General features: G+C 38.9%; 4 protein-coding genes across 7 annotated transcripts; 2 read left to right on the forward strand and 2 right to left on the reverse strand.

The window, feature by feature from the left end:
- Positions 1–2,661: 2,661 nt before the first annotated feature.
- LOC137272817 (uncharacterized) lies at positions 2,662–9,659 on the reverse strand. 2 transcript variants are annotated; one of them, XM_067805220.1, is made up of 3 exons: positions 9,627–9,659; positions 9,348–9,526; positions 2,662–4,638 (listed from the first exon to the last, which is right to left on the reverse strand). In XM_067805220.1, exon 3 carries the CDS (start codon positions 4,627–4,629, stop codon positions 2,662–2,664), a length of 1,968 nt encoding a protein of 655 aa, XP_067661321.1. In that variant the 5' UTR covers positions 4,630–4,638; positions 9,348–9,526; positions 9,627–9,659. The 2 variants fall into 2 exon arrangements, with proteins under 2 accessions (XP_067661321.1, XP_067661322.1); XM_067805221.1 differs by having other exon boundaries at positions 9,348–9,659.
- A 1,077-nt stretch (positions 9,660–10,736) lies between these two features.
- On the forward strand, positions 10,737–48,807 carry LOC137274205 (F-box/WD repeat-containing protein 7-like). Its single transcript, XM_067807261.1, has 14 exons — positions 10,737–10,805; positions 25,965–26,096; positions 31,118–31,257; positions 32,510–32,708; positions 33,601–33,873; positions 35,585–35,667; positions 36,155–36,269; positions 37,270–37,404; positions 37,793–38,053; positions 38,221–38,334; positions 38,797–38,978; positions 39,402–39,627; positions 41,512–41,722; positions 42,910–48,807. The coding sequence occupies exons 2-14, from the start codon at positions 25,992–25,994 to the stop codon at positions 43,194–43,196; spliced, it is 2,331 nt and encodes a 776-aa protein (XP_067663362.1). The 5' UTR covers positions 10,737–10,805; positions 25,965–25,991; the 3' UTR covers positions 43,197–48,807.
- Positions 48,808–50,486: 1,679 nt separating this feature from the next.
- On the forward strand, positions 50,487–58,875 carry LOC137272818 (uncharacterized). Of its 3 annotated transcripts, none has more exons than XM_067805222.1 (4): positions 50,498–50,638; positions 50,998–51,106; positions 54,954–55,139; positions 57,324–58,875. In XM_067805222.1, exons 3-4 carry the CDS (start codon positions 54,957–54,959, stop codon positions 58,653–58,655), a joined length of 1,515 nt encoding a protein of 504 aa, XP_067661323.1. In that variant the 5' UTR covers positions 50,498–50,638; positions 50,998–51,106; positions 54,954–54,956; the 3' UTR covers positions 58,656–58,875. The 3 variants fall into 3 exon arrangements, with proteins under 3 accessions (XP_067661324.1, XP_067661323.1, XP_067661325.1); XM_067805224.1 differs by lacking the exon at positions 50,498–50,638 and adding an exon at positions 50,689–50,799; XM_067805223.1 differs by lacking the exon at positions 50,998–51,106 and having other exon boundaries at positions 50,487–50,638.
- Positions 58,876–64,710: 5,835 nt separating this feature from the next.
- On the reverse strand, positions 64,711–71,989 carry LOC137272819 (uncharacterized). Its single transcript, XM_067805225.1, has 5 exons — positions 71,652–71,989; positions 70,254–70,433; positions 67,415–67,678; positions 66,285–66,535; positions 64,711–65,611 (listed from the first exon to the last, which is right to left on the reverse strand). The coding sequence occupies exons 1-5, from the start codon at positions 71,975–71,977 to the stop codon at positions 64,974–64,976; spliced, it is 1,659 nt and encodes a 552-aa protein (XP_067661326.1). The 5' UTR covers positions 71,978–71,989; the 3' UTR covers positions 64,711–64,973.
- Between the last annotated feature and the right edge of the window lie 100 nt (positions 71,990–72,089).

Consider the following 72,089-nt stretch of genomic DNA (forward strand, 5'->3'; position numbering starts at 1 on the left):
ACACTCTGCACGATGAAACGCAGGAATGGCGAACTTTTCGTAGGAGGTAAAGACGGTACATATTTAGGTACGTTTGTCAACATTTGGATGAAATGAACTGTTTTGCCTTGAGTAAGTGTTCTTGTCAGGAGCGATAACACTAAAATTAGTCCGGTCTGGACAATAGTTTTTGTTCGCGGCCCAAAGGTTCATGGTGCAACATAGGAACAAACCTGTCAAAAGTTTTGTTTTCGACTGGAGGGCAAAACGTATCTGTCAGTAAGTCATTTATGACACTTTCAGGCAGGTGGAGACTGGTGCGAAGCTGACTCGTTCGATATAGTTTCCACAACATTTTCAGTCTATACCTTGATTTCGGCTCCAGTATTTCACCAGGGAGACTATATACTGTTGTAGATTATCCCTGATTTCACCATACAGAGTGTATCACATACACGTGAGAGGACATAGACTTGTATTGTTCTCGCTACACGTTCCGTATACGGTCTGCGACAAACTTGAACAGTTCATTGACTGTAATTGCAATTAAGTGGGTAGCCATGTACGAAAGAAGCAGACGATTTTATCAATATTGAACGTTTGTTTTCATTATAAAATGTATTAAGTAAACGATGAAATGTTGTTAATGAAGTATGAAATAAAGCACTAAATTTGCATCAAAATCGAAATTCTGTATGTTTTTTTTTTCATTGTTATTTTAAAATCTCGAAATAGTGCACTAATACTTCATCAATGGACCGATGAAATTATGAATGAACGTAGTGCTGTGAAAGTGTGATATCTCTGTAACATTTTGAGATGTCATTATTTCTATTTTGGACATGAGAAATTGATTAAAAACATCTTCAATTATTTTCAGGTACGTTTGAAACATCAATTTTATCTTTAATAGAAATACAGACGTATTTAAACACTTGACGATATTTTTAATTTCTTACAAAATGTGAACACTGTCAGACAAACGGCGTCCTGGTCGTCCTGGAGGCCGTGTCGTGTGGATGAGGTGTCATTGCTTGAGGAATAGCTTATGGGCAGGAGAGAAAAACACTGGTTATCATTAACGGAAATTGGAAAGCTCATCAAAGTTACATGAATGACAGTCTTCATATCAGATGGTGTCCCACGTCAGCATGGCTATGGCCGACCCTATATACTACGATCAATATACTTCAGTCATTTCATGAAATTCCATTGTGTCTGCATGTGGTAGAAAGTGGTTTGTCAGTTCTTTTTTCAACCAGAATATTTCCCATGTTCTTTTTCTAACGTTCGAGAACCATCCATGATCCATCAATGGCAACAACAGTTTTAACTAAAACATAAACTTCTCTCTGAGCCACAGTCTTCGCTAATCCTTTTGAAGAAACAGTGTGAAACTGTGTACAGTGTCATGTATTTTGTTTGTATTGGTTTGACTTACAATAAATGGGCCTGCAGATTCTAAAGCCTGCAGGCGGCAGCAGGCAAATTAAAGTACTGCAAACAGTAAATACTTCATAGCCAGGCTGAAGTGCAACAGTCGCTACCTCAACAGCTTCAGCTGTTAGTGACAATAAGTGGTGTTGAAAGTGTGATACCACTTTTGTAGATTAAGTTAATCTCATGAAATGACTTCAGTATGTTGATTGTTGTTGCACAAAGTGACGTGGAATGACTGACCCTCATAGTCATTTCACGAAAGGACTGAATTCACGGTCCCACAGTAACATAAAGACAGCCTGAACTGCACTTCCTTCCAGCTACCGAAGTAGACCTGGACAAGAGACATGGTCCTCAATATAGCATCCCTGGGACGGCAAGGATCGTCGTGTTAGACAGCGACCACATCACCCAGTCAACAATTCCAGATATCTCCCAGGTATACTTATCGGAATGCCAGTCATTCAGCAAGTCAACCAGTAAGACCTGATCCACGCCCTCCATGACAATGGCGGCATGTACCACGTGAGCGTCACCATGCAACTCCCTTTCTCTGTGCTCTATTCCGTTTTAGTGTATGTTCTAGAATGTGCTGGGCATGTACTCCATTAATGTGATGTCATTGAACCTTGGCGAATTTAGAGTGAGAGTTCAGTTTAGAGTGAGTTTAGTTTTACGCCACACTCAGCAAATATGCAAGCTGTATGCGGCTTTTTGTAAATAATCGCTTCTGAACCAGAAAAGCTGGCCAGTGATCCATTCCATGAAAGTCGATCTGCGCAACTGGGATACAGTGACATCATGTGTCATCACAATTGGGATACAATGGCATCATGTGTCATCCACGTCATCGAGCCTGATTAGTCGTCTCGTACCACAAGCATGGGTTAATGAAGGTCAACATTCTAACCCTGACCTTCACGGCTAGAGCGATTTTAGATGTGTGTGACCATTTTCCACTATATTGAAAGCTACACAATCTCATTTAATCATTTCAGTACACTTTTCATTCACACATATGATTTTTTCTATTTGAAAATATGCGTAAAGAACTTAATTAAACACGCTTTGTGGGTTTTCAAGACGTACATGTACTTCTCTTGGTGACCAAGATGGAAAACATATATTTTCTGACCCGTATGATCCTTTGGACTTTGTGAAAAAGGCAAATTGTCATGTAAAACTGCATTCAAGGAGCTTATTGACACTTGTCTGAATAAATATTTAATTTATTTCTTTTTGTCATGAGGCACTCTTACAATAACAATATTTCTTTAAATAATAATTATCTATACATTTTGACTGATCCCCATATCTGTTGATACGACTTATGTCCCCGGCTAGGGTATACCGTCCAGATATTTCGTCCAGGTTGACAGTACCTTCCAACAGCCCGCCCCCTGGGGAAGTAACAAATGTCAACTGAAATGTCAACACTGCCTCAGTTCTGTTACCATAGTGAACAGTCCTGTTTATGACGTCATTCACACTTTCCTCAAAATGAAGGACCCGTTTATTCGGACTCATCAAAACTGCTTCTTTAATTTCTTGGAGTTCTAAAACTTCACAGAGATGGCCATAATAGAACAGTTCTTCATTGATCTGATTTAGGATGTGCCTAGCAGCGTTGGTTGCTGCAGCTGACGTCACAGAGACGTCTTGCCTTTCCAAACACATGCACCAATGAGGCAAGATGGCGGCAGTGTCACATGACCTGTCACGTGGTACTTCACTGAACAGGCTGATACCTCGATCCGTCAAACTAGCTGGTTTAACGTTCCCACTGAAATACAAAATATCCTTAAGAGTTTCGTACACGTCAAACGGTGTCGTAAGCCTGTGAGAATTCTTCTTCATATTTTCAATCAAGAGGGGATATTTTTTCTTAAACCATCGAGGTAATACAAAAAATATGAACGGCAAACGCTCTTCAAGTTTTCCAACAAAAGTGTTTCGTATTTCCCCGTAGCGGTTACCATGGTCACTGAAATAAATTAAAATCGTCTTTTCTAGAAGGCCGTTCTTGTGTATTCTCTGAAGGTACCGAAAGTGAGGATCATCTGCCGCGCCTGCGTCGTTAACATTGTCGTGACTGAGCCTCGTTATGAATGAAAATCCAAAGTGAGGCCTGTCTCGGTAAAGTTTAGAGAAATCCTCTGTATACTTCAAAACTATGTCCGTCTCCAACCGATCTCCAACACAATTATGATCATGGTTCCAGACCGACTTATGTTTTTCCATTGCAATACTAAACACCCTGTTGTAATGGTCGGCCGGGGGTATGTGGAAACCCTCCTTTAAGTATGTAAATATAGCAATTTTAGGGGCATCTTCGGCATACAGAGTTCTATACCCACAATTCGAAAAGTTCTTCCATATAAAATTATAGCCATCGAACGGTTTTTCGGACATGGTTTCATTCCAAGGAAGTTCGGCAACAAATTTCCCCGTCGTCATCGGCACAACGTTGACAAACGTGTTATCAGCAACTTTAGTGTAACCTAACATTTCTATAGCTTCTAAATCCTCGAGGAGGTATTTTCTAGACAAGGGCATCTGGCGCATAAAATTTAACCTGGACACAGAGTCTACTCCGATCATTAAAACATTCATTATTTCCTTTGGTTTGTTTACTTTCACATGGTGTTTCATGTTTTTCTCACATCTTTCATCCACGGCTTCTTTCGGAATAATCAGGGAATGGAAATTGGTGTTGATTGTACCCTCAGACTTGCTCATACAGTAGATTCTTATAAACTCATCTGAAATTTCTATATCTTTGTTGAACGTCTCTCCAAACTTGCTGTAATAAAACTGAAAGTCAGTCTGATTTGTTCCTCTCGTTATCGTTTGATATTTGCAATACTTAAAGTCACCCTCATAAAAACTATTCACCGTTGTCCAGTTGATTCGCAGGACGTTTCCATCTTCGTATGTAATTGACGGCTTTCCGTAACACAGAATCTTCGATCGAAGACGAATCAGTTTTGAGATCGAGCTATCAAACGGGTCCAGGTTGGGTATGCGACATGCTGGAGTGTCAACCAGGAAACCACGAGGACGTGGTGGAGCCTGTGTGGCGATGACCAGCCGCTGACCAGGTCTGACCGAGACGACGGGAGTGATCCAACGAGCTACCATGATGGTTGCTACGGCGCCAGTAAGACTTAAGGCTAAAAAGAGTCGTATAAGCTTTCTCACCCGCGCCATGGGATGATCCTGGTAAAAGAGAAACAGAAAGAAAGGTTAGACGTTATCAGTTATAAAAATAACATCGAAACAGGGAACATGAGGTCTTGCAGATCTGGGGCTCCTTACACGAAACAATCTTAACTAAGGTTTACATTAACTCCCATTCTTTAACATTGTATTAATGTTACCCTCGCGACTTACGATCACCTTAGTGCTTTGTGAAAGGAGGCCCTGCCCTACATACGCCGGTCGTGAGTTCGAATCCAGCCTTGGTATACATCATCATGACAACGTGCACCAGTGGGGTTTCACCAATGTGCTCAATATGACCTGTAACTATACTGGCGAAAAGCTTTGGAGCTCTCCAGTCTGTTTTCAGACTGAAAATATGTTCGTATGAGTAAAGCTCTTAAAGGCATATCATGATTCTGAAACTAATATTGCACCATGTTTGGCATAAATCTAAAAATGAAAAAGGAACAATTCAAAACACACGAATATATTTGTGAACAGGGTATTCACTACCAGCAACTGAGCAGAGGCACCTTCTCTGACTGAAACACCACAGACGTGAGCAAGCCCTGGCCCACTGCAATGGTCAGTCCACTGTATGTCGCACGACAGGCATGTACACGCTATGCAACCTTCATCCTTATATTGGATCATACATGACATGCCTTTCCGTACTGGTAACCGAAACGCCAGCGTAGCATACCCACAAAACCAGGCTCAGCACACACTAATAATCGTGCAATCCCAGGACAAGCCGGAGGCTTTCATTGATATGTGCTGAATGCACCAACGCAATATCTCGGTTTGGAGATGTGTGGCTATTTCAAATTTACCTTAAGACTTAATGAAGGCAATCCGTTCAAGTTCATATGGAACCCTGGAAAGTTTGATTCAAAGAATTCACTCTTCAAGCTCGCCTTTGACTGCACATACAAGGAATGTGTACATCAACCGTTAATGGTAGCCCGATAACTATTATCCTCACTGGTTCAGAGGCTCGTGAAGCACTAAGACCGGTAAGGGTTGACTATAAACTAACATATATGAGAGGTAGCACATGTGATGGTTTAAATGCGAGAGACAAACAGCGCCCATTGTTTTATTGTTTTCTGAAAGGCAATATAGTTCCTGGGAATACTGTTCAACACGCGCGAAATCCAAGATTTGTCGTTGTCGGATAATTACTCGGAGGATTGAATTTGAAAACTGAATATTAATTATCACTGATATGTGTTTTTCATCAAACTACCAGCGGTATTGCTGATTCATTACCTGTAAACCTAGAATACACTTTCCAGTAATACCAATAAAAGTGGCGTAAAATCCAAGCAACACAATTATCCGTTAATTACACGGAGGACTGAATTTATTTATTTGTTATTAATCATCACTGACATCTGTTTTTCAGCAAATTGCCAGTGATGATTATGAAACATCACCGATAAACCTGGTATCGGTTGGTATGTTTTGGAAAATTCACGAACACGAATCCCTAAATGAACTTTCCGCCATATTGGATAGTGTTTACAAAATGAGGTTGCGACTGGTCATGCGATGATTATCGATGACTATAATGTTTACTGTTGGGGTTGACTATAAAGAAGCATCTATCAGAGGTTCCATGACGAGATGCGCAAAGCAGCTTGTCCGTCTGTTATATTGTTTCCTGTAAGACAACATAGTTTCCCGTGATTCCACACCACGTGCTTGAATAGCATACGTCAGTCATCTCGGAGAATAAGTTGCCGAAAACCAGTATAAAGTCCCTTGGCTTACTTCTATGGAAAACTGTTAACTACCGGGATGTGTTTTGATTCACATAAGTAGGCTGTGTAGATAGTGATTACAAATCCCAAGGGAAACACCGCAGTGGTAATGCCTATAGTAAATGGGCTGGTCACCTTTGTACATGAATGCTCTGTGTAGAGCTGTAAAACACTGTCCGTTCATTACGAAAGGTGATGATAGGAAACAATATCATCTTACATAATGATAATTCTGGATATAATAATTATGCGCCATATACGATCTTGCGATGTTTGGTATTTGGTTTAGAGCTTTTATCTCTTGTGATAAATTCGCTCTGGGAAAACGAAGATGGACTCGTAAACACCTTCAACAATCGTTCAGGCCCTGATTTCTCGAAACAAACTTAAGTCTGAGTTTTGACTTAAGTTCAAGTTTTTACTCAAATTTGAGAAAATGCCAGAATGAAAGGAAATTGGTATCTAGCTCAAACATAGTTGACAATCTGAATTTGGTGGACAGATTTCTTTAGTTGTTTGGACTTTTATAGTCTAAAACATACAGCTGAGATAAAAATTCAGCTGTATCAAATTGTCAAAATCAGTTTGAGATTTGAGTTAAAACTTAAGTTAGTTTCGAGAAATCGGGCCCTAATCTCCAAGTTTTGACGGATAATATATCGAACTGCTGAAAGTGAAGGCAGATGAAGTTGGATGGTTATAGGAGAAACGCTATCACAACGCATGTTTATGCAAACTTAGCAAATAAGATGCGCACACACGCAGGCATACACGCACGGTTATTAAGCAACAACTTAAATAACATCACAAAATATTACTTGCCGAAAGTGGAATATCAATCCTAGAATATGTTTTAAAACGCTCTTTTCTGAAAATTGTGAAATGCTGTAAAGACACTGTGGAGTTTCGTGCCCCTAAACTATACCAAGACATTGACCTTACGTGCTAACGTTTCGTGTATATGAATGTAAATATCATCAACATTTGCTTGCTGTCTCCTCACAAAATAGGGACTAGGCGTGACTGGAAAATACAGGACTATCTATTAACATGGAGACGTTACAAGTGTGTCCTCTGCCTCTCCTCTCTACCCAGGAGAGATGGGGGATGCTCTGACACATTTACTGTTTTCACAACAATAGATTTACAGCATAGTTTGACAGGATAGTGGATTATGATAAGCACAGATACGGCGTACTGCACTGACACATGTATTGATATGGCAAACATGAGTAGTTACGGTTTTTCAATACAGTTTCTAATTGAATTTGACAACATACATGGAACACATAAACATAGATACACTATGGCACTGAAAACAAATGCTTGAATCAAGGAAATAAATAACAATTATTCTACAGATTATTTTGTAATAAACTACGTAAAGTCTTAGGTTGTGCCTAATACTCGAACACTGTATATAGTAACGGTTTCTTATACACAGGCTCGACTGATCGTAAAGTTTGCCTCACTGCCCCTGAACCAAATTATTTTCTCTACTTTCTATACCACCCTACAGTGCTAAAGCCCTAAATGAAGCATGTCTAGATTGACTTTAACTTCAACTTCTTTATGCTCATTAAACCACCATCGATGGTACAAGAGCAAGGAATACACATATGTACATACATATAAACATGTGTCATGGCGCTGGATTATTTATGTAAACAATTTACACGAGCGAGAGATAAAAAGTGATAAACATGTGCTACGTTTTAATTTGAAAGGCGACATGACTTCGCTAAGAGTTGATAAATTGGCCCAACTGTGATATTTTGGGGCAAAGAATGATTTTCTGTAAGAATTGAGTGACATAGATTCAAAAAGATAATGGATTTCGTCACCAACTAAGTTGCAGTTACAGAGTTTACACATTCTTACTTCTTCTCTCGGTATGTTCCGTCAACTGCCAGTTTCAATCGGATGTTTTGGATTTGAGATGTATAGATTTTGGAAATAAAATTATTTTTCAAAGGACAGTGTTTTTTTAAGCATTGATAATAGAATCCCTTAGTGCAGAATATCTATCAGAGTAATCCATATCACATCTTAATTTCTTTTTTAGGGACTTTTTTGTGTGTAAAATGTGTTCATTTCATAGACTAGATGATAGAGAAGGTCTTTAGTTAGTGTCTCCTTCAATTTAAACACTTTTGTTTGTTACAGTGTAAATTATATATTCACAGACTAAGCATTAGTCTAGTCTTTAGTCACTTTGTAGTTGAATCTACAGACCCCACATGTTGTCAGGCTGTCGGCAGGCGCTACCGTGACGAGAAACACCTCACGTTATTGACGACTTGCAGAATGTGGTCCATCACACAAATCTTCTGACGTAATGAGCAACCGTGTCCCGAACCACGAACAAAGAGATTAATGAACGGCGTTTCATAATGAGTTGACTCTTACAGGAAATTGATCCCGGTAATTTTGAGATTTGAAACCGAACGCTACGTATCACACGATGGTGTGGTAGATTGAATGTGGAATGTCTTGAATTGTGTCATCTAGTTTTCTGAGCATATTTGGAGGACAAAAACAAACAGACAAGCCAACAGACAAGCCCCGTTCCACGTACGATCAGCATTAGATGAAAAATGCTTTGTTAAGCGGGAATCAACAGGGATGAATGTCGAAGTGGAACTAAAGGTATGATAATACATGACATGGTATGAGCAGGTCGAAAGCCACACCCGACGCTTGTAATTCTGGCACCGTGGGTTGATACACAGCCCTGGGCTGTGGATGTGGGTTCAACTGGGGATGGATGTAAGTGATGAGGAACCAAACAATGAACCCACGTCATCCCCATCCAAAGTCTGACCAATCCACTAATTCACGAGTGCCCCTTCAGTGCACCTCAGCAATTACTGGCACGGCAAAATGGTGCAAAGGTGTAATAGTTGTAAAGTAAAATATATAAGGGACGGGTCACAATAATCAAGAAACAATCGTTACCTGAATATAACATGAGTTTATCCCAGTTTCCAATGGAGTCCTTCCGTGTGCCTGGGCGCCTCGTGTTATCAAAGAGCGTTCGAGACCTCTGTTACTGATAACACCATGGTGATGCAGTGTCGGATTTCAATATCACCATTCTCAGCAACCGAAGTTCCGAATTCCACGATAGCGCCCACCTGAAAGTGTACCAACTTTTCAAAAGTGAAAAGTTTTGGAGAAAACACTGCTTAGAAAGTGAGAATAACTACACCTCCTCGTTCCAAGACAATCACCTACTTTCGTCCTGCCATTGTGTAGCGTGTGTTTGGCAGCGGAACCTAAAGGAGGTTATATACATGATGTTTACGGGGTGCCGTGTCATAACAGAAGGGAGGTAACTCGTGCTGGCTTGTGTAAGTTGGAACATATGGTCACCATACGTTTATAGAACACCCTGTGAGACAAGGCGTTACATGTGGCAGTGATTCCACCTATTGTGTGAATACTGCTGTGTTCATGAACATGTTAATTGCTAAAATATGCCGACTGGTCGCTTAACGATGTCAGGTTTAGTTCAGTATCATTAATTAATACCCATCACGATGACTGTCCAGTGATATACATACAGTCTCATTTGGCGTAGCAAAAAGCAGTTATGACGGAAATGACTTTACTTTGTTTTGATTGTATAATACGAGTATTAAAATAATTACCTACTTCGATAATGTAGTCCTCGAACATTTATTTCTCATGTGTTATTACTGAACGATCGTTCAGGTGGCACGGTTCAGAACCATGTTTGCAAGGGAACAATTTTGTGTGGTGATGGTCAGGTTTTGGCTTTCATTCTTCAAAGCTTTTGTGACATAAACATGTTTAGTACATATTCGTGAATAAAATATTTAAATTGTCATACTTTGTGCGAATTTTGTCTCTGGTAACACAGAACCCGCATTGCATCTTCTGTTCGTATCATTTGTCATGATAATGAAAACAAGAGCTGCAAATGTTCTATTGTGACACTCTGTGATTTCACACAGGATCACTGATGGAAACATATCTATTTCTTTCATTATTAATATAGGACATTTATGTAGCGCATATATCCACGCAGCTAGTGCTTGTTCAAGGTGCTGGTATTTGTCTATTTCAGCTATGTATGTACATAACTTTATGCGTATAGCTTTCGTAATTGCAATGCCATTAAAAGAATGTCAGCAACTTTATTAACATGAATGTAAAAGAACAGTTGGAGTTAGGGCCATGTGGATCTATTAGAAAGTGGGATTTGAAGGTTCCGCTTGGTCAACTGCACAAAAGCGTAAACTTCGTCGTCTAACGTCCTATGGTTGCCTCCCCTCGGTGGTCGGTTATTTCCGTGACAGTCCGGTAATTTGCGAGTGAAAAACAAAAATGGCCGCCTCTTGGATTGAGAAAGTTGGCGAAGTGTAAAGATGACTTTATATTCAAGTGTTGGTAAGAAATATTTGAGGATCAGTGACCTACTCTTGAAAAATTGCCATTGGTCTTTATTTTGACCGTTCTTTGTATTATTTGGATTTCTTCTTTGTTGGTAATGTTGGATTTGTTATAACCAACCGTCTCGTGCCTACGATTTTACAAGTGTATATTCTAGGCACACTACCGGCTCAGTTTTGTCCAAATGGACCCATAAATCGGGGAATGTGTATCGTGCATAGTCCATATTTTGAAAACCATACCATTTATCAGGATATCGACGCAGTTACTTATGAAGCACTGTGACCCACATAATTTCTACAGAACAATATTAGCCACCTCGGAAACCCGTGTGCTGACATTCTCTCATTGTTTGTGTTTCGCCTAAAAATGGGGAATAATTCGCTATTTATCACATTCTAACGTGCTTATGAACATCTTTCAACGTGCAATCACGAGGTCGGGGTTTATATGATCTTTATTGTCAATGCTGAGGATATACAGTTTCCGGAATAAGAAGAAATGTAAACAGTCACTGATATAGATAGAAATTGGCACTTCTCCCTAAAGTGTTCCAAAGTTAAGCTACGCTAAGAACAAGCTGAACCAGCGGTTTTATGCTCTTTTGATATATAATATCGTCAGAGAGACCGGTGTAACACAATGTCAAACTGAAAGTGTACTTGTGATGTGTAACTAGGTGCTGACAGGATAGTGACATCTGAGAAGACAGTCCAATAAAATTGACATGGAATGTCGTGATGAATGCTGACCAATTCCCCGAATTAGGGTTGAAACTTAGTGACATAAATAGAAGTAATACATGACAGCAATAACAAAATCCTTTTAGCTTTGTGTATTTATGCTGATGGAAGTAGAACCAGTGTAACTAGTGAACAAAAATACACCATTGATTGTGTTAAAAATATTACAACATCAGTCATGTTAAGAATACTCTTTGTTAAGAACCATTTTCACGGGCTGCAGTAACCTTTTCACAGAAACTGTTTGTCGTTAAATAATTTAGTGGGATTAAACTTAAAGGTGTAGTCTGATAGTACAAACATATAAAATCATGTGGTTGTGACTACATGGGTACAATGTGTGAAGCCCATTTTCTGGTGTCCCCTGTCGTGATATTGCTGGAATATTGCTAAAAGCGGCATAAAACTAAACTCACTCACACTCACTGGTTGTGACTAAAAGATCGGTTGTTTGTTTTTGCATGTTCCAGAATCTGGCTATTGTGTATGAACCACTATTCTTACTACAGTTGTTTGCTTGTTTAAATTTTAATTATATACTCAAACATTCCTCTGTTTACTCTGGTTGTCTTTTAGTTGGTGTAGAAACTTTGGAAGTTTCAGTCAATAGTATGAGCCCACTACTAGTTAGGAGCCAACAATTAGGACTGCACAGCATTACCAGTGTATCACGATACACTTTTCAAACTATATGTATTGCAACATTTTTCTGAAAATTTTTATACCAGGTAAAATATATGCATAAGTTTTGGGGATTATCTTTATGGTTTAAATCGAAATCTGCACAGCCTTCCATTCACAACAGATGTTTTCCTTCATCATTCAATGACAAAGTGGCATACTGTTACACTGTAAATTGTATGAAAATGAAAACGGAATCATTTACTGTGCAACCTATTTTGATATTGCTGTTATCAGAACCATAACATATATCTCTAAGGACTTCAGATGTTGAGAAAAACACGTTCCTAACATATCGCCATACATCGCCATACATATCACAATACAGGTACCTGAATTGCAATATCATTTTCAGAAGAAGCTAAGGAAATTTAGACTTGCCACATTTTCTAGACCTGCGTGGGCTTTCTTGGATATATATACTTCAGGGTCTGTACGACAGACTACTCATTTATACGTTTTGTCTTTACTGATTACTAGGTAACTACATGGGCCAGTGCTCACGTTATCAAACACTTGTTTCCACAGGAGGGAGGAGTCTGTGTTGAATAGGTTGTATTTGTAATGTTGAATATGAATGTAAAATGATAAAAGTAGACTGGATCACTTTTTTATGTCATATGAGGCAACTTATACAATCACATGGCCAGGCTTGCTGGCTTGGATGATGAATGTCATTGTGTCCCAGTTGAAGTAATTTAGCTAATAATTACAGTCACCAGACTTAATTATTTACTGACAACCATCATACAAGTAAGAGATAGTGAAATGCTGCTTACAGCAAACAAACAATTTCTTACGCTATTTTATTGTAGTTAGGCTTAATCTTGTATGTGATGTTCACCAATGGCTGCATTCTGTCTGTATTGTAATGCTCAAAATAATGAACACATTCTGTTTTTCATGTTTGTGATGCATTTTGTGTCCAGTAGACTTTACATCATAGCATGTCATGTCAGACAACATGTGGTTAAATTGTTTTGGACAGATTGTTATGTTCATCAGCAACAGCACTCAGCAACATGATCATGATCATTTGTGTTACTATTTGCAACAGGGTTGTGGTTATGCATTCACTCGCCACTACAAACACCCAGGCTTGATTCTCCACATGGGTGTGATGTGTGATGCCCATTTCTGCTGCCCCTGCCATAATATTGCTTGAATATTGCTAAAAGTGGTATGAAACAAAGTATAGGGTTCATATGTCTTGTCTCTCTTGGTCTAGCTTCAGTCGACTCTTACTAAGCTACTAGGAGCCAATGATTTGTGACACAAGGCCATGATTTGTGGGTATGTCATTTGTGGTGGCTCACCTAAACAAGAAAGCATTTTAGAGTGACACAATATCCCTGAAATTAGTATTATCATGATTATAAGTACCTAGAGATAATTTTCATACACCTAAGTTCTCTCAAATGTTTTCATTCCCTTGCACAGTAGATATTTTCTTATATGAAAACAGTAGTCATTTAGAAAAATATATTTTGACCATCATTGTCCCGATTTGTAATGGAAGTTTGGTATTGTTGTTTTTTGAATATGTTGCATTTTCATCTTGTTATTTCCCTTCCTTGGATATTTTTGTACAGGGACAATTGGGTAGCCTAGTTTTTAGGTATTCGATTGTCCTGGGTTTGATTCCCCACATAGTTACAAAGTGATATTGCTGGAATATTGCTAAAAGCTGTGTATATACATACTCGCTAGCTACCTTGCTGTTTTTTAAATTTGATATGCAGAATTTATGTTGTAAGTATATTATGAAATGCAGTACTGAACGGAAGCCATGTATGTATCAGTTTCAGATGACACCATATTTTGTGCAAATGTTTGGTTTTTAGTGTTTCAGTTCATTTCTCAATGATTGTTAGGTGAACACTTCAGTATCAATACTTCCCAAAACTTTAGCAGAATGGCTATCTGTGTTGGTTCCTATTACATTGCTGTAACACTATGGTTACATTGTACACAGTCCATGCTAAATCATTTGATGACGAGAGACATGAGTGAGTGACGCTGCATTTTACACCATACTCAGCATTATTCCAGCTATATGACAGCTATCTGTAAATAATCAAGTCTGGAGCACACAATCCATTGATAAACAGCATGAGCATCGATTTCACATTTTGGATATGATCACATATCAACCAAGCTGGCGAGCCTGACCACCCCATTCCTTTAGTTGCCTCCTACGACAAGCATGGGTTTGTGAAGATTAGTTCTAACCTGGATCTTCATGGGTCTGGGGGGAGTTGTGAGTCTGACTGAGATGGACTGAGTTAATTGAGTTGTAGGGATTGGGAAAGACAGGGGCCAGGGACCATTTTGCACATTAGAATAAAAATGGCCCATTAAAATTTTGAAGTTTACTGTTGATAGATGGGCAGTGGCCCATTCTAAATACAGAAAATGGCTAATAATCCTGAAAACAGCCTTGTCAAAGTTCTCTATCCCAATCCCTGGAGTTGGTTTCTAAGTTATCATGATTATATTCAAGATAAAGGCCTCTGAGGTCAACAGACTTCTGCCAACAATGCTAAGGTGGCAGAATCCTTCTGCTATAGATGTGTTAAAGACTTACACTCACCATTGATGCAATGTGTGACTGTGACATGGAGCTCATGAAACATCCTCAGTATTCATCAGGTTTGCACCATTAGGTTTAAGCTTTTTCCCAGCTCGGAAAAAATGAAAGCACTCGTGTGGAGGACTTTTTGCACAGAACAGTTTTTTACACCCAAAATAATTAGCAACCATTCCATCAACACAAAACACCATTGTTCAGGTCAGACCTGTAAAGCCATCCCTCATGCTATTACACTGAGTAGATCAAGTTAAGTGACTTTGTGAAAATTGCATGTGTGCCTGTTGAGCAATTTTTTAAATGGACTGGTCAGTTGAAGCAGTATGACATCATAATGCATCATGCTCGTAGTCATAGTTGACCACAACACAATCCATTATTCTTGACTTCACAGTTGACAATGTTATGTCATATGGACAATAGACTGAGTTAGTTGAAACTTCTCAATGGGGTCAACATTTCATCATCCTCGATATCTCCAGGGTATACGTTCCGATAAGTCTCCACTATACCCTGGACGCATCTACGGCTCTGCCAGAAAAATTTATTACCTCCCTTGACAGTCTTTTGATCCAGTCAGGTGTCTACGCTGGGAAGTTGAGCGAACCAATCACAACTCACTTTCGTTTTTTTAATTATTTAACCGATTATACTTGGCAACATAAACCATGCAGAGGTTCTCTGGAAGAGGTAGAAGGCGTTCTTGCATATGTTGTTTTAAAGTTTCGGACCTGTCAATTTGTTTGTATGATTTCCCTAAAATCTGGGACGCACTGCGAGCAAATCTTCGCAGTTGCGACGGCTACCTTTGTTGACACTGGCAAGCTCGGTTATAACGGCGGCCTAGCTGATTGGCTACTGCGAGAAGGCGGGGCCAGCAAAGAGAGGTAATAAATTTATCGAGCAGAGGCGTAGATGCGTCCAGGGTATAGTGGAGACTTATCGGAACGAATACCCTAGAGATATCGAGGATGACATTTCATATGATTATTTCGTTTTCATCCTGTCAACGGCAATGAGAGTAGCATTATTATGAAATGCATGTTTGTTGTCAGAGAAGCAGTAACATGCCAGTTTTGCATTCTGACCGGGTGCTATTAAGCCAATTTTTTGTGTAAGCCCGATAGGTTGCAAAGCTCTATATTTATATGGTGTAGTGGTCTTGCACAACTTCATTTTCAAAATCATGTAAGCATGGGCTTTTTATCGTAATAGTAACTACGCCTGCTGACTCGTTTATTGATGTCCAGTGTTGACTAGGGTATGTTGACGTAGTAAATGTGAATGACAGATACATGGAAGTGGGGTTACCCAAACCATGCCTGTGCATGTTGGTATTATAGGTACCAGTAACATAGTGTGATATTGTTATTCCCATTTGTCTCGACATGTGAAGATTGAGTTAGAATTTGTCTTCAGTAACCTATGCTTGTCATAAAGGGTATCTAATATATTGTTGGAAATGGAAACAAAGCTGTTTTTAGGTTGTTACTTTGTATCCCTCAAATTTACACAACTGGAAATAGGATATGTGGAAATAAGTCACTTCAGCCTAACTGAGTATTCAGTGGGATTTGTAAGAGGATATCAGGAAAGGCATGTTTACTCATAAAATCAGGCAAAACTTGAAATACAAATAACTGCTGAAAACAATAGATCAGACCAAAGATGACAGTTAACTTGCTCAGCCAGGTATGACAACGGAAAATTGACTCACCTGGCATGAAATGCATGTGCTGCCTACTTGCAGAAGGGGTCGTCTTAAAGATATTTTGTGCTTTTGAATGTGTCTTGAATATGTCTCATCTAATGATGTACATCTTATGTGTCTTTCTTACATGAAGTTTATGTTAAGATATGTAAAAGAGTGTGATACCTGATACCCACAGAAAAGCATCATATTAAACGTCTCAAAATATATGGGATTACCATGTTGTAGCTGATACCTCTGTTCCCTTAGCCTTACCCAAACCATCGTCTGGTTCACCCGTTCTGGTTTTGCCTTTGAGATGACCCCTTTCGACCTGTTTCTCTTAATGATTTTATTCGTGAGACGCCATGGTAGCTACATCCTTATCTGCACTAATCTCTCATATTAAGAAAAGTTCTTTTGTCATGTTTCCTATCTCCTACCACTAGAACTGTTGTTATGCTGAACATATTTTAGCAGATATTTCACACATTTTCATATCAATTGCGTAAATGCAGCATAAAGCTAAATTAATTAACTCAATGTTATCAGTGTTGACTTAACAGTGCAATTTTGCATCTTTTATTTATATGCCCAAATTTTTTATCTGGAAGGCACCAGCATTACATTTTTGGACATAGTGGCTACATTTTTGAGATTGATACTTATTGGAACAATATTGTTTTCACACTTTCATTTAGTCAAGGAGTAGGTCTCCCAGGGTTGTCATGAGAGAAGGATATGTCTGAATGTATACATTTCTCTCACTTTTCCTGTTTGTTGATGTTTCTGGTTTTATTTCACACAACTTGTATTTTTCTTTGTATGTTTTATTGCAAATCTGTAGAATAGACCCCATCAGTGTTGTTTGGGACCCCTAATTTTATAGGGATTCTGTATCTAATCCACTGACACAGCTACAAATTACATCGTCTGATGATGAATCTAGGGGTCAGTGGGTTAGCCTAGTGGTTAAAGCATTTGATCATACTAAAGACCTGGGTTTGATATCCCACTCTGTGTTAAGTCTATTTCTGATGTTCCCTGCTGTGATACTGCTTGAATATTGCGAAAAGTGGCTTACAAACCAAATTTACTCACTCACTGAGTCTGTATGGTGTATATGTAGTGTGATGTGTCACATGATGTGTTATGTGTGTGGTGTGAGTGTTGTGATGTGTGATTGACCAAACAATCAATGACCATTGGTCAGAGAACAGCATTTTGGGGATCTTGTTACATTTTTCTCTATCAAGGTTCTATTGTCTTCTGTTAATGTTGAGTGTTCCCTTTTTCTGTTTAATTTGAGGCAGCTAAAGTCAGTTATATTATCATACACCTATTTCTTTGATCTCTTTCAAAGTCCCCATGAAAGAAGTGATTTAGTTATCATAAAATATTGATAATGGTTAAAACAAGAGGCATTTCTTATGTATTGAACTCAGGTTTACTGGGGATATCTTTTGTGTAAAAAATGTGCTTGCATAAATTAGATAGATGCTTTCACTACATGTACTGATGATTGTAATTTTTGTCAGCTACATCTAGACTCAAGACTTCAAATAATCCTGGCCCCCCACTGTGATATTGGTGAATAATTGCAAAAAGTGGTGCACTCACTCACATAAAATAAAATACTTTCGTAAATTTTATGACAGTTGACATGACACGATCAACAGTGTACTCAGTTGTGTGTAGGTAAACATAATTACTACAAGGGAGGCAACTCAGTCTCTTTACCCTGGCCGTATACAGAGCAACCATATTTCAGATGTCATCTGTAACATTATGACAGAAACTGTTACTTCATCATGGATTTATCGTCAAGCCTTAGGCAGTTACATATTCCAATCTATGTACTAAGATTGGCATGTAGAGCAGGTTCTTAGGGGTAAGGGCTGGTTGTCTGTATACACTTGTGTTGTCACAGGCAGATGAAAAACTTTGTCATTATAAGTAAAGGTGAATTTGAATCAGTTAGCTTGTGGTTAAACAATTTTTAACGATACTGATATGAGATTGGCAGAAACATTTCTTCAAATCACAAACAAGTGTTTATCAAGCACCAGGGAAGTTGGCCATCACTTATTATTAAAAATGAGTGGTAATTAAATGTAAAATTGCATTTGGTTCCACAACAGACAAGTAGAGAGTTTGGATACGTTTAATATGTAGGATAGTATGCTACATATGACAGACTTGATTATTTACAGACTACCGCCATAATGCTGCAATAATGCTGAGTCGTTGACAACAAACCAACCAAATCATGGTTATTTGTAATCTGTGTCATTCATATTTGTGCTAAATCGTGTTTGTTTGTAATATGACTGTGTCATCATATTCATGCAAAGTATAGTACAGAAATATTGTTTTTCTATAAATACTTGATGCATCTTACAGCAGATTCAGAAGCAACAGGACCAGAAATGACCAGTAATTTGAGTTCATATGCGGAAACTGTTGTTGACATTTGTACGAAGTCCTCCTTCGGCTGTTTTCATTTTTCTGGCATCTTCAAATTGCTACTGCTGCCTTGCATATATCAATGCAAATATTGATATTGTTAATTGCATTGTTACACCACCCATTGTTTTGGGTGTGTCGCTCTCTCGTGTTCTCAGGTATAGATTTTGTCCTTGATCATGCTATTTTGAAACATTCATCACTTGAATGACCAAATATTGTTATGTTATTTTCAATAGCAAAACATTTATACAGCTTAACATGAAGCATGGTTCTTTTATTCAGCTATTAATATACATCCTGAGGCTGGTGACTGTCTTTGTATTGAGAAGGACACTTGACTTGGGGTGTGGTCATACTGAGCTGTAACGCGTAACATATCTTGTAAATTGCTTTCCTGTTGTTTGCAGAATACAGTGTAAGGTTAGATCTTGTCATCAATAGATGATAAATGTTTCCATTTGCAGTCCATCTTTAAGATTGTTAGAATGAAATAAAGTATTTTGTTACAAACTAACATATATCCTAAGAAACTAATAAAATTGACAAATTATGCAGAGACTTCCAAGTGGTATGTACACTTACAAATGGAGAATATTTATTGCCCATGGTATGTATGGTGTAGATTCAAGAGGAATCTGGTAATTTCCCTATCTCCTTACATAAATCAAATAGTAAGCATTCCTTTGAAAATGTTATAAACATGATAAAAAACATTTGCAGATTTCCATGGTTACTGGGTAATAGTATTCTGTGATTCCAGTTTCCATAAGCTTGCAGACTTTTTACACTTGCCTTAACTTGACATCATCAATCATTATGCTTTGTTGGCCTTTCTGTCCTTCCATGATGTTTATTGGTGTCATGTGGCAATGAGTATCATCTGTACATTGTTCCTTCCATGATGTTTATTGGTGTCATGTGGCAATGAGTATCATCTGTACATTGTTCTTGAAGTCATCTTCATCTGATGTGTAATATTAATTTAAAAGTAAAGGTCATGCAATTGATCATGTCTGTGTATTTACAGCAGTAGTAAAACTACCTGTTTTTATTGTGTATCTGCATGATTGTACAACAATGGCATCCACTGAAATGGCATCTGTCTTCCTTTGTGTTGAAACATGAGCTGTTGATATATCTTGAGGAACTATGAAATCAACTGGATTATGTTACTGAAATCTACCTGATAGGCTTCTGCACAGTTGACACTTGATCCAGTTCATATTAATATCAATAAGCTCAATGTACTTGCCAATATTTTGGTTTCTAATGATGATTAAATCATTGTCTGATTTGTAGAAGTTAATGAATTACAAACTGTTTTGGTTACTCCAAGCTCAACTAGTTTTGTCTCTCAGCTGCCTCTTTCATGTTTGCTGTCTAACTTACAAATCGAATTGAGAAATCTAAGTGAAAAAATCACTTGTTTGATGTGAGAATCTTACCATGATTACAAGACTCAAGATGTCTGCTGAGTCTGTCCAGTTGTATAACTATGGAATGGTTTCTTGTTGCAGCTTACATGTTTACATAAGTATTTCACTGATTTCTTACATACTCAACTGGAAGGCATTTGGATCTTGAAAGGGATATGATAGCTGGTTTATTCATGTTGTCCATCTTCTGACATGTGTTGTAGAATGTCTATCCATCACTCTTCAGGTATAACTCAAAAACAACAGAGGATATTGCCAAGAAATGAGACACATTCACATAGATTTCATCTTGTAAAACAAAGAATAGCTCAGTGCAAACAAAATTATACATACGTCAAGAAAAAAGTTGTTTTCATGTGTATGTATGATACATAAAAACTTAACACCTGTCATGTAATTGAGAATTCTTCCATCCTCAAAGGAAATAACTATTTATTTGAGCTTTTCAACAAAGTCATGTACAGCAAACTTGGATCAATTATGAGCAAATAATGGCAATTGCAAGATGATCATATTTCAACTTGCTTTTATCCTTTACATTAACAATACATTCGTCCACCTCCTGTACATTCAGTATTGGTAGTTTACAGAAAAAGTTACATATAAAATGTAAATGGATTGTCTGTGAGTGAGTGAGTTTAGTTTTATGCTGCACTCAGCAATATTACAGCTATATGGTGGCAATCTTTAAATAATCAAGAATGGACCAGACAGTCCAATGATCAAGAGCATGAACGTCAATCTACACAGCTGATTCTGTCAGTCTCCCCTTATGCCAAGTATGGGATACTGAAGATCAGTTCTATCTCAGATCTTCCGGGCTCCAAACAATCTGTGAGCACATTACAGTGGGATAGTTACCCTACACTGATCAAGGCAAACACCTATAAATATGAGAATGTATTTGTTGTTACCTTATCTGGCTATCAGCAGTGAGGGGATACAGGTAGTCTGTGTCATAGTCCCTGAACAACATCATTTACCCTACTGCCTGCAATGCTAAAGCCCTAAGTGAAGTGGATTTCCCATGGTCCATTCTCCCAACTTACCGTGACTCCGTTTCAATTAAATGGTTTGCTTTACTGCCATCCAAATTATTTGTTTGCAAGGACTAAGTATTAGTCTAAAGCATTCGGCGACAAGCGAACACTTTAAGTTTAACCATTAGGCTACCCCACTGACCAGGGCTAGCACTATCGAACTAGCCTAACTATAGTACAGCATCCACACAAATACGTACATGGATATAGCTGTGTGTACATGCTATATCCTTCAAAAGTAATCCTTGTTTGACCTGTCATCAATTTTACGTAAACAATCCCTACAGTTATCAGATGATTTCATGTTATTTTGTCTAAATCGTGCCTCAAAATCTGTCAGTAATTTGATGGATCCAGTGCCCATTCATAATGTTTTGTCATCAGAAATAATGTATTTTTGACATATTAATGTATTATGTGCAACTTAAGTCATATGATATCATGCCATTAAGCTTGGTTAAATATAGTATTCAGATTTGTTCGTTAAGCACCTTAAATCTGAGTAAACTGCCATTCTGGATTCTATGATGGAAACTGATTTATTGGTTCCATATTGACGAGATGAGCAGTTAAGCAGCCCCACATATGAAAGGCATAAAACTGATCATGCTATAAATAGGACTAAAGATGAGATACAGAGTCATATTTAGCATGCACAAAAACGTTCTTCCAATTAAACCAAGTTCATGCTTTTCATATTACTATTTGTATCTTTCAGATGTCACAAATAGGTATCTGAATGTTGGTAATGGCAGTGAGTGGTAATGAAATGGACATGAAGCACAGCAGACAATAGATAATGGCTACAATGAGGTTTTGTCGTGTCTTCCATGTCATTGCAGGTAGATTGTCTGTTCTTGTTTTGAGACACTGAAGATCTGGGTTAAAACTGGTCTTCAGCTGTCCATTATTGTTGTGAAAGGTGATTAGCGGGATTCAGTGGTCAGGTTCGCTGACTTGGTTGACACATGTCATTGTATCCCAATTATGTAGATTGATGCTCATGCTGTTGATCACTGACCTGTCTGGTCTAAGTCCAGTTGTTTACAGACTTCCTCCATATAGGTGAAATATTGTGGAGTGTGGAGTAAAACTAGACTTACTCATTCTGTTCTTGTGACAGAAGTAGTGCAGCATCTTGCAAGTAGTATTCATTCAGCATGTGCACATATTATTATGGCAAAAACTGTTCAAAATATTATTGATTAATTATTGTTTCTGAGGTTTCAAAGATTGTATCTCAGGTTACACTATGATTAGTGAAATGTTAAGTCAGCATGTTATGATAAAAGAAATTATTACCCATGTGGTATTTTGTAAATGTGTTTCATAATACATTCGAGTGATTTGATTGGCTAATATGTGAACTCTGACATTACTGGTACTACTTTCATCACTCATTCCATTCATGATTTTCATTCAAAAGTTTTCACACGTAAGAACATGTAAAACGAAAACACTTCTATGGAATTAGATAAAATTTATGTCATTTAGAGTGGTTACTAGCGTTATTTTCTATTCTATGATAACTCAAGTTTCTGTAGTAAAAACGGAAATAAAACAATCTATAAAAATAAGTAAACAAATGCGTCTAGTAGGTCTCTCATGGGTGTAAACAAATATGGTGTCGCCCGTAAAAGTACATTGATGGACAATTGGTTGGAAGAGTTGTGAATATAATCAAGAGACTGAATACCTTCTGCGTGTTGTCGTCAGGATTGCACAGTAACACACAACATCAAACGACGAGTGGCATTTTGTATCTCTATCACTGTCACTGTCAGCTGCATCCATTCGCATCCTCCCGCACAAACATATTGTCACTGCCATGCCTCTGTGGTTTCTTATGTAGGGGTCAAAAGCACTTCCCAGAATCTGAACACAATAGGTTTGAAATCGTCTTCATTTGAGGTTGTAGGCTGTGTTTTCAGACCCAATTTTCAGTGGAGTCTTTAACATAAACATTGAACGTCGACAAGTAGGAATTCCAAGCTGAGATGAGAAGGCGTCACTGGCATCCTGTGCAAAGTGTTGCCGAATTATTTACAGTAACTCGTCCTCCGATGAAGAACATTAAGCTCAACTATTTGAGACATACAGTCCCCTGTTATTCACATTCATCTTTGCTGTTGAGTTTGCCGATCCTAATTAAATGCTCCATATAATCTTCTTCTTTGTGAACACTGACGACTAGCCCGACAGTGATGGCCGACTGACGTTTAGGCAAGATTTAGGTCACGTAGTCAATACGATAATAAATAGGATACAAAACTCGTTCACCTTTCTTGTCAACTTTATGTCCCTCGAGTGAAATAATTTTGGTTTGTCACAAGCTTTAGCGAGTGACAAACCAAAATTATTTCACTCGGGACATAAACTTGATATGAAAGGGGAAGCTCGTTTAATATCCTATAAGTATGTATGGTAGATTCTTTGAGACAGCTGTTTGTTGATTGACATATTTGCATGTATATTTTATAAAAATGTTTACAGGTGTTGTCATATTCAGCAATATAACAGAGTATACAGAATATATTAAAGTGAATAATGAATGTCTCTTTATTTTGAAGTATGATATTTTGTATATTTTGATCAGTCTTATCAAATAAGAACTAAAATGTGCTTGTAACAAGGTGGCCATAGATTAGAACTATCATGCCTCAATACCTAAGTATAATCTGACATTATTCGTTTGCCTGAGTGGTTTAGTTTAGTGGGCCCCAGATCAGCCTCTTCATGTCTGCCTTAGTCTTTCTCAAAGTCCATGAACCACATTACTTTCCTTACTGCTAAAGCCCTAAATGAAGCAAATCTAGATACCCTGATGTTCTGAATTTCCCATCTGACTCCTTTTCAATTTATATGGGTTTATTTTGTTACATTGAGAATTATATTCAGAGAATATTCTATGTCTGCCCCCTGTGGCTGCATCATGCTGAACGATTGTACATTTTTTACCATGGATACTACTTGGTGCATTAGAGAATAAAACAAGGACCGGCTGATTTAGAATGGGACTGTTCTGAGTGGGTCCTAAATTACTCCTAAAGTATAGCCGTTATATGCACAATATAAAATAAGTGTGCATTATTCTTACACATGGTGTTTAGCGCCATTTCCCAAGAACACTATGTTAGTACCCATTATTAAAAATTACTAATACATAGTCAGTATTATCCCCTCTACATGAAGACCCGTGGATGTCCCGGGGTAGAATAGGCCTTCAGCAACCCATGCTTGCCACAGAAGGCGACTATGCTTGTCGTGAGAGGCAACTGACGGGATCCGGTGGTCAGGCTTGCTGACTTGGTTGACACATGTCATAGGATCCCAATTGCGCAGATCACTGGATTGTCTGGTCCAGACTTGATTATTTACAGACCGCCACCATATAGCTGGAATATTGCTGAGTGTGGCGAAAACTAAACTCACTCACTCATTACACGAAATCTGAAACATTACCTCTGAACCTGCCTGATGTTCTTAACAGGAAGCGCAACATAGAACTGATTTCCAATATGGCTGCAGTGTTTAGCTCTAGGAGGTCACATGTAATTTTTTTTTCTACTCAGTATGAATGTATATATTTTTATGTTACACAGAAGAAAGATTTCCCAGTGTTCAGATAAGTGTTAATGTGATATCCTTGTAGGTGTAAGCTATTAGTGCAGCAGAATGAGCTATTGTTACACATCTGTTACACACTCAGGGCATGGTGATTCTTGTTCAACTGCATTGAAGCAACAAACAGTTGGTGTCATATGATACCAAAGTATTTTTAATCCTCATAACCTGTATAGTTCAAGCAGAAGAAAACATAAAGATTGCCATGAAATGTTGTCCATGTTGCACGAAAGAAAAACTGACTTGAGAAATTTTCTTTACGACAGCAACCAAACTGTCTGTATTCCTTCGAGTTAGTTGGTGAATATGGGTAATAGTGCCTGGTAAAATCCATTGCTAATTTAAACAGTCATATTTTGATTTAACACACATAGTAAGCAATATGAAATTTATTTTTTTTGCGGCAATATGAATTTGAGTGTTTATGCCACATTTTCGTTCCACTGGTACAACCAGTACAGTAGAAAATGACAATTCATGTTTGCATGAATCCTTGAACAACGGCAGCTTTATATTCAAACTGCAGTGTGTTTTTATAGTACATATTTTATAGTGGTATTATTGATGATGATGATGATGATGGTGATGATGGTGATGGTGATGGTGATGGTGATGGTGATGGTGATGATGATGATGATGATGATGATGCAGTCTTAGGTAACGGAATCATCATAATTCTTATAGGAAGAATTGGATGATGATGATGATGATGATGATGATGATGATGATGATGATGATGATGATGATGATGCAGTTTCGGGTAACAAAATCATCATAATTATAATTGGAAGAATATGCAGCATGAGAAAAGTGTTAAATGTGTGTTGTCATGATTATGTCCTGGAAAGAGCAGATGATACTGTGAGTGGTTCTTTGTCTTCAGAGCAAGTTGGGCTACTACCAGCTGAGAATGGCCAGACGCAGAGTGGATATTAACACAGCAACAGTCAGTGAGCTCGAGACACTAGTGGGTGTAGGCACACGCAAAGCTGAAGCCATTGTCAAGCACAGGAAGGTAAGTACAGTGTTCAATCTACCAGCTTTGTGTTGTTATTAATGTAGGACTGTTTCCTTTACTGATTACAGATACCCTGTAGTGTTGACATGTTTAACATTTGAAAAGGGTTTTCTTCTACCATGTCTGATGCAGTTATTATGTTTTGTGTTGGTTGAATTTCATCATGCTTAGATGGAATTTCTTTAGCAGGTACTTGAACATGTAAACAGATATGGTTCATGTTAAGTCATAAAATGAATCGTTATTCTGGCCATGTTGTTTGTTCTTACAAAATTTAGGTAAGTCTTTCTGCCCAAAATCTTGAAACGTTATTGTATCCATAGTTTAGTATTACTCTTCACTAGAGGTGTATTTTGAGCTATGGTACTGTGTATATGACAGGGAATTTCAAACACAAAGTTGGATCATTTGATTTGCTCCACATACCAGAACCTTTGAAACAGTCCCTGATGTAGAAGTCACTATTTTACATATGGTACGGTATATGTTATGATACTCTCACATATTCAACGAATCGAACTGTTCATAAATACAATTCGTTATTCGTGATCACCAGAACCAAAAATGAATGATTATATACTTTTATGTGAGCATGTTTTATTAAAGTGTGATATGCTAGAATGTAATATGTACTAGCACTACAGTAGTGCAAGACATGTTAGTTTGCAATGGCGTCCCATGATACTGTGGACTACAAGTGTTAGTGTACTACACACCGAATTGGAGTGTCATGTGAGATCACCAGTTATTACTATGACAAAGTAAGACAAACTGACAGTCAGCATGGGGGTTCCCCATTGTGCATCAATCACTTAACTACAATATTATATTTGTGAATAATTATTCTTATTTGTTACACAATATGTATGATACATGTCATATTTGTCACATAGTGTATTCACTGAAGCCCTAGTATCTATACTTTTTGATGCGCATAATATTTTCGTAATCATATTTGTTTTTCAACTAAAAAGTTTAAGAGGTGTCACATTTTGTCAATGTCACATTCCTGTCACCGTTGCCTATCTACATTAGTCCATGCTTTTCTCAAGTAGCACAACAATGTCTCCAGTCACACAGGCTTTTTCTCCAGTAGTCCCTGCTTGTTACGTGTTTTCCATGCAGTCTATTTTAGATCGTGCCCTTGCGCCATTGATGCATAGTAGTATAACATGACATGCTAGTCCTTGACATGGTGGGTCCTGCTGGTGCAAAACAGTCATGCATAAAATGCCCTGGTAAACTTGCCAATGTTTTCAACTTGTTTTCACATTCCATCATCCAGCCTAAATCAGTGCTGTTAGATTTCACATTAAGAGTTTCACCCCTTAGCAGTAGTTTTCTATCTTGAAGGGCGGTAACTGGATTTGAAAGTCCTTTGCTGCTGTGAAGTGACAGTCACTAATACTTTCATTTTCCATGCATGACTCAAGTGGTATAGGCTTGTCTCCGTTTGTCCATGCTTATATGATGGAGCACAGGCTTGTGTGCAGTTTTCCATGCTTGACTCAAGTGACACAGACTGGTCTTGCCTACTCAGATTGAATAGGCTAGTCGTCAAGTGGTCCATGCTTGACTCAAGTAGCACAGGCTTGTCTGCTGTTGTCCATGCTTGACAAATAGCACAGGATTTTCTCCAGTTGCCCATGCTCTTGGTGCAGATCAGGAGAGCCCCTCTGACAATCTGGGTAATGCAGACGGCTGCAGTGTTGGGGATCCTTCATATTCTCTGGAAACTTCTTGGTGGATTCGATGAAGCAGTGTTTCCTGGGAGAAGTTCCATTCGCTGTCTGGGCTGCGTGTAGAGGGGGCGACGGCTCTGAGCTGATGATGAGCTTTACCAGCCTGACTGTGCCAGGATCACTCGAACCCTCTCAGCTGCATTTCTATCTCAATCTGTAAAACATAATTCTTGTACACCCAATTAACACAATCAGCTTCACAACAGTTATTCAACGTAGTTGACCTGGAATTTGCTTTAAGGAAAGATGGAAAAGCTCATACTCTGACATGATCATTCTGGGTACTAATGTGTTAATGGAATCAGAGCTATTGTAATTTTTCATTTAAAAGGCATTCCATCAGCATGGTTACCATGAATGTGATGGGAGTGATCTGCTAAGTGAATTGCCTCATCATAGTATCCATGTTTGACTTTCAAGACTTTACCGCAGTCTGTGGCAACATTTGTTTTTGGTCTCATTTGATGGTTGTTTTTTTTGGTTGTTTTTTTTAAAATACATGTAGTTAACAAATAACAAATAAATTATTGCAGGATGCAGATGTGATAAGAAGTGACTGTTGTGTGCAAATTGATGTGTGTAGATGGTTGATTAACAGCTGACGAGTTGATTTTTATTTTATGGTCATTTTTTGTCCTGGTATTTCATGTCCTCTTTCATGTTGCCATTGTTGTCATATTGAAATCCAAGTGAAAATTTGGGCCAAACATAAAATGGGCCAAATATTTCTCTGTTTGTACTTGGGTTTCTCCTGATAACTTGTTGATGCTGATGAAAAGAATGTGTGATGACATTTTCTTGAACACATCCCTTATTTATCCACATAATAGATTTCTTTAGCCCAGAAAGCAAAGACATATTTTTTAGAAAAGAAAATGTATATATAATGTGAAATGTTCAGCAGGCTCTTACAATAGTAAGTATCATCTGGTTTGTGCTGTGATCAGCAGTAAATAACTTTTTTGCTATTAGACTCAAGTTTGTTCAGTTCTTTTTTTTAAAATATACAACTGGCAAGAACTAAGGGAGCTAACTAAATGACTAAGATGAAATGGTGATAAATGTAAATTGAATTTCAGACATATAGATCAATAGGAGGTGTCTTCCAATTTTGTTTGAATGAAAATGTTATATAACTAGAAGAAGATACATCACTCCTTCACTTTCTCATGACAGGAGATAGGAAAGTTATCTGCTTGAATTCTTTTCTTGTCTACAACCATTTGAAACTGAATGACAGACACCTTCCATTGTGCAAATTTTCGTTCTTGCAGAAACATATTTATTGGGTAATTCAGCCATATGATGGTTATTCTGACTATATACTGTGTTCCAGCTAGGCTTCAGAACCTCTTGTCAAGGGAGTATATATTCCATCAAGAAAGTGAGGCATGACAGCCATTTTGCTTTTTATGAACCAGATTTGAATACTATGGAATGAAGCAATAAGCAGTCTGTCCATCCATCTGATGTCTGTTGTTGTTACAGATTCTATACCATGGAATACTTCTTTTTGAAAAATGGCTATTCAAATCAGTGTTGTCGTGAAGTAGTGAATTTTGAGGGCCTGGGTCCTTACTCTGGAAACATAGCCCTAAGAATTCATGCATTAGATCAAGATTAAGAGTGGGCATAGGGCATTTAAAGTTCACATGCAACCCCCCATAAGCCCATAAAGTATCAACCCATGGGCCCCGATGGGGCAGAGGACAATGTATTTTTTTTACAAAACATCTCAATCTTAAAGGTCACATGCAACGTAAAACATAACTTTGCAGTTGTTTAGTATGTACAAAACAAACCATCAAAAATGGCAATTTCAACATGTAAAGTTAAAAAAAATGTGACGAAAAAAAGCTCTCGAAATCAGAGTTCAAACAACTACCCCCGTGCTTTGCAAAAAAGTGGTTTCAACAGCTATGCTGTGCAGCTCTCATTGCATATGCACAGTGAATAGATTGGTGGAGCTTAAATTAGTATGCCTGCTCGGAGTATGAGGTCGTGAGCAGTAGTCTAATCTTGGTTGTGTACACAAACAAGTAAATAATCTACTCATTATATAAAACCCCCCCACCCCCTGCCCTCCACCCCCCACCCCCAAAACATGTTGATTGTAATAAGCGGCCTCTGTCGCAGAGAAAACTCAGTGTCTGGTTTATTGACACCCATACGCCTGCCTGTCTGCTAATGGCAATATGCAATGCACAACTTCAGTCACTGACCACATGCAATTTGAAATTAGCACCTATCCACCTTATAAGCCATAAACAAAGAGCCGGCTAAGAGTATTGGCAAATAAACCAGTGGCCAATGAAAAGGCTTTGTTACACTTGAATGTACGCCCACCGGCTCTGACTGGGTTCAGTATCGTGGTTGCTTCATTCAGAGGGAGGTAAACCCAAGTACAAAATATTGCAATTGTGATTTGTGACGATATGCTCATAATTCAGTTTATTTTATTTACTTAATCAGCAGAGCATTTTATATGTCATGCATAAGTGATAACTGTGTTTTAAGTATCTTTGAGTTTTTTGATTTAACTAATCAGGACATTCTACCTTGTGCCAGTGTTTCGTCACCTTGGTTGGTTCATCATTAATTGATTGTTAAAACTTCATTGTTTGGTATGTTCTGAGTGTTGGGACTGAGTTGGTTGATAAATATATTTCGGTTCAACTTTGATTGTTGTTGAACATGTGGAGATCTGGGCCTAGATTTTCGAAGCTCTCTAAGCACTAAGATAGTCGTAAGTGCCATACATTAACATTAACTTATGAGTATCTTAGCGCTAATATAGCTTTGAAAATGTAGGTCCTTGGTTAGAATTGATGTTGCACAACACATGCTTGTTGTAAAAGGGGACTATCAGGAATGAGTGGTATAACTCACTGACATGGTTGACACTGTCTTATCCAAATTGTGTAGATCAATGCTCATGCTATTGATCACAGGAATGAGTGGTCCAGGCTAAATTATTTACAGACTGCTATGGCTGGAATATTGCTGAGTGAGGCATAAGCCTAAACACACTGTTCTTGTACAGTAATTGATCACAGAAAACAGATGGTATGTTTCATACAGATGTTTTCAGTAGAAACATTTTCAGATATGTCTGACAGAGAACGATCCACAGAAAAATATTTTAATTTTACTCCTTAATGTAAAACTAGTTTTTGTAGATTCACTTGATGTCTTGACAAAACCTCTATTTCTCTGATGCTAGTGTAAGGTTGGAAGAATGTATCCAAGATGTTTTTGACGTGTCTTTGGTTTCAGGAATTGGGAGCTTTTGAAAACATTGGTGCCTTAAGCCAGGTAGCTGGTATCGGCAGCAGTATTGTAGATCAGAATAAAAGAAGATTATCTTGTCGACCTTTGACTTCCACAACCAAATCTCGTAATTCTGGTGAAAGCAGGTAAGTTCATCGCTTGTTCCCTTTTCTGTCTGTAGGTCATTGTTTTGACAGTTATCAGTTTTACTGCCAATGCATGCACATCAACCATTAACCAAATAAAGGGAAACATGCTAATGATTAACAGACATCCAGAAATTTTTCTCCTTAAATTATGCACACATGATGTAAGTCAGTCCTAAGTCTTCCTGTTTTTGATAAAGTTGACAATATTAAACAATAACAAACGTAGCTGCTTAGTATGATGGATACAATGAAATGGTTTTGTTTATGTATCTACTTTTCTGGCAGTCAAAATAGGGGGAATGAACTTTGATCATAACAAACTAAAATTGAGTTGGTTTCTGCCGTATTTAACTCTAGTTTCTGTTTACCATCATGTGTTTTTTTGTATCAACACTTTTCTTATTGCAGCTTCACATTTCAAAATTGAGATTTGAACTTCTCATGATAATCATGATAATGGATTTAAAATGGGTTTAAAAATGAACAAAATATCATTCTGTGTTAAGGGGTATCCTGTTGCTAAACTGAAGCTGTTTTGATAATTAATAAAAACATTTGTAAAGTCACTGATAGTTCTCTTTTCCGTGTTACGAGACGGTTAACATCCAGTCATCAAAATCAGGACAAGGCGTGGTACAGAACAAACAAACAAACGAACAAAGTTTTCTTCCTCCTCTATGGTACCCGTGAAGATCTGAGTTATAATTGATCTTCACTAACCCATGCTTGTTGTAAGAGGTGACTAAGGGATTGGGTGGTCAGGCAAGCTGACTTTATGGACACATGTCATTGGTTCCCAAGTGCACAGGTTGATGCTCATGCTGCTCATCTCTGGATCGTCTGGTCCAGACTCATTTATTTACAGACCTCGGCCATATAGCTAGAATATTGCTGAGTGCGGTGAAAAACTAAACTCACTCACTCCTCTGTGGTAAATGTCTAATATCTAACACCCATCCATCCTAGCCTTGCTCAGTGCTTGCTTGTCTGTCATTTATATTTACCTTGAAGGTAATTTTGTCATCTAATTATGTCAGACAGACTTTATATTGCATTTATGACATAAGCGATATCATGTTTCTGCTTGTGGATGTGATAGATATAGTGCCTGCAGATATCAATTAGAGGCAATAATTACTATGAGCTATTGATGTGTAGAAAATGGTTGTACCTTGCTATTGAATGGAACCAACTCCATGTTTTATGTATTGAAAGTTTCTTCACTCCCAAGGTTCTCATTTGCTTGCAGTAGTTCCAGTCGTCAGAGCAGGCTGACACGGCGGTTGTCTCGACTGTTCGTCACAGTGGAGCGGAGGGAGGAGGACGCAACAGCCCCTACAACTAGCAATGCACGTCAGTCCAGAGGGAATGATGCACGATTGAAAGAACAGCCAAAGGTTGAAACTCCTGAAATATCTAGTTCTGATGATGCAAATCCTGACTCGCAGGTAAGAGGTCATTTCATTGAACTTCTTCAGCAAACAGCGCCCCGTACTGTAGTATAGATAGAGTGTAGCTAAAAGCAGCAGAAAACCACACACAATCACCATCAGACAATAGCACTTGTTCTGTTTCTTCAAAGGCACAATTTCACACATTTTTGACAATTTTTCACCCATGTTATATATATTTTGGCATTTCCATATTCAATTTGAACAAAACTGTATACACCAGAATATATGTCAGTCATTCATTTTCTCATGACAGTAGATAGGAAAGTTTTGTGCTCAAATTTTTCTAAAATTCTAGATGATAAGTTTCTTGTCTTCATCCATGAGAAACTGCATGAGTGAAATAGCTTCCTTTGTACAAATGTTCCTTCGTCCAGACACATTTTGCCAAGTAATTCAACCATGTCATACTGTATTGTGAGTGAAATGTTTGTTAGACTAGGGGTTCAAAAATCCCATTGCCCGACCCCTGGGACAAGTCAGTTTTCATTTCGGGCAATCAAATAATGCTATCTTACTTGTCGGTAGACTACAAGATAATTTCCACTTATGGTTTCAAACTGCAAATAATCTTGGATTTAATTTCATATTTGCTCATAATGAAGCTATTGAAGTTAATAGAGAGTGAAATTTTAACTCTTTGATAAATAGTCTAGTAAACATTAACATCATGCTTTGTGTCCTAAACTCGGGGCGAGAGGAATATTAGTCAGGAAACGTTACTTCTTCAAGTCCCTATGGCAAGTGGCTTTTCAACATATTTTTTAACCCCTGTGGACAATGGTTGCTTTACGCACTTGGCATCAGGCCACTTTGTAACTGCCAGTTCTGTTCAAGAAGTAGATGTCCTTTAACTAAAACTTTAGAACCAAGTATCATATCTGTAAAGGGTGACACTGACACGCCATGGGACTGCGTGGAAGACAACATGGAACTGCCATCACAGGAAGAAAACTGTGACCATGTGAGCCCTGACAACGACCATGATGATGACAGCAGCAGCAGTAGCAGCGACGAGGACGAGGAGCGGGACAGTGAGGACAACCCAGACAACGACGACAGTGAGGAGGAGGAAGAAGGGAAGGACTGCCAGCAGGTTCATCCAGACTGTCACTGTCGACATCGCCTAACAGAGGCATCAGGCTGCTGCTGTAAACACACTGTAAGTCAGGCTCTGAAGCTGGTCCTCGGCTAGATCACTGATCATATATGCATATCATTTCCACATCTCTTTATACGACGTCAACTTGCAAGATTTGTCATAATGCAAGTGTGCCCATAATCTGCATACAGTAAAGTTCACTTATAACGTACACGCTTACAACGAATTGCCGGTTACAACGAACAAATTCAGAAGTCCCGACTGCTTTCCTATATGTTGTTATGAATTAACTACCGTATACACCGAACACTGATAGTACGAATTATCTGTTACAACGAACAAATTGATGGGCCCTCTGTGCTATTTCACGCGTTAATTGACGTGTTTATAACGAACAGCTGATCCGAATCCACTTGCGTGTCATCTCACGTGTCACTAATTAGCTTGTGAAAACAAACAGGCTTCCTCACAGGGGATCAAGGGGATAATAAAATAAACTTACCTGTGAAATGTTATCATTTATTTAATCTTGTGAATCTTGTTGACATTGTCAAGGCATAAATAGCGATGTGGGAAGTCTTTCTTTCAAGTCAGCATGGATGGGCTTGTCACGGCAATGCAAAGCTCTAGATCTTGACAAAAATACCAAATCATCCAAGCTGTAGATGCAGGCGGTAAATCCAAGACTGACATGACAGCAGACTTGGACATACAGATTTCAAGGCCAATCAGTCGTGGTTAGAGAGATTTAAGAAGCGACGAGGGATATGTTCAGCCATGACACACGGAGAAAGCTCGTCTGTTGACAGCAAGTCAGTTGATGATTGGCTGACGTCACAGAAGCACAAAATTACCGATTTTGTTAAAGATGCGTAATAAAATACATGATCGATGATGAAATGAATGATCCATGACAATTATATGTTCGTTGGTTTTATCTTATTTTATTTTGTGTGTGAACATGATCTTGTCTGAAACCAGTGGCGTGGTGACGATTCTCGGTAATTTCCGAATATTCACGAACATTCCCGAATCGCTTAGAACGAACTTCGCTTACAACGAACTGAAAACAACAGTCCCTTTGAGTTCGTTATAAACGAATATTACTGTATAAAATCAACTAGCTGATCCAAGACTACCAAGACATTGTAAACCACTGGGGCTTGTAATCCTGAAAACTGCCATCATGGTACGCACTGGCAGTGATGGGGTATTAGCTTTGTATAAAAGGAAAGGGATGTAACGAGGTCAACAAACCAAGTTCATTTCACCAGTGATAGCTACATACAACCCTATTAAACTATACATGCATTGAAAGCCAATAGATCTACCTGAAAATGAGACATAGATCTCAAAAATTGAAGCTCTACTTTTGGAGCTAGGATCTTTGGAAACTTGAAAAATTGTGATTTCTCGATTCCGATACAAAGACCTGTTCAGAATTTGTAGCAGTAACTTGCATATATTCTTGTATATATATCATGGTATACACAAAGAAAGTGCACAAAACATGTTGAATTGATGGCACCTGTCTATGCGCTAGTTGCTCATAATTAGCAAGTGAATGGAATAATATGAACATATCTAACATACCTCTTTATGTCTTGCTCAGGGTGTAGATACAGAAGATACAGTGACAACTTGCTCTCCAAATTATCAGTTATATTAAAATATTTTCCCTACCTCAAATATGTCTAACTGTGACACGTACTGAGGTATGAAGGTCAAAGGTTTACTGCCATTATGGACTGATATATTGTTTCTGCTTCAGGTGAAGAGGAGGAAGCAAGGCAGCAGTAAAGATGATGGTGCCTCCCCCAGCAAGAAGTTCTGTGGCATTGGAGATGGACACAGGTCAGTTTGGGAGCTAGTTAACTGATTAACTGACCATAGTGCTGGTGGTGCGAGCTCCATATTATATTATCCTAGGTGGTGTGTCCTTGCTATGCCAGGATCAGCTTATTAGACGTGCCACGATTACTTATCTGCCTTGTTTTCTGAGTAACATACACAAGTTATAACCTCTAAGGCTAGCTTTTTCAATTGTGGCTTCGGTCTACAGTGATTTTTGCACGCTGTTGCATTGTCTGTCTTTATCATATGTAATTATTATAGTATTAAGAACCAGTTAAGAACATTACCCTTAGGCAAGAGATAATTCTGACGTCAGTTTGATGGGATTTTATTTTAATCACTGTCCCATGTCCTCTCTTACCAAGAAAGTTGTCCACTCATGATACTGACAGTTACAGAACAGCATTTTGTTTTAACTGTGTTGTCAAAGTAAGGTCAGCAGATGCAAAAATAGTTATATGATGGGAGATTTTGTTTGTGTGATCAGTGCATTTGCAAGCTGGAAGTTGTCCACACGTCCCACTGTTCCCATCTCCAGACAGAGAATACCCTCCAAGGAGAATCCCCCTCCCAAATTGGCAGAGTGGCTACAGACATTCCAGGTAAACACATCCCTTCGATACTTTCACACAGTACTGTAATCCTTATTCATCAGTATTATGTGCAGATAATAGGTCTATCTGAATAGCTTTATTATAGAATAGTGAATTTTATTTATGTACTTAGTTACCTTGAATGATCCAATTTTTTCTGCCTTGGTGAGGCACCGTGTGAAGCAATGCTCAGAGCTCCAGATAAGGTTTAGCTTATGTTGGTACTGTACGTATTGTATTTGTCAATAATGGATATTATATATGTTGAGTGTGTGTTGCATTTTCTGTTACCCACTGCTTACAAATATGTGGGTATGTCAGTGAGTTTACTCACCATGGTATGTCGTTGAGCATATTTACTAAACACGTTTGTGCTGCCTCATGTCATGCCTAATCACGACCAACTTAAATATAATGGAAACGGTTTCAGAAAAAAAATTGCACATCCAATACCAATATAGTGGAGACTTATTGGAAAGTATATCATGGAGATATCGAGGATGATACTGACAGTACACCTTCGTAGCAATCAAGGTCTTTTTAATTATGCAAGCAATTTTTATAAATGTATTCTGTTTACATGTTATAAACTTTTGTGTATCTAACATTTTAAATGCATAATTGGTATGCAACCATTATTTTTAAATGCGTGATTGGAAGTTTTCTGTGCATATTTTACTTGGACACGCAGCTTTTCTAGGCCTCTAAATACTGGGAAACATACTGAAGTAGTCACTCAACGAAAGTATGTGTATGACTGTTATCAGCGTAATATACGCAAAATACATGTCAAACATTCTTTGTCGACAGGGTACCTAATCATTTTCTATAATTTCACTTCCTTCTATCTTTATCAGTGTATTTTCTGATGGTGACACTTATTTTTGACATACCGTACATTAGTTATGCTTGAGATATATTGTACCTGAGACATGCTTGATATTTGTAAGGTCTGTGAGTACTGATGTTGATGTTACTAAGTCATGTTGTATGTTATGTCTCCATGCAGGCATGGAGCAATGCCGAGCGGCTCATGGCCGTGGATGAGCTGATAGCTATCTGTGAGCCAACTCAGGTCCGTCACATGATGCAGGTCATTGAGCCCCAGTTTCAGAGGGACTTCATATCACTACTGCCAAAAGAGGTATGTCTGGTCAATTTCTGCACAAAGATTTCTTCTCTTATAACTCCCAGAACTTGTTTCAAGCAAATGATATGAAAGGTGTAATCTCATTGGCGGGTAGAACAGACATAACTGGGAACTGGTTGAGCAATGATTGAGCCACAAAATTCCAACTGGTTGAAACTGGACTTTCACAGACAGTCCCATAACAATTTTACTCTGCATCTTTATGAGAACAGACTGTTTGCCATTTCAGTGAGCAGAGTACTGTGAAGCTTGACCCTGTTTTACAAGCCTTTCTGTCATTGTGCATTCAAACAGTGGATTTAAGTACTACTAGAGTTGATTACTGTTGTCCCGTACAAAGGAAACCATTTTGACCTGTCATAATGTTCTGCTTCTGTTTCAGTTGGCTCTGTATGTATTATCGTTCCTTGAGCCAAAGGATCTGCTTAGAGCTGCTCAAACCTGTCGGTACTGGCGGATCTTGGCTGAGGACAACCTCCTGTGGCGTGAGAAGTGTCGGGAAGAGTCTGTGGATGAGAGTCTCGTTTATGGCAGTCACAAGTTCAAGAAGCCAAGAGTGCATCGTAGTCCGTGGAAGGCTCTCTACATGAGGCAGTATCAAATCGAACAAAACTGGCGTACCGGTGCTATAAGACCTCCAAAGGTACAGCAGAATTCTATCAATAACACTTACATGACAGTTTTCTGTAGCGAATGTGAATTGCTACACACATCAATGATACCTGTCGTAAAGAAAACACAATTGTGTGTTCCATGTTTTTCAAATGCTGCTTGAAGTGAGATATATGATAATATAATCAATGGTTTCAGGTATTGAAAGGCCATGATGATCATGTGATCACTTGCCTTGAATTCTGTGGGACTCGTATTGTCAGTGGGTCAGACGACAACACACTCAAAGTATGGTCGGCTATCTCTGGCAAGGTGAGAGTTTGTGTTTGAAAACTGAACAGTTTGGGTTGTGGAATAGGTCCTGAGTGACACATGATTGTTTTAACAGCTGACAAAAAGGGTGGCTGTGATCTATGTGCCACAGTTGACTTTGAAGACTCTGCAGGCTCGCTGACTTCTCTGCCTTCGTTGACACATCATCATATCCCAGTTGCCTAAATCAGTGCTCATGCTGTTGATCACTGCTTTGCCTGGTCCAGCCTTGTTATATACACACTTCCATATAGCTGGAATATTGCTGAGTGTGGCATAAGATCAAACTCAACCACTCTTTGCATCTGACCTGGACACAAATCAACTTGAAATTCAGAGATCTTCAAGACCATGCTGAACCCTAAATTCATATTATACAAATAACTGAAAAGATCACTGCATATATCCAAGTTTCTTCATTAGAATGGTTCTGATTATCATCTTTGTATGTTCTTACTTCAGTGCTTGCGTACTCTAGTGGGTCACACTGGAGGGGTGTGGTCATCCCAGATGTCCGGTCTGACCGTCATAAGCGGCTCAACTGACCGTACGCTCAAGGTGTGGAATGCTGAGACGGGTGTGTGTAAACACACACTGTATGGTCACACATCCACTGTCAGGTGCATGAGTCTCTGTGGGAACAAGTGAGTGCAACCTTAAGTCATGTATCTTTTTATAAGGTGGGTTGGGTTTTGTTTCAGGAGTTCAGCTCAAAAACTGATCAGTATCTTTCTGCAAGACATGGGAGATATATCAAACAGATTTTGGAAGTGGTGCTTTTTGCTATTTGCAGATATTTGACAGCTGAACAGCTTTACTTGAACCTCCTGATCAGGGAGAGTTTCATGAATGAAGCTGAAAATTGCAACTTGTTGCTTAGAGTTCAAGACATTCAGTCAAGAAGAATTCAGTAATGAGTTAATGGTGTCATTGACTTTTCCCAAGTATTGTTGATATTGATGTGTTATTGATTCTGCCATATCAAACCCTTCCTGTCGATAAATCTTGGTGATGCTCTTTCTATTCTGTGGGTATTTGCTGAACATCACATCTGTCCATTGTTACAGAGTTGTGAGCGGTTCTCGGGATGCCACCCTCCGCGTATGGGACATCGAGTCTGGCCAGTGTCTGCATGTCCTGATGGGCCATGTGGCAGCTGTCCGGTGTGTCCAGTATGATGGTCGGCGTGTGGTCAGTGGGGCGTATGACTACACTGTCCGTGTGTGGGATCCAGAGACGGAGTCCTGTTTACACACACTTCAGGGACATACAAACAGAGTCTACTCACTACAGGTAGGTGGACATAATCTCACAACCTTGATATCGGGAGACAGTCTACTCTCTATCGACAGAATCTGCTCTACAGATAGGTAAATGGACATAGCAATCCGACAACCTGAGGACCACAAGACAGAAGAAGCAGGTAAAGATGTTTGATGCCTTTACTCTCAAAGGTCAGCAGAACCAACAACTTGTTCCAGATCCTTCTGACCTCGACCCAGCTGGAACTTGTTTACAGGCCTTGTCATGTGCCGCCAGACAACAAAACAACTTGATGGTCCTCACAGCAGCCACACCAATCACACTTCAGGGCAGTTTCGGCTGATTGTGTGGATTGTATACAAATGGTACTAAAGGCCAAGGTTTACGCTAGATGAGGAGCTCAACCTGTATGCCAGACCCACAGATGATCCATCAAGAACATAATGACGAAGGGGCCTAGATCTGAAGCTATCCCCACAAAAGGAACGATACTACTCCTAATGAACTTCTTGCTGCTTCTGATTTGAAGTATTTTCTGTAATCTGTACTATTGATAAGTAGCTGTCTGCAATTAGCAGAACCAGTACTGGCTCTCATTACAGAAAGCTGTCCCCACTTCACTGGAATTGACAGTTTCAGATGGGAAGGCCAAAAGTTGACCATTTATGTACTTATCCCGCAGTACATGATCAACATTACTCCTACTAGATCGAACTGCAAATATGTTTCAGTCAAGCAACATCTTCTGTAACTCCTTTGCCCTGCATGGCCTACATACTACATCTCATTGCATTTTGTTCTAAGTTTAGTGTTCTAACAGAGATCTGTATATCCACATTGACAGATAGATGTGTCTGTCTTTGTTGGCCATCATAAGTGTCTGACTGCATATCCCAGTGAACTACATTAATACACATACTGTGTTGGAAGTTTAAATAAAATATGTGGATGTGATGAAGGGCGATCGATTCCAACAACTCCTTCCTGAGTTGAATGATGTCATGGCACTTCTGATCCATGTTTCATCAGGAATATTGAAATACTAGTACCATGAAATGGTTGATCATGTGGTCAGTGCAAGTGTTAGACAGTTGCTCAGTTTGGCCAAAAGAGCATATGTCAAGATGTAAGTTTCATCATTCATCTGGACAATGTGGTTGCCAGCATTAACTTTCCAAGGTTGCCTCGAAAAGAACCAATGCGATGCCAATGGAGCTGAAACATTGAATGACTGATCCCAGCTATTTAGCTTGGAGAAATCTAATAAGAATTTAAGCCTGCCAGATCTGATCATTACACAACCATTTTCAGAATCTTGGAATCAGCAAGACTAAGGGACCATGGAATGATAATAAAAATGATAATGATAATGGTAATAATAATGTGTCCATTTATACAGTGTCCAGCTTCACACTAGGTATGGTAACAATCAAACACAGCACATTATTACCCCAGATAACTCAAGCTGCCTGTTACATGGTGGAAGATTGCAGTTACATGCATTATTTCTGGTTACCCATTTTCCTTTAGGTAAACAGAGGCAAGGCAATTTTTAACAAATGCACTTGCCTAAGGTGAGACCATATGTATCCTACTTGCTTTGTTGTGGGGCAGGACTGAAGTCCTAGAACTGTCAGGCAGCCAAAACTGGTCACCTATCCAAAGATTCACCCATCCAATGTTGCTTAACTTTACCTGGTTTGAGTTGATTATAGAATTTGGGTTCAGTGTTACACCTCCGATCTGTAGAACCCATAATTTGACAACTTAAATTTAAAATCTTAAGGAACAACAATTGCTTTTGTGTTTGTGAATTGTTTGGTAAGTCAAAAAAGAAACTGTGATTTTGCTTTGACTGATGTCTAAACATTGACTAGGTTACTATACAGTGTTGTGATGTTCATGTCTTTCCAGTTTGATGGGGTCCATGTGGTGAGTGGATCGCTGGATACCTCCATCAGAGTGTGGGATGTGGAGACAGGCAACTGTCTACATACCCTCATCGGTCACCAGTCACTGACCAGTGGTCTAGAGCTGAAAGACAACATACTTGTGTCGGGCAATGCAGACTCTACTGTCAAGGTCTGGGACATCACCACTGGCCAGTGCTTGCAGACACTCCAAGGTAGGCACAGGAAGCATCATTTACTGCTCTTCTCTTAGCTGTTGAATCATCTGGTAATGACTCGAAGGCAGAAGATGATAATCTGTTTTCAGGTGGGGATGATGGGGTAGCCTAGTTTCTAAAGCATCTCCTCATCATACTGAAGGACTAATTCAATTCTATTCTAGTCCTATTTCTAGTGACCCCAGCTGTGATATTGCTGCAAAATTTGATAAAAGTGGCGTAAAACTATACTCACTCATTCGGTAATTTTCAAATGGACACATTTCATTTGTTTGGTGACTTGAATATGGCATATAGTGTTCTGATACTTTACTTAAAGGTCACATGCAACCAAAAAATCAAACATAATTGAAACACAGTTATCACTTATTCATGACATATAGTATGCATTGCTGATTATGAAAAACAAATAGACAAAATTATAAGTGTACAATTGCAAATGATAAATTGCAGTATTTTGTACTTTGGTCTACTACGCTCGAAACAGGGCCTGGGATACCGAAGTCAGAACCATTGGGTGTGCACTTAAGTGTAACACAATCTTTCCACTGGCTGGTTCATTTGCCAATACAGTTAGCTGGCTCTTTGTTTATGGCTTATAAGCCGGATAGGTGTTAATTTCAAATTGCATGTGGTGAGTGATTGAAGTTGTGCATTGCATGTTGTCTTTAGCGGACAGGCAGGCAGACATATAGATGTCAGTAAACCACAGAGTGACAGAGTCTGCTTATTACCATCAACATGTTTGTTTAGGTAACAAGTAGATTATTTACTTGTTTTTGTACTCAACCAAGATTAGACTACTGCTCATGACCTCATGCTCTGAGCAGGCATACTGTTTCAAGTTCCACAAACCTATTCACTGCGCATGCTTTATGGGCGCAGCGCAGCACAGCTGGTGAAATCACTTTTTCCCCCCATCACTGGGGGAATATTAGTGATAGTGAAACGTTAGAACTCTGATTTCGTGGGTTTTTTTTTTTTCATTTTCAATTTTTTTTGTCAACTTTATAGGTTGAATTGGCATTTGTGATGATTTGTTTTGGTAAGTGCATACCGATTGGGATCAGAATCTGCAAAGTTGTGTTTTACATTGCATGTGACCTTTAATGCCATCATACCCATAGATCTGCCGCAATGATCTTTAATCTGCCATTGACAACTTGGGTTTTCTTCATTTTCAGGGCCAAACAAACATCAAAGTGCTGTAACCTGTCTCCAGTTTAATAAGAAATTTGTGATAACATCATCTGATGATGGAACAGTCAAAATCTGGGACTTGAAACATGGTGACTTTCTCCGGAACCTAGTTGCCCTCGACAGTGGTGGCAGTGGAGGAGTAGTTTGGCGACTTCGCTGCAACAACACAAAACTTGTGTGTGCAGTGGGCAGTCGCAATGGCACAGAGGAGACAAAACTGCTCGTGCTGGATTTTGATGTTGAGGACAAGAAGATTCCCTGTGTTACATGAGACCAAAGTATCTCTACCTTCAGAAGTGGGTCAAGTTAGTGCTCAATGGTTTTAAAGCACACATGAAAACATTGGTTCCTAGTGTCACAGATGAGTGTGGGCAACGGAACTAGGAGTCTACAACGACACCTTGGTGCGTTTCCTGAATAACCATTTGCTTGGAGACTTGTTTGACTTGATCATATGATTTAACACTGTTTCTATGGATTGTCAGATTGTCATTGGTGCTTATATCGTCTCAATGTGATAGCATCTAAAAGTGGAATGAACACAAACTGACATTTTGTGAATTTCTTTTCCTGTGTATGGTTGACTTGGTTTTATCAGTGTGAATTACTTCATCACCAGTCACTGGACATCTCGGGTCATGGCACAGGTTGCAGCTGGTTTTCAAGTCATGTAAATGACCTTGACTCTCTAGACTAATGTATAATTACCATGCCAGAGGAGTACAGATGAATTGTAAATATGTGTATGTATGCATCAAACATGATAAATGGCAAAACTGTGTGTCAGCAAGTTAGGTGCTGCACAGTGTATATACATAGAAGCATTGGACACAACAGTTGACTGATGTCAAGTCACTAATGGTCACTGGTGTATCACCCCCGTAGACATGGGGACAATACAGTGAAAGGCCACTTTGTGCATACATGGAGATACACTATGGTCCTGGGATGCAGAGTATGACTACATTTAACCACTAAGGAGTCGCATGGCTGTCACTGATTAGGATAAAATTCTTAAGTTAATAAGGTGAATTTTTTATACAGTGAATTTTTTACGGCCGTGATAATTCAGGAAAATGGTGAAACCATAATCTGCAAATGTTGTATTATTCTGAAAGTATGTGAATAATTTACACAGACAAGCTCAAAATTACCTCTATGGCCGATTCAATTTTATGATGTTTCTGTGTGAAAGTATGACAATGAGTGATCATATTTACTGAACAATTGATTGGGAAACATGTATCAGCCCCAACCAAGCTAAGATTAGCAGTTCACAGGAGAATATCATGAGAAAGTGACTGTCTCGATAGCACTTTGTGTCACAGAAGACTTAGTAAACCTGCCTGTTTAAGTGTACATATGTACTGTGTATAGTGTGAGTTAGGCAGGTATGATATGCTAAATATCACCAGGCATGGGATGTCATTCAGAAGTAATATCTCAGTATTATTATTGTTATCATTGTTGCTACATACAGTCTTACTGTAACATGAATGATACTGTAACAACTGATACAGAATGGTACTTATTAGATACAGTGTGATTGACTGCACACTAATGAGTCAGGAATTTATCACCTTATCATTGAAGATGGGACAATTGTTCAAACGTTACAAGGATACAAAAGGAATTTGAAGGATTGTATTAATGTCACAAATCCAGAAACATTGAAGCCATTACAGGTAAACGGATGATCAAAATAACTCTTATTTGGTTGGCCATTTCCCTCTCTAATAGGGGCAGTGGGGTAAGCAAGTAGTTAAAGCATTTACTTGTCACGCTGAAGACCTGGTTTAATTCACCATATGGATACATTATGTAGAGCCCATTTCTGGCGATACTTACTTGAATACTTGAGTATTGATACTTCATTACCAGGTTAGCTTTGTGTAAAACTTTATGAATGTAACTTGAAAAATTGATACAGAATTAAGGAAGGCTGTGTCTTCAGGCTTGTGTTCGTGATGCAGTCATACATTAGAGAATTGGGAAACTCGTATTTAGTGTGGTTGACCTTTTTCGAATGACATCCCATGCCAGAAGCAAGTGGTACGGTGTGCATTTATGGAGCTTGAGTGATTGTGAGTTGAGTAGTCTCTCTGCTGATATTATGTAAATATTTGCTGTATTCATCAGCTAGGGTCTCTCTTGTATGGTGACTGTTCACTCGGGGACGGACTGGCTGAACTGATGGGTGTATGACAGGAAGTGCTAAATATGCGTTAGAACAGCCTTATTAACAATAGACCTTGTACATCATTGTCAGGCTCTACTTACAGTTCTCATGTTTACTATTTCTTATCAAAACAGTCTCAGCAGCTAAGAATATAATATTCATGATAACATTTTTACCAACCAAGTTCCAAGCATACATCTTTGTATGAATATTTGTGTGAAAATGTATTTTAGTGCATGGAAATTACTTCTAAATGTTTGAAAACACATTCAATATTTTTTGTACTATCTGTTTAAAATTGTCAGTATCTTGTGATTTGGTAACAGGTTGTTATGAGGAAAATAGTGTTTGTATGTTACCGGTACTTTATCCATCAGCCTGCAGTGCTATGATAACAGGAATGATAAGATTTGGGTGGGATGAATTCCTTATAAAGGCTTGTAGTACATCATTGAAATATCACAGAGTACCCAGTTTAACATGCTGAATAATAGATCTGATTAAGTCAGTTAGCCAACAGACTCTGGTATTTGTCATTAGTTCTCAACAGACCTTGTCTTGAGTCTGCCACAGGGGTTGTACCAACGTGAATGCAGCTCTTAACAACTGAATATTGATGGATAACCGTATGACATTCTCAGGCTTGAAAACATTGTATTTTGCCCATTTCTGTTTATGAATCAAAATGCTTGTCCAAGACATATTTGACTGGGACTTTGTATCATAGCAAATGACAGTGAAGGCAATATGCGTTTATGGATGACAACGTTTTTATTATATTATTAAATTATTTGAGTATATACCATCAGATGGTTGTCAAGCAAGAGAGCAGAGTGTCTATACAAAGACATTGTATAATAATACAGTGAAGACGTTGTCACTCATAAATGTATCTTGCCTTTCTTCATTGCAGTCCAGGTTAGAGGGATTGTTATGTGAAGTTTTCTAGTGTAGTTATCACACATAAATGTTTTCATGATTTTTACTCAATGAAAATACCTGTATCCATCTTGTCTTTATTGTATCAGTCACAGGCATACTAAGAGATCCAAATGAAACACAGATCCTGTTTTAATTATTCATGATGTAAGTACTCTGCTACATGGTTAAAGTCAATGAAATTATCTCCCCTCATTTGTTTGCTAATCTTTCACTGTTGTGCAAGAATTGTTGTTGTCTGCTTTGAGGGAAGGAAGGCTGACAGTCTGTTGGAACTATATCAGTATCTTGTTGGGGGGTTTTGTTGTAAAACCAATTTCTTAAATAACATTTTGAGGTGCATGCTGCAGTGAGGTGAGGTCAGCTATTAAATATATCCAGTATATTTCACTTGAAAATACCATTCAGCAAAGATCTAATATTTTGGAAAACAAACAACCCTAGTATACAGACACTTAGTCAAACAAGCATTATGAAAAGAGAAACTGATTTGCTTTCTTATTGAAGATCGTTTACTCATGAATTTTATATTAGGAAAGATTGTTTGAAATTTATTGTGTACCATAATTATTGTACATTTATTTACATGAATAATTTCTGTGAGATCATGAGACACCAACTGATCATATGATATATTATTAATTACCAGAAATAGCTTTGTGTTAAAAGTATTGTACAGTGTCATATTATTGCAGTTCTTTGGAAACAAATTTTCTTCAGATTATTTCAATAAAAAAATGTATTACCGGTAGATTGGACCTTTCAAACCAAAAAAAGGAGGTTAGTTTTTGTTTTGTGAAGGAAACCAGGACATGTACACTCATGGTCAGTAAAATGCAGGCCTGTATGTTCCTTCAGTACCTGTAAACATATTCAACTACTAAGTGAATAGTATTGGTCATTGGTCACTAGTCAGGTAAACTAAGGCTGTGTGTAACAGCCAGATGTCAGATCAGCCAAACAAAGGTGCATGAACCTTACTGTTGAGGAACCCGTAAAGAAAAGGCTGTTTAGTCAGGCACTTGCTTATTTCCCATGAACCATTTGCACTGCATATCAGTTGTATGCAGTCACAAGTGATGGAGTAAGCAGTGTATTATTCAAACACTGGAACTGATAATGGAGTACTTGGTTAGGAGTTGCCCTTTATGTGCAGGGATGAAGTTGTCTGTTGGCATCAGTTTTGGTTGATGTTACTGCTGATTGTGGGTGTATCTTGAAGTTGTGTCCTCTGCATGATATTGCTGGAATATTGCTTAAAGCAACGTAAAACCTCATTAATCATTCACTATTCTTGAAACTGATCTTCACAGATGACTGGAATATTAACAGATGTAGAATACTTGTCAGAGACTGCATAATGTATTTTTGTAAACAAATGTTGAAACAAGGCAAGAATATATAAATGGATACTCAAAACCATGATGATACCAGATAATGAAGATGAGCAGTGTTCGAAATCATGTTTGCATCACAGAGTGAATATCACTGAAAAAAGTGCAGTCGTTAAGGGACATAGATGGTGGTGTAACATGGGCGAGGAGGAGATAGGGCTGGAAAAGTGGACCTTCTCTATTAAGTGTCTTGCTGCAGTTGGTTTCCAGAGGAGTCCTAAAAACCAATATTGTGCATTGAATGTCATAACCCATATGTATTGAATGTTGATCAGATGTTTTCTTTTACTTGGAATTTCCTTCCATAGTATTTTCAACTACTTTATGAGAAAAAATGTCTTTAACTGTAAACCAAGCACTAGTTACCCTGTCTCATGGGAAATCAGGAGTACTTTTTTCTTTCAGTTGTTCCTTTGCCCAACTTTATCCATTGAAGTGGGAGGTCTTTATGAAGATACATGTTGAACAAGTTGTCAGACAAATATGACACATCTGCACAATTTTAGAGGGGAATAAGAATTATGTTTTGTGTTTAGGATTTTGTTTTTGTTGTTGTTAATTTATGTAAATATCAAAAGTAATTTATGTGAAAATTAACTTGTCCAAGGACCATTTGCTAAATATGTTATTTAGTGCTTTGAAGATATTAACTGAAAGGGGATATTCTGAGCCAGTGGTTTCACTGGCCTGAAATTAATTTAGTAAATGGAAACTAGGGCTTTACACATTAATTTAGGTTAATGTGTGATCACACTGGAGGCAGTGTATGCTTTCTAATAGTCTCTTGAGCATTATTAGACATGCAAAAAGATGTTGAAATTAGCATATTATCAAACACAGCATTAACAATCTATTTACATTGATTTACGCAGAATTTAGGAGCGGAAAATCTGTCACAACCAGTCATGATGTGGTCTAGCACAAATTTGTGTTGTTCTATTTTGTCTTCATTAAAGAAGTGATGATATCTAGTCATTGATGGCAAAACCTGAGTTGTGGTTCTTGTTTTTGGCAGGAAATATTTAATAACTAACTCACCAGTAACTGTATCAGTAACTAGGAAATACATTAGGACTCATGTGAATTGTTTCCACTCCTTTGTGGAACAGTTGGTTTCTGTTTTAACAAGTACTGACAAGAGGGAGTAGGGAGCAGTGATGTTTATCTTTAGAGGATGAAGTGCAGCTGATATTATGTGTGATGCTACTACTGCTATGGTAGGTCTGATCTTTTGTTTGTGATGAAGCTGTTTTATGACTGTTTGGGGAAGGATGTCGAAGCGAGTGATACACCATTACATACAACTGGTCTTGTCAAAGGTGGAATCATAAAATTTCATATGGTAAATAAAAACCAAAGTATGAAAATAATAGATATTTTTGTTTTCTTTTTCCACACATTGCATTCCTGGATGGAAAAGCTATAGCATGTTTCAAGCATGAGGTGGAGTTAAGCCTCGGTTCATGCCTCAGTGCATGTTATCCATTTCAGGGAGCTGTGGTGCATCTGTCGGGTCCATTTTGGATTCTGTTATGAGCACATTTTCTGCTCAGAAATCAATGACACAGTATGGAAACCGTCCTTGGTATCTCCAGGGTTAATTTCTGCTAAGTCTACACAATACCCCGAATGCATATACAAGACTCAGACAGATAATTTTATTACTTACCTTGGCTGGCTTTTTATGCAATCAGGTGTCTATGATTGGGAGTTGAGCATACCAATCACAACTTGCTCAACAGCGAACAAACCTTTGCAGCTGCAACCGCTATCTTTCTTGACACAGGCCACTTGCACAAAGCGATCTTAGCACTACAATGATTGTAACACCCATTCTCCAGTATAAGCTTAAGATAGTTGTAGCGCTGAGATCGCTTTGTACAGCTTGGTTGCAACAGCTTAGCTGATTATGTGAGAATGCAGAGCCAGAGAAGGTAGGTAATAAAATTATCAAGCTGACCTGTCAATACAGAGTATATAGTAAAGATTTATTGGAACAAATGCTGGAGATATTAAGGATGTATGTAAACCTGATATTGCAATCAATTTTGTTGCTTCACCAACATCCTGGTGGTTTGTAGAGAGTGAGCGAGCTCAGTTTAGCAATACTGTGGCAATATGGCAGGTTACACATGAAATGGGCTTCACATGTCGTACCCACGTTTGGAACTGAACTTGGGCTTTTAGTGTTACAAGTGAACACTTTCTCACGGCCTCCAGTGGTTTATAAATAACCGAGTGTGGACCAGCTGATCTAATGATTGAAACGAGCATTGATCTACACAACTGAAAACAAGTGATATGCATCAACCTATGTATCTCACTTCAGCAGGCCTGACCCCTCGAGTCACATATCAGAGGATGTAAAGGTTAGTACATCATTGATTTCATGGGAATTTTGTAGAATATTTCAAAAGATAGTATGTGAGTGAATGAGGTTAATTTTACGCAGCACATGGCGGAAGTCTGTAAATAATTGAGTCTGGACCAGACAATCCAGTGATCAACAACATGAGCGTCAGTCTGCACAATTGGGAACTGATAACATGTGTCACCAAGTCGGCGAGTCTGACCACCTGATCCCGTTCGTCGCCTCTTAAGACAAGTATAGTGGCCTTTTATGGCAAGCCTAGGTTGCTGAAGGCCAATTCTACCCCGGACCTTCACGTATCCAAAGGATGGTAAGTCAATCTTGATTAAGAGCGCATTAATGTACTGTTAAAAAGGTTCCACATTTAACACAGAATATTACATGTTTTACAAATGAAATAAAAATAAACAGAAGCTTACCAGGTGGTAAACTGTCCAAATTTATATATTATAGTATTCTAACATATGTTTCATACCCATATAAATTCTAATAAGAAATATTGAACAATAGTAGCATCTAATCACGGTATACACTAAGTGTTGAAAGCCAAATTTTGAGTACATTTTCTGTGACTTTTTTTTTAGCTTATCGTTGAGAGAGAAGCAGGTACTTCCGTGGAGGTTGTCGGGAGGATACCAATCGAAGCGTTTATATGAGACTGGGTGCTTGTCTTACAGTAAGATGCATGCGCATTCAATCAATCATACCAGTCATTCCCTGAGGGGGATAACTCTTTTGATTACAGTGGCGGGAATTATTTTAGAAGAGCATGAACAATTTCACAACACAGTGAGGTAGATACCAATCTTTGAGCGTTGACAATTTAGAAGGTATGTATACTTGTCTTTTTGAAACGCATTTTGAGTTTGTCGTGACTGGTGCTGACTGCGAGGCACAACTCAAGTTCTGGCACGATGTCACATGGTCAAGATCTTCATCCCAAGACTATGATGGTTCCCAATCCATTTTAGAGGAAGCGTGGAGGAAATATGTACTAATGCTTAATCTCTGAATATGTATGATTTTGATAGTAACAAACTACACCTTGGAAATTGAAAAGGAGTCCCAGGGAGACCAGAGATAGAGGAATTTTACTGGCTAGCGACCGGTTATCGCCATTTTTAACGTTTTTTAACGATTTCCTAAATTGTTTCTTTACACACTCAGATACAATTTATCTCGATTATAGATGACCTAATCACCGACGTTTCCTGCTTGTTTATTGTCGCCGATCGTGTTTCTCCGAAACACCGAAACACCGCCAAGAGGAACAGGACTTGAGGAAGGGCGGTACGCCGGTAGTGTATATTGATTATTGTGCTTTACCAAAAGCTAAATCTACGAAGACCAGTTATCGCCATTTCTGAGTTTTTCATGTTATTCACTAAATGTGACATAAATTTGGCAATAAACCTATTGTGTTTCAAACCTAATGTTTGTTTTCTCACGGAAAAAACCTAAAGAAAAGGTTAAAAGTGCCCCCTCTAGGAATATTTTGTCAGTATCGTCAGGGATACTCTACAACAGGGATAGGTCACTCACTTGCTTTCTTTACTATTTGTACTAACTAATGTGTGCCTCGTCATTCTCCAATGCTCATAGTGACTTGGCTCATTCCCAGCGCAAATTCAGTTGTTTGACAGAACTTCAGCCAGTTTATTGTATCAGTCAGAATTTTACAATGAATGAATGAATTATAGTAAGAATTAAGAGCAAGAATTATGTGAATCAATGAAAGAAATAAGAAAAAAGAATAAAAGAAAGAAGTACACATGTGAGTGAATGAAGGAATAAATGACACACTGTGGCCTTCCCTCCCAAAACATGTAAAAGAACGCAAAAGTATCGCGAGAACATGCTGTCCTTTTTGAAAGATCTACTTTGAGACATTTTTGTTTACATTAATAATTAATTCAGATATCTTATTGCATGTGGGGAATGGAATGGACATTAACAAAATGTTAACTGACACTGTCACACTGCTCTCAAAAATAAAGTGTAAAACTGTCACAAAGCGTTCTAAAACACCTCTCCAGTTTTGTCAAATAATAAGATCAACAAGAAAGAAAGTTATGGAACTATATCCCTCCAGCGTCAATGGCAAATCAGGTCAGGTCAGCAATATGTCATATTTTTCACACACCTCAAATACACCCTAACATTTTGTTTTAGATTATGAAACTATCACTATTACTTGCAAACACATTTCACCTGATAGTATATTCCCCGAATTAAAGGTGTATGTGAAAGATGTTTTTGAGGAAGTAACTAGGAATACTCAAACAACAGCGTATGGCATTTCAATGGCGCATCACCCTAGCAATTTTTAAGTCATTAAACTGTCACTATTACTTGCAAATACCTTTCAACCAAAGGTATGTTTTCCTTCTAAAAATTAAACGAATATGTGAAAGAAGTTTTTATCGGCACAATCTTCGCGGAGAATCGAGAATAGAAGCCAGTTAGCTATAACATACCGACTTGAAAATTTACTACAAATCTGCTGTGATAATACGGACACTAATACCAATTATTTGGCTTAAACTGGAGTGACAAAATAGTTAACCTATCTTCTACATGTAGGATTTCAGTTGTTACAACACACAGTGAATCAGCTTTTGAAAGTAAACCGGGCTCAGTCTTAAATACTATGCTGCCACCATATTGGCTACACTGGTTTCGCAATGACCTGAGACATAGCGGGTTTTCAGCGGCTTTTCAAGGAGTTTCTTCTACCCTTCCATATCGGCTCCCTGGTATCGTAAACTGTTGAGTCAATTCAAAGTTTAGTGATCAAGTGTTGGCGTTATGGGTATGTTTAGAAAAAAATAAAAATCTGCACTTTCTACGGACTGAAGTGTAATATTTCAAAGATTCACAACACAGCCAGAATTATTTTCATTCAATTCTCATCATATATGAAATCTCATTCAGTTGTCATCATATATGAAATCTCATTTCAACACACCAATGGTCACTTGAATTTCCCTGACGTGTTCGGGTTTACTCTTCTGAGGGGATTCATATTTGTACCATCTACAATGTAATGTTTACTCTTGTAGTCTCTTCCTTTTGTGATGTGTCAATGTGTGAAATACTGTCTGTGCATGCATTACAGACAGGTGTTGGCAATAAGTAGTATGTGGCGATAAGAGTTACTGGTCACTAGCTAGTTGACTTGCTTCATTTAAGGCTTTAGCACTGTAGAGAGGGCTTGGAAGTAGGGAGAATATAAAGTGATTCAGAGACAGACTAGGAGGCAAGAAGTCAAATGTTACTACCAAATATCAACTACTCCGTAAGACTCTTTACCAGCACTGTTACCCACCGTAGTAGACCCAACGTAAACAATATAGAACCAACTTTATGGATAACAACATCTTTTATTTGTGAGAACGATGTTTCAATACAGATTCTTGTACCATTGTCAAGTGTAAATGGAACGTAAAGAGGAGGATAGATATAGCTCCTGAATGTAACAATTTAACAAAGAAAACAACATTATAACATAATTGGCTTGGCCATATGTGTAAATGGCACCAAAATATTGCAATGCCAAAAGAGAAACTGCACTGCTCACGTTTGTCATGAAGTGTCGACATGTAAGCCAATTAACTTTTAAACCATACTTTTGATTTCCTGCCTTTCCTTTATAGATGATCAATAACAGAAAAATAGTGATAGAATTTTGTTTTCAAATTCATGAGTTTGCTTCACAGCAATTCTCGTATGAAAACTGACACCAAACAATAATAAACATGCTCAGAAACAATAAAAATGGTAGAGTAACTTTTTAGTTTGGTGACTTTTGGATGCGGATCTGATTAAGGTACATCTCGAGCAACATTCAAATTCAGCACCACAACTTAATAGCTTGTGAGAATCCATAGCTAACTGATTCAACTACATACATGCTGTTACACAATGTGCAGATGTATCTAGTTATTCCTGAGAATTACAGAAATAAACCAGAATAGGCCACACACAATTACGAAGGTTACAAGTAGCCTTGGTGACTCGTGCTTTGAATCTCCAGACAACAGACAGATGGGGTCCATACCATCTAAGGGGACTGGGTGGTCAGGCTCGCTGGCTGATGCATGATTCCAGTCTAAGCTGGTTGAGGGGTTCAAAATTTCTTTTTACTGCCACTTGCCATAGGGCAAGTGACTTTCAGTAAATAACTTGTCCTGACTAATTTTACAATTGCCCTGATCTTCAGACACAATCATGATGATGTAATTATGAGAGAATATATCAACATGGTATTTTATGTTAATGTTTACTAGACTATTTATGAAGAAGTGAAAATAGCAAAAAAAAATAACTCTGCTTCTTATCCTTGCAAAATGTAATAGCTACATTTAGAGCAGATATGAAATAAAATCCAAGTATATTTGCAGTTAGAAACTGGAAGCAGAAATTATCTAGCAGCCCAGGAACATGTAAGATACCGTTATCTGATTGCCAGAAATGAAAACTGACTTGTCCTGTGCACCAGGCGATGGGATTTTTTAATCCCTGTGGGTGTTTAAAAGTTGAATATGAAGTCAATATGAGTCAGTGTTCGCGTTAGGTTTTGTAAGAGTACATACAGAAATGAAATTATAAATATGTGGTCCAAATTGTTTGTGCATAAAATGTTCATTACAATCCAGAATCATTTCAAAATTTCTTTTTTATGTATGTTGCTGTTTTAATGTATTTTTTACAGTTAAGCACATGGGAATCTATGTGTCCAAAACACGCATGCAAATGCATGTTTGTGTGTATGTATTATTTTTTTACATGAAAAACGCAGGTTTCTGCATTAACACAAACACTGATGAATCATTGAAATAAGGGCCACACTACCCTCTTGTACACCATTAAAAAATTAGGGGATATTTGATTTAAGACATTGATAAAGTGCAAATGATGAAGCCAACGACGAAACAGATGATGAAGAGAAACTAAGGGGAAATGTGACAATTTATTCCATTCCTTTGGAAATGTTTCATCAGTGTGGGTAGATATTACTTTATCTCATATTCATTGGCATTGGATAGTAGTATGCTTGCAAAATGGAATATCCCCTGCTTTTTTGGAAAGGTATACAACTTCCCATCATTAAATCTAGTAAATCTGCCTCCTCTGTTTACCAAGGCCATGTCCACATGCGGGGAAGAGTGTGAGTCCTGGACTTCAGAAGAGGAAGACGAATCTGACTCCACGGCAGATGGTGACTATGAGGATGGTGGAGGATGGGATAATGATTTCTACTCCTACGCATCCTTCCAGGATGAGGAATCTGAGAGTGACTACTGTGACACAGATGAAGAGCAGCAAGAGGTACAATCACAAGGCATGACACAATTCAGACGGCAGGTTTCATGTTCAGTGTGCCTTAAGGCACTATTTAACCATGTTAACCCCACACTCGGCTGTGTTACTTATTTGAAAATTACATGTTTAGATAACAGTAATAAATTGAACAGTTCAAATGAATTTTGGCAATGTTGCATTAGATTGACCCTCCCACCCTCTACCAGCGTGTGATTGAAACCAGTTCTGCAAACACTGACAAAATTGTGACAGTTTTCGATGTACAGTGTAGTTGTATGGTGACTTAGTCAGTAAGTGCTCTCTTTTCAATAGCTGTTTGTCTCAATATTTCAATAATTGATTTCAGGCAAGTTGTAAAGGATAATAAGTATTTTTATTGCATCATTGGGAAGCTAAAGTGAGTGTCCCAAGAAGTCCCCAATATATGTAATATAGGCCAAAATACTGTCAAGAATGTGTGAAATTGTGCCTTAAATGGATGGAAAAATCTGATCTTCTGATATCTGAAACACCTTTCAGGTATTTTTACAGTTTTTTTGAAGCATTTCCTTTAAATTCCATTGTACACATCCTTACCTTTGTACATCGATATCCACCAAGACAGGTTTTGTAGCATTTTCTGTGATCACTCAGCCATAAATGCCAACCCTATTATGATTTTGCATTAAATTACTCCAGTACACTTAATCTGTGAAAATTACACTTTTCTCCTTGTTTTATGAAAATCAATTAAGTGGATAAAATTACACAGGGAAGTGTTTCGTAACGCACCGGAGCAAGGGTTCAGGAATGTCTTCCACAGATAGGAATCGCTTCCTCCTAGCATTGCGCTCATTCCAATTAACGAGTAATTAATTAAAGTAGTTTGTGTTGCATGAACACAATTTTTAATGTATGGAGCTTCATAATGATCTGATCATGTGCATTTCTGTCTGGAATCTTCCTTTCATGAAAACGTGCACCATGTCAAAGAGACCAGCAGACAAGTATTACATTTATTTACTTCCAGTACTTCTTTTGGGCCCCAAATAGTGTTGGTATTCCTGCTCACCATTCAGTATCTTTCACTATTAACTGGAATTAATCATGTACCACCATGCAATTGTGATTTAGTCAGAGCTACATATCAGTGCTCAGAAATACCCATATAGTACTAAAATACGATTGTTCACCAGGTTAACAAGTTGAAACATTTTGGAAGAAGTACATCAGAAAAAAAAATTGTTTGTTTCAGAACTTTAATCTCTTTCAAATGTCACTAAATGAAAGTGTCTTTTTTCTTTGTTGTTCTTATTTTCTGAAATACATTTGGTACAAAGCCAAGTTAATCCAGTCAATAAATTCTGTGAAATTTATATTGTCTCATTTTCGACATGCTTCTATTGTAGATAAACTCATTATGTCAATTAGGTATAAAGGTCTAGGAAAGAATGGTTATTAACATGCTGACAAGTGCCATCATTTCAGCATGTTTTGCTGCATGTTGTTCACATACATGATATAATGAAAATAAAATTCAGTAAATTAGTAGCACAATTCTGAGCAGATATTTTTGGTGCCGAATGTAAAAATTATGATTTTGGGAGCTAGTTCTTCAAAAGCTCTAAAAGTTATGAAGAAACATTAATCAGAGATGTGAATGTAAGTTATTTAAACCAGTTTATGTATCTGTATTTTAATTGTCATAAATGCGTTTGACCCATAGACATCTTGATTTGATCTGATGCACCAAGCAAGCGTTTCATCTCATTATGCATGTGGTGCAAGTCAAACAAACTTCTTTGACTTTAGCCCAGTATAACAATTCTGATCTTATGACAGTGATTGAAAAGATTGTTCACATTAAAATGAAGTAGGAATTGGTGAAGTCAATCACTGAAAAGTACTCTGACCGTGATAATGTGAAAGGCTTTCTTGCTTAAATGAAAATATAGTCTTGTAACAGCTTGTTAGTGATTGTTAATATTCTGATTCTCTTACTTCTGAAGGGAGATGGTTCAGTGACACTGTGTTCTGAAGGAATGACCTGTCACCATAACCTTTCCTAAATGACTTGCAACTATCAACAGATGTTTGTTCAGATAGGAGTGAGTGTGTGGGCTTGAAGGATCCTGTCTGTGAGTGAGCAGGAGCTAAACCATGCTTTGACTTGTAAACTATAGTTAAGATTTATATATTTACTATTTTCAGGAATATACCAAACCCTCACAAACACCAGGTAATACCAACAGTGGTGAGAGTCCAATGGTGGTTGACTTACAAAGTGACAATACCTCAGGAGCAGCATCTGACGATGAAGAAGAACAATCACATGATAAACACATGCCAGATGATGAAGAATGCAGTGGCCGTATAGCCACGTCTGAAAAGTGTCTGATATCTGTCACTAGACCATACAAATCCTGCAAAACCTCGACATTTCACAAATGTCATATCCAGGGCACTCAGACACCATTTGACCTCTTGCTGGATGACGACTATTGTTATGAGAGTGAGGTGCCAGAGACTGCATGGTATTCCCTAACAGATCTCATATTTAACAGAGATGGCTATGGAATTATAAACTGGTTCAAGGACAGACAAATATCTGCCAGTACTAAAATGGCAATTGGAAGTGCAGTTGACTCCCCTCTGAAAATAGCAGTTCGGGCCGGGAGCGTTGTGATATTTAACTACCTCTGTGGACAAGGTTTCCCTTTTCATCCATCTTGTCATCCATTCTTTGAAGCAACAAAAGAAGGCAGCTTGCCACATCTTAAGAGAATGTTGGACATGGGTGTTAACATTAACATATCTGATGATGAAAATATGACAGCTCTGCACTTGGCAGCCAGAGAACCATATGACTATTCTCCAGTCATCAAATTCCTTGTTGCAAATGGTGCAGATGTTAGCCAAGTTGATGAGTTTGGAGCAACACCGATATTTCGGGCAGTCATGAGTGGCTCCGAGGAAAACATCAATTGTCTCATCGAGGCAGGTTCACCACTGAACAAGCAGAACTTTGAAGGAAGGCCAGTCCTTCATGCCGCTGTGCTACGTGGCTTCAAGATGGTGAAGCGATTGTACAGAGCAGGAGCTCGTCCTGGGACGTCCCCAATCTATGATGAAGTGCGTGCTGCAGTAAGAGGTGGACATATTAACATCCTGAGATACCTCATCAGGAAGAATGCTCCTCTAAGAACAAAGTCCTTCAAGGTAAACCTGACCACCTTGTGCCATGTCATCACATGCCCGGATGTTGATGTGGGGACAAAGATGCTTGACATGCTTCTGGCTGCAGGGTATGATGTTTCTGCAGAACCACACATTGAGAAACATGTCCCTCCCCAATATTTCAGAGGTCCTAGAGGCAAAGCCCTGAAGATGAAGCTTGCCTCTTTCAACACAAATTTGAAAAGTCTGAAAGAATTGTCTTGCTTGAAGGCACGGCAAGCTCTGGGAACATCCCTGCCAGACATGTTGAAGGATGGCACTGTGCCCTCAGCCATCAGGAACCAGCTCACCCTGAAGCATGTGTGAAATGAATAAGGTTGCTGACAGTTGTCGTGAATTGTTATTATTTTAGAAGTTTTACATGTATTCTATTCATTATGTTTCAATTTTTTTGTCATTAGCCCATTGCTGAATGCTGAGGGAGGCACAAGTGAGTTGGTTGACGTATGATTGATGGCCTCAAGTCTGTGGTAGTCATGTTGTGATATTTCAAATTTTATGTGATGAAATAAAGATGTTCAACTAATTTTTTAACGAGTGCAGGCTTTGTCATATGCAGTTTTGTGTTTAGACGTATTTAGAGCATACATATTAACAATAGTGAAGTATCATGAATTTACTTGGTAAACATAATATCGTGATGGACAAATAAGTAGTCATTCATCAAAGATTGTAATGTATGTTATTGATGAATTCCTTTAGGTAGGAAAATGTGGAATTTTGATCACATATTACCATTGATACAAACCGACATTTTGTTTGTTGTTTAACCCTGCAATCAGCATTAACGTCTGTAAATAATTAAATCAGGACCAGTGATCAATATTGTGTGCATTGACCTACACGATTGGGATGCGATGAAATATGTCAATTAAAACAACGAGCCTGACCCCCGGATCACATTGTCGCATCTTACAGTTACAAGTGTGGGTTGCTGAAGACCAGTTCCAATGTGGATTATCACCAATCTCTTATGTCTTTATGTAAAGCCATTGGTCTTTTTATCCCCCCAGCATGTAATGCAGGGGTGTCGTTTGCTATGTACAGATTTTTGTGATATATTATTTTCTCAGTTTCAATGGAAACGTTTTTGACTCAAAAGTGTGAGGTGTGTTTCGTTTCTGGAGCAGAACTCAAAAACTTCATTAATATCTGTCAGTAAAACATGGTAGATATGTGTGGCAGACCCCAAAGTGGTGCCTTTTGCTATTTACAGATGGTTTTGATTTATTATTTTCTCGGTTTCCATGAAAACATTTCGGACGTCGGACAAGTCTCAAAATGGAGGGATGGCCTTCGTTCCCAGAGCAGAACTCACATGGTAGATATACCAATCAGAAGCTAAACTTGTGCCTTTTGCTATTTACAGTTTTTTGGGATGTATAATTTTCTGGGTTTCCATGGAAACTTAGTCTCAAAATGGAGGGATGGGCTTCGTTTTTGGAGCACAACTCAAGAACGTCTAAATATCTTTCTGCCAAAAAAAAACTTGGCAGATATGTAGGGGAGGCCCTAAAGTTGTGCCTTTTGCTGTTTTGCAGTTTCAATGGAAATGATTCTGACTTAGTCACAGAATGGAGGGATCAGCTTTGTTTCCGGAGCACAATTCAAAAACTATTCAGTATCTTGCAGCAAAACATGGCAGATATTTGAAGCAGACCACAAAGTGGTGCCTTTTGCTATTTACAATGTTTTCGCATTTTTATTTTACCTGGTTTCCATGGCAACAATTCTGACTTAGTTTCAAAATGGAGGGATAGGCTTCGTTTCCAGAGCACAAGTCGTAAACCATTTGGTATTTTTCAACAGATCTTGGCAGATATATGAGACGAATCTTGAAGTTGTGCCTCTTGCTGTTTACAGATATATGGCATTTATATTTTTCATGACATCCATGAAAACGATTCAAACTTAATCTAAGAAAACATCAAGTAACTGTCAGATGATTTGTCCTTTCAAATATGTGGTGACCGGGGGGATATGTCATCTCCTGATGACTCTTGTTAAGTGGATAAGGATTGGTCTTGGGTAACTCATGCTTGTCATCATGGTCATAAGAGGCGACTAACGGACTGAGTTGTCATCATATTGTCTGAAAGAACCTGAACGTGCCTCAAAGGGATCCTCCTGTACACAACCTGGCCCAGTTGGAAGCTGCTTTACACCGGAAATGGCCCCTTCAGAGGATCTGGACGCTGTCGGTTGGTATGAGGAGGACAGTGCTGGCTGTCATACAGACACATAGGATACACTGGGTATTGACCTCAAATGGTGGAAGACATTTTGAATGTTCACATTCACAAGTAAACTGAACATAAACATTCCAAGGTCATCCTAAAATGAGCAATTTTTTTAAGATCAACATTGATTCCGAACGATCAAACGGGTCACCCCGGGAGATGGGTGTTGAAAACCTAACGTTGCGAAAGTACAGAGGCCCTTAATGAAGTTTTGTGCATATATATAATGTTTAGTCACGGCCGGAGATGTTGATAATATTGTGATTCTGACAACATTGTGGGGGCAAATTTTGCAGAATAAATTTCACTGTAATAATCGAGCTCATACGTCAGACAGATTCGTCTACATGTCGCCGACTACATACACCGAGAACGGCGCTCACTGCAAAGATCGCTATCATGAGATTCTTGTAAAGTATGCCATGCAGGAGTTTCACATGCTGTCTGGAAATCTCTAGCTGTATATTTGTATGTGTTTACTATGACGCAGTTTCGGCGAACATTAGGCACACGGGTGCACCTAGAACAGGGCAAATTGCCCTAGTTCGTACCAGCTTGACATTGTACGTGAGAGTTCTGCTTCGTATTTTCTAAAGAATGAATGAGTCGAGGTTTACGCCGCACTTAGCAATATTCCAGCTATATGGCGGCGGTCTGTAAATAATCGAGTCTGAATCAGACAATCCAGTGATCAACAACATGAGCATCGATCCACGCAATTGAAAACCGATGACATGTGTCAACCAAGTCAGCGAACCTGACCACCCGATCCCTTTAGTCGCCTTTTATAGCAAGCATGGGGCCTCTTCTACAACCGGACCTTCACCGGTCTATTTACTAAAGTACGTGGCGTAGTCAGTCTTAGAAACAGAAATATTGCTACCTAATCTGGATAGGTTTGTCTGAAAGTTACTATTCCGTAGTGACCAGCCCGAAATTTGAATGAAGAAACTGGGCAAAAGATTACAAAAAGAGATGAAAATAACACTGGCACGACACTGGTTTCATCATTAAGCTGCCATTATGGTGAACAGTCTGACCTCGAATGGTGAGCGTATTAAAATATAGCTTAACAAGTCGGAGAGAGTGATACATTTACAAAATGACTCCATGAAAATTCACTACTAGTAGCTAGGAGTGCCTGTGGAGATTTACTGGCTTGACTGGATTTTCACAAGCCACGTGCTTCCTGACCAGTGGCTATTTCGCACATGGGGCGTAGTGATTAAACAACCCAGACTCTTCTAACATTCCTTCAGCCTATTCGGCAGAAGTTCAAGGGCCATGTATACAGACGTATTTCATTCTTGTTTATCAGGGGCAGTAGAGTAGACAAATGGTTAAAGCGATCGTTCGTCAGCCAAAGTCCTAGGTTCCATTCCCCAACATGGGGTCAGTGGTATTCCCTGCCGTGATAATGCTGGATTATTGCTAAAACGACGTAAAACTAAACTCTCATGTTTGTCAAGGCGTTTCAGGGATTAAAGAGCCACCGTAATACTCCAAACAAAAGGTTGCAAAGTGCAGGTTCATACAACTCGTAGTTGGAAAGGTGTACCTACCTACAGTAGTGAAACATCATTATACTTGTAAATTGCACCTACAGAAATAGTTTGAAATGCAATGGATCGGTGCCAAAGCAAGCTCAACAGATCTAACACGAATTAACTGCAATCTCATCCTGGTTAATGTGAAATTTCGACACAGTAATAATCGAGACTTCCGGTGTTGTACAGTATTGTTAAATACTGATACTTGAAATTCGTCCATGATGCCTGTAAAAAATACATTGCATCATACACATGCAAAGGCAAATCAATTACTCATCTGAAAAACGTGAACGCGAGGTACAAACCCAAAAATTGCATCTCCGTCCAACGTTTTTATAGTTGTGCCACAGTTTTAAATGTCATCCACAAATTTTGCCATAAACCATTTGAAATGTTACGAAAGTCTTAAATCTTTAACCCCGTTTACAATTATTCTGGACAAGAGAGGTTGAAGTCGTTTTCCAATGTTCGATTGTAATTCCTATTTCTGAAATGTAGGCACCAAAGTGTAGAGCAGCTGAATGATATTGCTCGACACAAAAGCAGAGTTTATTATTTGAAGGTTTTGTCAGGTGAATACTTTTTTGTCACTGTGAATCGTTATGCATAAAAAAGATGAGCCCGCGGATATCTTTGATTTTCAACACAGGCGGGTAGCAACAAGTTCAAGTTTAACTTCCTGTCCACATTTCATATATGGCCATTAGCTTCAAGGACATGTCCCACTGTCCAGGGAACGTAGATCCCACTAACGTTTATCGCGTGGGAATGTTGACTACATAGTTCTAATCAAATCAATTACTGCTTAAGGGTTGAGGGCAAGTAAACTGTCAATGGATAATGCGTGAATATGTGAGAAAACGTCCAAAGAGATGCAGTTGGACTGTCACACTTGTAATAGCTATCAATATGCGACTTCGTGGGAATATATGGTGTTAAGGATTAACAAGGAAAACAAAGATCTTAATATCTTGAGAGTCTGCCTCGATGGAAAAACCTGCTGTTTTAGTAGTATTGTTTTGTTTCGAGATGACCCATAGTAAACTTCGGCTGTCGTTAGATGGATTGATCCGAGAAATGAGATTACATGGAGGTATCAGTCAAGAGCAATCATATTATGTATCAGGAAAGTACGGAAATGGAGAACATTTCAAAAGAAAAGAAAAAAGAGATTCCCCGAAGGTTACGCGCTACACGCTATCATTAAGCAGCAGATATGGGGTAGCTTTGTGGTTAAAGTGATTGATCGCCACATTGAAGACCTGGGTTCGATTCTCCACTCGTGTGAAACCTATTTCTGTTGTTCCCTGTCTTGCCATTTCTAAAATATTGCGGAGGAAAAACCAAACTCACACCATTCCCAATCTTAACAAACAATGACAACAATGTCACGAAGTAGCCAGTTAGCCTGCGGCAAGATTTTCAGAGGTCAGTCAGCCAATATCTCAACTCCGTCAAAACAACGTCCAACGTAAACTGGTAGCCCCGATTATGAATAATTATGTTTCTTCGCGCCAGCCCTCTGATATACTCTGCTGCCGTTTACCATTTGCCCCATCCATAGCTGCCTTCTCGCCTCCTAACACACACGCGCAGTGTGTAGGGACGCCCTGAGATGACCCATCCGTCTTTATCCCTTCAAATTATGCCCAGCGTCTAGCATACCATTGGGAAGTGGTGCGCACAGAGGGATCTGCATAGCTGGAAGCGAGATGGTTTGCAATTATAGAACCTCCACGTCTGAGTAAAATTTGGCTCGACTGTCTGTCAGAACAGGTTCCATTGGACGTAGAGTGCATAACAGTGGGCGAATTGTATGAATGGATCTGCGAAATCAGCACACCATGACATTTGTGTTAGGTGAAAGGGTATTACCAGTCAGTCTTGCCCTGTCAAGAGCACCTGTAGATCACACTTTTCGTAAGTGAAGTTAAAGGGGGTTCAATACCGCGTTTAGGATATTACTGCATTTCTTGCGATGCGCATTTACATGGATTCACAGTAGAACGTTTTGATTAACCAAGCTGGATACATATGTTGTATACTAACAGCAAGTCGAGAGGTCGAGTCCACGACACCAGGGTCGGGAAAAAGGTGGTCCTGTGGGATAACTGTAGGTATCAATACACAAGGAACCAGATACTCCGAATCCATAACTCGGAGCAGATAGCCGCATGCTGGATATGATGGGGGTACTCATGAAACGAATTTGGAAGTAATTCAATGAGTGTCAATATCCACACAGTTTTATCCTCACGTTTTAAAGGTAACACATAGAACTTGGGCGTAATGTATACTCATGCCAATAAAGGTTGTCACCCCAGTCCTGTTAATAAAATAGAAGCAGATACAGATATCCCTCAGATATAATGAAATGAAACCACTTTGATAGAGGGAGTTATATAATATACCCGTCAAACAATTAAAGAACTTGTATTCGTTAAAACAGACTGGTATTTTATGTGTGTTCTAAATACACGGTGTTTGCGTTAACATGTTTAAACACAGGTACCGGTGCACAAGTACCAACAAGCAAGACAACTTATACAATGAAAACGTTAACGCATGGTGGTATATTTCTATCTATAATTCGGTTCAGCAACGAGCTCACACGATCTCTTTACCGAGAGTCATTCGTAACTACTCGTGTCATTCTGGCAAGCCAGATGACGTCTTCTTGCAGATCACGAAAAGGGGCGATTAGTTACGAATGATCTAGAGTGAGTGAATATTGCTTTGGGTCCCACCTTAATGAAAAGGACAGTTAAAAACTTCCATTCCTTTCTGTTTGCAACAGTCAGCCACACAACCTTGACGTCATCATGTTGTTGGTATCATGGCGCCCAATACACACTTGACATCCAGTGAACTACCAGCACCATCATGAGGAAGCCGGAATACGACCGGCAACCACTACTTCCGATCGGATCTGAGAGGCGCACTCCTCGTTTGTAAAATACACTTTCATCGAGAAACACAAAAGTCTGAAATTTCCCGTTCACAATCGTTTCGAATTTGACATAGTTTGTGACTCCATTAAGCGAAAATACATGTTTACTTGTATCTTCAATCACGAGTGGTCCACGCAGCTTGCCGTAACAAAGATACAGGTTCTGTGTTGACTTGTTTAAGTTAACTTCCAACTCGCCGAACACTCTGTGCCCGTAGCTTCCTATATACGGCTCCATTCTGACTTCTGTGTCCGGAAGGGTAGTCGGTGTTCTGTTGTTATCTGTCTCAGAATTTGATCCGTTAGAATTTTTCTGCCTCCATGGTGACGGGAAAGAACACGCGGATGTTGAATTGAGCCATTGTGGAAGTCCCAACAGCAGGTCGACCACGTAGTACACTATAGGTTGAAGATCGGCCATCGTGTTGCAGGAGATGAAGACACCAAGTTTGAACTGTGGCAGAACAGCTACTAGGGAGTCATGGGCGCCGACTGAGCCATCGTGCCACAGAAACTGAAACCCTGGAACGGAAATACATAAGTTATTCAACGTATCAATCAATCAATCTGGGTGTCATAGCAGCGCTATTAGGGCCAAGGTGACCGTAGCTCCCATATTATAACATAAACTTACGACTGTCATAGCGCTAAGGTTGTCTTGTACAGGTGCACCCAGATCTCCTCCTGGTGATTCACGAATATTTTAATGAGCGTAGCGTTGGCAGACTGGCTTCTGATAACAATTAAAACGAATCTTTATTTCAGTTCCGTGCTGGGTTGGTATCCTAGTGGCTAAAGCGGTCGCTCGCCACGCCGAAGACCCCGGTTTGATTACCCACACATATAGGTACAATGTGTGAAGCCTATTGCTGGTGCCCTTAGCCGTGATATTGCTGGAATATTGCTAAAAGAGCCGTAAAACTAAACCCACTAACCCACTATTATATTTTCCTACGTATCAGTTCACCAGCCCAGCCTCAACTCTGTTAACTTCGACAAAGAGTTACTCTGCTTCTTGCATATGTTTATTAGCTTCCATTCATAATTGGTGGGGATGCAACGAATGATTTTTTTCAAAACTACAGACTTTTTTCTGTTTCATCCACACAGCCTACCATTCCTTTAACACAGTGTGATGTTTCTATCGGACTAGTTTCACACAACGGTAAAGTGTGAATATCATCAAAATAAACACCTCGGTAGTTTCCTATGTCCCAAGCCAGTCCATAGCCTCGTTGTAGATGTGTTGCTGGGAATGTTGGAACGCTGATCCGCTTGTCATCACCAGGGACATACATATGCACTTCAAACATTGACTTCATCATTGGCACGGACATCAGTTGCCTCCCGTCGTCTGTCTTTCCGCCAGCCGTGAGGAATTTCAACCATCTGACCATGTCATCGACCGTAGCTACAATACCACCTGCCGGCTCTAGTGGGTGGATGCTGTGGCGAGAGATGAGGGATATGATAACGAACATGATAAGACATTTTCAGTCGTACTGGTTTGTGAGAAATCCCACATAAAGGCATGTTCTTATGTTTTGTAAACAACAGGACCAGATAACTCATAGATTTATATCTACACGAAAAGGCAATCACAATATTCTAAACTTTCCAGACCAAAGTCAATCTTTGTTTCTATTCTCGAATGGAAAAATATCGGCATGACAAAAAGCTTATTCCCTTCCAGAACACAAACATTCCCCTACTGGAGCACACTTTAGCGTGTAGAAGTAATCACATCCAAATTAAGTATTTTATTCTGATATGGAATCCGGCAGGTGTTATGTGTGGATCTGGAGTAAGCTTCAGGAGGGACAGGTGTTCAAATGAGGACACCTTTCCTTCCCATAGTTCATGTCTCCGAAAATCTAGAAAACGTTTCAGATCAAAGAAAAAAGCATATTGCCAGTCCTGCATTGAAACGTGTCAGTAGAATGTTGAATATTGCGTGTAATCTTGAATGATATGTGTAGCATCAGCTTATATAACTACACTCAGTTATAATTGTAAAATAGATCTGTGTTAGAATCGGTCTCCAGCAGCTTATGTTTGTCGTAAGAGGCGACTAACGGGATCGGATGCTCAGGCTCGCTGACTTGGTTGACACATGTCATTGTATGCTCTTGCTGTTGATCACTTGATTGCCTGACCCAAACTCGACTATGTACAGATCGCCGCCATAATGCTGAGTGCCGCGTTAAACAACACACACATTCAATATATTAGTGTCCCAATTACATGGGTCGTAACCACTGCCCCAGATTATGTACTGCGGCCGTGACATTCCCGGAATAACGGAGTAAACCAACATTCACTGACCTGTACGTATTACGGGGTATCTGCAAGATGCTTCCCTTCTGCTTGTAATAACCAGGTGTAAACCGCCCTTGTGATTGTAGGAGAGGCGATCTCAGGACCCCCGAGCTGGTCATGTTTAACGGATCAAGGATATTTGTCATCAGAAGGTCTTCCCATGTCCTCCCCGTGATGACCTCGGCAACGTGACCAGCTACAGCCACAAGGAAGTTGTTGTACACCCAGCGATCCCTGAAGCCCTCCTTCTCTTCCAGGTAACGAATGTCCCTACAAACAGAAGACAATCACTGAAACTCTCCCCTTCCAGATAACGAATATCCCTTCAATTAAAAGGCAATCACCGGCACCACTACAAAAAATATGTATTTACGGGTATTTTTAATACATTTGCACATTATAATTCTTATTCGCACGAAACTGTTCGGTGCTTCTTTCACATGTTTGTCCGTTTTGTCGACGCGCAGACGTGTCGAACGTTTTATTCTTCAGATACAGTCGTCAAAAAAATAACCTGCTTCTCACGGTGATATTTCAAACACAGAATACCTGCCAGGGATCATGCATTCCCCGAGCAGAGAGAAAACGCATTGTAGATGTTGCCGCTATTTGGGCATGACGATATGTTAGTTGAGAACAACAACACAGGTGGGTAGCGAGAAAACCCGTTAAGTTATTTATAGACCGGATACAGGCTGACTGGTGCTTAGGTGACATGATGCCACTCCCTCGAGACTTTACTCAAGAGACATATGGTTCTGGGGGTGATCTGATCACCTACCTGACCGTTAGACTTGGCCAGTGCATCTAAAACACCTACAGAACCCGTCTTAACCAAGTGACGAATATTTCTCTCTACCAAACAATCAAGCCTGTCAGTCATTATCACCTCTTATGCGATATTTCAATTTCTCATATTCGACTTGAATTAAAGATGTTTCATTAGGTACACCCATAAATGTGAAAACATGTATACAATTCTTATGTTGGCGTCACTTGCCAACTGAGAGTAGGAACGGAAGGCTTCTGCAACCAAGACTTACAGCTATATACCCATAGTCCCTAAAATAAACATTTCGCAGGAAGTACACTTCCTAAAAATATAATAGAGTGCAGCTCAGGTACTTTCTGTATTTCCGTTCACCTGCTTCAGGCTTGCATGGGTAGTGTCCGGTTTTTGTCCGAAATACTTAAGTTTGTATAATTATGATTTCGGGACGCTCAAAGAGTTGGCAACGAAGTACAGCGTTTGAAAGATTTCATGTAAAGGTTGGTGATTGTCAAACGAGTTCATGTTCTCAGAAATGTTTATTCCAGTATCAAAATGTATTTTTCATTGAACCATATTTAACTTAAATGTAATCTAAAGATGCGGTGCTGTGGATTTGATGCAGTTCGGAGGCACCAAAGACTTTTGAGTGAATTTCATTTCCTATGTGAATGTTGAGTTTATGATCATTTGCGCTGCAAGTATTTTAAAGCATTACCAAATTACATGAATCTGCAATACCTTTTCATCTGACTGTCAGTTGCCACTTAGAAAGTGGTCACATGAAACATATGTCATATTTGGGATTTCACTTTCTCAGTAAAGTACAAATTCTAGTACTTTTTTCGGTTGAGTCCCATCTGGGATTCGAACCCGCACCCTCCTGGAAGTCGCGGTGGCTGAGCGGGTTAGGCAACTGACTTTGTGTGCTGGAGATTAGGTGCCTGACTCTGAGGGTGTTGGTTCGAATCCCGGATGGGACTCAACCAGAAAAGAACTTATGTCTAGAATTTGTACTTTACTGAGAAAGTGAAATCCCATATATGACATATGTTGCATTTGACCATTTACACTTTCTTATTTTCAGTGTGGGCCTAAGACCTTGAAATGAAATGAACTTGATTGATTGCTTGATTGCTTGTATGGGTTGTGTTGGGTATATGTTTTCAATCAAGTAATATTGCCTGACTGTGATATTGGGGTACATTTCCAAAAGTGGCCATTATTGAGCCGCCGTATGTGTTCGTTTTGTCTTTAGAGGAGCAAATTAACCGTATCAACATGACGGTTTAGAAACATTGATTGCTGCATTTCAATGAAACCCCGCTAGTTTCTGTCCCCCGAGCTAAGAAAGCAACATTACCATCGTTCCAGGTTTTATAAGATTGCGTCTACCCATGAGACCTGCATGTTTTACCGCGTTTTACGCTCACCCTTCTTTATATGGAAGCTGAAAAAACCCTTTGCAAACTGTTGTTGAGTGACAGAATCCATCTCTGTTCACATCACCATTGTGGTTAACACATTTGTGTTTTGAAACGTGACTTGAGGCTGTCAAGAGATGATAGTCAATGGCGATACATCCATTCAAAAGTACACGTGCTTCGGCATTTGCGAGAATAGGATATGGAATCAAGGTGGGCAACATACTTTTGGACAAACGGATCAGCATGCTTTGTTAACTTGACAAATATATGTTGTTACTCTTTTCTCCCAATTAAAGACGCCAGATTGTAGTAAACGTTTATAGAAGATGCCCAGATACGCTTGATACATTCAAAATCAAACGTCTAATTTGAAAACACTAAAACATCGGGCAAACATTACATTATGTGAAAATAATACGAATGTTATAAAATTTGAAGAGTAAATCGGTCATACAGGGTCAATGAGACCCCGCTAGTCTCAGTCCCCTGACCTAAGAAAGGCCGCCGTTTCAGACGATCTCATTTGGACAGCTTGTAGTTTTTCCTCGAAACAGTATCCCGGATTAGCTCAATACCGTATTTACAATTACTGTCAAGTATAATCTTATTTTCTGTAGTCGAAGTCGTGATATCCGGAGAAGCTACGTACCTTGCCAGATCGGCGCGAGTGTAAGACGGATCGTAACTGTAGTAGACAGCAACACTGGGACCACTCAGACCTGTTCTGTGAGCCATCAAGTCCTTTATAGTCGTCAGTTTAGTCCTCTCTGTGTCAATAAACCGGAAGTCACCTCCCAAAATATCAGCGACTTTAGAGTCCCACGTCAACCTGGAGAATATACACAAGTAATACATGAAAGACAGCACACATAATTTCTTCATTTTGCAACCGATGTACAGTGACTGTGGGTTGGTCATCCTACTTTTCTACTACACGTCATCCTAAGTGCATGTCTAAATGATATTGGAACAGCGTAGGAAATAATTACCTGCTCGCTAGCCATATGTCAGTGAGTTAGTAAATGGACTACATATTAGCTTACAGCTGACCCTACTGCCTCGCTAGCCATATGTCAGTGAGTTAGTAAATGGACTACACATTAGCTTATCCCTGATCCTACTGCCTCGGTCCAGTCTGTACATGTAAATGTTTACGGATTATCAAATTAGTAAAGGCATACTCTGTCCCAGTCTGGTGTGATTTTGTTTAGGTTTTTGAAACCTCGCTGGTGTACCTGTGTTTGCGTCAGTAACGATGCGTGTTCAAGTTGGAGAACCACCAAAACGTGTAGTGCTAAGCAGGCAAGCAGCTTCAACACTGTTGACCCTAGTGACCTAAAAGCACATAAAAGGTATTATCCTTAGCAAACAACATGTAACATAAAGAAGAGCTAATTCAACCATAAAGAAGAAAGACGAATTAATCTAATCATAGGAGTGCTTTAAAACATGCTGAGAACTTGCAGCACTTTCTGATAACTGACCCCTCTCGACCAGGGAACTTTGGACACTGCTTCATCAGTATAACTGCATACATCCATTGTGTTCTCCACAGTGTGACAGTCACTGGTTACTAGTCATACTTGTCCTAAGAGCTTTTCTGGGGATCGGGTGGTCGCAATAACGTGTGACCTGGCTGGGTGTGTGTGCATCATACCTCGCCGACACTTGATGTTTCTACCAGTCACCACATTGCCGTAATATTTCTGGAGTTATTACCGGTGACGTTAAAAGACAGTCATGTTACTTTGATATGGACACCATCGTTGCTACAATCCATGCATACGATTTTTGCATACGTATCTATCGAAAGTGTCTGAAACAATCAGACTATGTGTTGGACATGTATATTTCCATGGAAATAGTGGAGAATATACAATATTCTGTATTCCGGGTGCTATAGTTTCGACATTTCGCACTATATGTATGATATGAACATATGTTTAAGGACCTGATATTTAATAGATTAGACGTGAACTTAAAGAAACAGAGAGAGGGAGACAGACAAACAGACACACACACACAAACACACACTTGTTCTACTTACGTTCCCTGCGTCCCCTCAAGGGCGACAGCCAGGACTACTGTTGTGAATGCTTTTGTCGTAGAACCAATAGCAAAAAGAGTTCCATCAGTTGTCACGCTCCTCTTCTCGTCAACATCCTCGAGTCCGATTCCTCTCGTAAGCACTGCATCCTCCTTCACGATACCAATACCTAGTCCAGGCACGCCTTTACATGCCATGTACTCCGATACAAAAGCTTCAATAGATCTCGTCTGCTCATCAGTGATAGCAGACGACACCTCCGGAAGAAACAAACTACAAAGGAGTATGAAAACAATTTGTCTGAAAATGTAGCACCCTGAACCCATGCTGTCAGTGATGTAAGCTTCGCCACAAAATAACGCTGGCTATATTTGTTATATCGACAGAAGATTCATCTCCCCCTCTTACCCTACTTAAGCTATGGGCGGATGTGGAACC

This window comes from Haliotis asinina, chromosome 2 (assembly GCF_037392515.1).
Source record: "Haliotis asinina isolate JCU_RB_2024 chromosome 2, JCU_Hal_asi_v2, whole genome shotgun sequence".
Classification (NCBI taxonomy): Eukaryota; Metazoa; Mollusca; class Gastropoda; order Lepetellida; family Haliotidae; genus Haliotis; species Haliotis asinina.

Excerpts from the sequence above, each read along its gene's own strand:
- LOC137272817 (XM_067805220.1), bottom strand. The coding sequence starts at position 4,629 with ATGGCGCGGGTGAGAAAGCTTATACGACTCTTTTTAGCCTTAAGTCTT.
- LOC137274205 (XM_067807261.1), top strand. The coding sequence starts at position 25,992 with ATGGCCAGACGCAGAGTGGATATTAACACAGCAACAGTCAGTGAGCTC. Across the intron at positions 35,668-36,154 it reads GGCATTGGAGATGGACACAG|TGCATTTGCAAGCTGGAAGT; the intron begins GTCAGTTTGGGA and ends TTGTGTGATCAG. Across the intron at positions 38,335-38,796 it reads GGTCGGCTATCTCTGGCAAG|TGCTTGCGTACTCTAGTGGG; the intron begins GTGAGAGTTTGT and ends TTCTTACTTCAG.
- LOC137272818 (XM_067805223.1), top strand. The coding sequence starts at position 54,957 with ATGTCCACATGCGGGGAAGAGTGTGAGTCCTGGACTTCAGAAGAGGAA. Across the intron at positions 55,140-57,323 it reads CAGATGAAGAGCAGCAAGAG|GAATATACCAAACCCTCACA; the intron begins GTACAATCACAA and ends TACTATTTTCAG.
- LOC137272819 (XM_067805225.1), bottom strand. The coding sequence starts at position 71,977 with ATGGGTTCAGGGTGCTACATTTTCAGACAAATTGTTTTCATACTCCTT. Across the intron at positions 70,434-71,651 it reads CTTGAGGGGACGCAGGGAAC|GTTGACGTGGGACTCTAAAG; the intron begins GTAAGTAGAACA and ends TATATTCTCCAG. Across the intron at positions 66,536-67,414 it reads ATACCCCGTAATACGTACAG|CATCCACCCACTAGAGCCGG; the intron begins GTCAGTGAATGT and ends CTCTCGCCACAG.